The 57,705-nt window shown below is 29.6% G+C and overlaps 5 protein-coding genes and 1 pseudogene across 13 annotated transcripts; 2 read left to right on the top strand and 4 right to left on the bottom strand.

The window, feature by feature from the left end:
* Positions 1-3,764: 3,764 nt before the first annotated feature.
* LOC112796838 (uncharacterized) lies at positions 3,765-8,647 on the top strand. Of its 2 annotated transcripts, XM_025839482.3 has the most exons (3): positions 3,765-4,188; positions 5,005-5,085; positions 8,207-8,647. In XM_025839482.3, exons 1-3 carry the CDS (start codon positions 3,802-3,804, stop codon positions 8,282-8,284), a joined length of 546 nt encoding a protein of 181 aa, XP_025695267.1. In that variant the 5' UTR covers positions 3,765-3,801; the 3' UTR covers positions 8,285-8,647. The 2 variants fall into 2 exon arrangements, with proteins under 2 accessions (XP_025695267.1, XP_025695271.1); XM_025839486.3 differs by lacking the exon at positions 5,005-5,085 and having other exon boundaries at positions 3,784-4,188.
* A 1,314-nt stretch (positions 8,648-9,961) lies between these two features.
* Positions 9,962-11,457, bottom strand: LOC112796830 (SKP1-like protein 1B). Its single transcript, XM_025839474.3, has 2 exons — positions 10,862-11,457; positions 9,962-10,383 (listed from the first exon to the last, which is right to left on the bottom strand). The coding sequence occupies exons 1-2, from the start codon at positions 11,153-11,155 to the stop codon at positions 10,210-10,212; spliced, it is 468 nt and encodes a 155-aa protein (XP_025695259.1). The 5' UTR covers positions 11,156-11,457; the 3' UTR covers positions 9,962-10,209.
* Positions 11,458-12,252: 795 nt separating this feature from the next.
* Positions 12,253-12,996, bottom strand: LOC114927425 (uncharacterized). The gene has a single exon (XM_029297076.1). The coding sequence runs from the start codon at positions 12,994-12,996 to the stop codon at positions 12,253-12,255; it is 744 nt and encodes a 247-aa protein (XP_029152909.1).
* A 3,670-nt stretch (positions 12,997-16,666) lies between these two features.
* On the top strand, positions 16,667-17,734 carry LOC112804044 (glucuronokinase 1-like; annotated as a pseudogene).
* Positions 17,735-24,292: 6,558 nt separating this feature from the next.
* On the bottom strand, positions 24,293-28,998 carry LOC112796810 (protein MID1-COMPLEMENTING ACTIVITY 1). Of its 5 annotated transcripts, none has more exons than XM_025839438.3 (10): positions 28,647-28,995; positions 28,049-28,199; positions 27,887-27,965; positions 27,250-27,677; positions 26,349-26,764; positions 26,012-26,112; positions 25,608-25,679; positions 25,391-25,497; positions 25,011-25,104; positions 24,293-24,557 (listed from the first exon to the last, which is right to left on the bottom strand). In XM_025839438.3, exons 4-10 carry the CDS (start codon positions 27,658-27,660, stop codon positions 24,502-24,504), a joined length of 1,257 nt encoding a protein of 418 aa, XP_025695223.1. In that variant the 5' UTR covers positions 27,661-27,677; positions 27,887-27,965; positions 28,049-28,199; positions 28,647-28,995; the 3' UTR covers positions 24,293-24,501. The 5 variants fall into 5 exon arrangements, with proteins under 5 accessions (XP_025695223.1, XP_025695230.1, XP_025695239.1 ...); XM_025839445.3 differs by lacking the exon at positions 28,647-28,995 and adding an exon at positions 28,286-28,587; XM_025839454.3 differs by lacking the exon at positions 27,887-27,965 and having other exon boundaries at positions 28,647-28,998.
* Positions 28,999-41,511: 12,513 nt separating this feature from the next.
* LOC112796799 (glucose-6-phosphate 1-dehydrogenase, cytoplasmic isoform) lies at positions 41,512-47,013 on the bottom strand. Of its 4 annotated transcripts, none has more exons than XM_025839427.3 (16): positions 46,751-47,013; positions 45,917-46,139; positions 45,610-45,695; positions 45,205-45,271; positions 44,897-45,083; positions 44,520-44,677; positions 44,357-44,425; positions 44,193-44,251; positions 43,890-43,926; positions 43,669-43,740; positions 43,246-43,393; positions 43,020-43,115; positions 42,719-42,789; positions 42,284-42,399; positions 42,009-42,054; positions 41,512-41,916 (listed from the first exon to the last, which is right to left on the bottom strand). In XM_025839427.3, exons 2-16 carry the CDS (start codon positions 46,091-46,093, stop codon positions 41,749-41,751), a joined length of 1,557 nt encoding a protein of 518 aa, XP_025695212.1. In that variant the 5' UTR covers positions 46,094-46,139; positions 46,751-47,013; the 3' UTR covers positions 41,512-41,748. The 4 variants fall into 4 exon arrangements, with proteins under 4 accessions (XP_025695212.1, XP_025695206.1, XP_072093611.1 ...); XM_025839421.3 differs by having other exon boundaries at positions 45,917-46,116; positions 46,751-46,937; XM_072237510.1 differs by having other exon boundaries at positions 45,917-46,116; positions 46,592-46,805.
* Between the last annotated feature and the right edge of the window lie 10,692 nt (positions 47,014-57,705).

The following is a 57,705-nucleotide window of genomic DNA, read 5'->3' as shown; positions in this document are numbered from 1 at the left end:
TCTATTTACTTGGCTTAATTGGATGAATTTTTAATCTCTAAAACTAGACTTACAAAAACGAGATATTAAACGGGTATGACTTGATTTATTCAAATAACTAGCGGGTTAAACTAGTCATTCCCACAAATTAAATAGGTGACCCATTTAAAATTTTCCTAATCTAACTAGAACACTTACTCACCTACTAAAAAAAACTAATTATTTAAGCTTTTGGTATAAAAGAAAAAGAGACTAAAATCAAGGCTTTTGTCCAATTTTTTTAAAAGTGAAAAAATAAATAGAACAATACATATAATTCGTTAGACTAACTATAAAAGGTCAAGACCAAAAAATAAAAAATTTAACTAAAATTTCACTCGGACCCTAATAATTTCATTAAATACCTCTAACCAACTCCAAATGAAAGCATAATATCATTACGATCTCTATTCATTGTCTTCGTCGGACATTTTGGCCTTTATGTGAACCTCACCGGCAATAAGAGATGACGATGATCCTACATATAACGTTACGTTCCTATGTGTTAATTACAATTTTTTAGAGTAATTCCAATAAAATATTTTTTGGTATCATTTTTTACAATTGAATTGATTTAAAATTGAAATTTACATTACAATATTTGTATAAAGAGAGACTATATCATTGTAAAGAAAGATCAATCAAATATTGCTATTTGTATGCCAATGAATTATAACTTAAATGACATAGTCTAAGAAGTCATGAGTTCGAGTCTTCCTATCTTTCATAAAATATTGCTACTTGTATAGTCCATTAAATAAGACCCAAAATAAAATTAAACTAAAACCAAACATGGACAGTTAGCAAAATGTTGGTATTTTGCTTGTTTCAAAAAGAATTTAAGACCAACTTTCTCTTCGTTTCTTAATGTATTTCAAACCATAAAAAAAAGCATGAGTTACACGGACCAATCTTCATCTTCAAATTGGTGTTTACGAAGGTCTTCGATTCTTCATTGGAGGCTTGAAAATAGTTTGCTGCATTGAAATCAACTAGTGCCTTCGAGTCTGGGATTAGATTGAGGTTTGAAATTGGAATAAACTCAGAAAGCTTTGTTCTTGTGTCAAAGTTCGTAGGTGCTAATATCTCTACAGAAATTCCAGTGGTGTTACTTGGTTTAGGAGGTGCTAGATTAGCTGTTTTTGGAATTAAATTTGGGTTAACAACTTAGTGTCACAAAGGGAGTATTGAAATTGTGCATACATGTTGCTTCATAATGGGCTGTTTTATTCTCCATATTCTTGCTTAAACAGGATTCTGCATTAGACGTTGTGGTGTAAATTAAGAAAGTAAAATCTTATCCTTTTGTTGTGGCGGCATTGAAAAATTTTTTTGGTTGTTTTTTCTTCTAACTTTTTAACTTTAGCTTATAAAACACAACTAAGGCAATAGTTTAGCCAAACATATTTGTTATGATGTGAATGTAGAATTATATATATGTAGCGCTTACAATACAATTAATTGCTTCACTTGTACTTGTTGCACCATTTGGCCCAGGAGAATTGCTCGCTAGTGGGGGACACCTTTTTTTTATTTTGCATGGAAAAAATAGACTATTAAACCTTTGGCGACTTATTAAGTAGATAACTAAAGCCTTCAAAATTTAAAGAAGGAATTGATAAATCCTATCAATTTATTTGAAGGACATTTAAACCTAAAAATATTATAAATTGCAAGACTTAATTGTACTTGCTATTAAAAAATTTGTGTATTTTATGCTTTACACATTTTTTATACGTCTATAATATTATAATACATTTTAAATATTAATATTTAATTAAAATATTATTTTTATCTTTATATTAAAAATAATTTCTACTACTTTTTACTTTTATCTTTTATATTATTTTTATTTTTATTTTTCTCTTTTAAAATACCTGAAAAAAAGAGAGTACGTTACTGATACATAGCTATGAAAATCTAAAAACGATCATTACTGGTCAAACTAACCTTTTAAATTTTTCAATTATCATTTTACATGTTTCTATTTCTCATTGGTTACACGTAAAAGTAGTCCTCAAGACTTAATACGTGGATGATTATAATTGGAACGTCCTCCTTATATAGCGTCAAATTCTCCATTATATGTTGTAAATATAGGAGTACATAGGGCACAATGCTCTCCGCACCTTCAAAGCTCTCTCACATACTAATAACTATTATGCGTTTGGGACTTTAAAGTTAGTCAAGATGACAGAATCAAATTGTCTGTAAAATTGATACTAAAGATATCTTCTGACAGAAAGAGCTATTATATTATATTCCTAGGGAGTTATTATATTATATTATATTATTAAGAATGATTCAAAGAAATTTCGATTGTATATATAAAATTCTAAATCATACTATTACACAAAGTTTGATTATTACGTCATAATAAATTTATTTATGTAAATATAAAATTTTTAATATTCTAATAATAAATTATTTTATTAAAGAATATATATTAGATACAATAATTAATATTTATTTAGATTACTCTTAATTTATAATTTCATAATAGTTCTAAATATAGTCAAAATATAGATAAAATACCTAAATTTAATAACTAAATGATACATTTCACATCTTGAATTAATCAATGATATATAGTTCTATTTTATATTTGAAAAAGATCAATATTATAAACATCTTTTTATATTAAAGATTAACCTAAACAATATTATAATATAACATGAAAAATAATGACATCTATTTCTAAAATAGATTTTTTTAAAAAAAACTTTGTGATGAGTAAAATCATTAAAGTTTTTAGTCATCATATTTAATGTATATGTTATTTTAACGAATTAGAATGACTGAAAGATCAATAATTTTGTTTGAAGATATGTATTTCATTTTATAGTAAAAATAACGATTAATAAACTGTAATTATTTTACTAATGTATGTGTTACATTACAAAAATACATCACAGTATATTAAACGCAAGTAGTCCTACAATAATGTTGATTTATGATAATCAATATTAAATAATATAATATAAAGTATTGTAACAACTTTATACATCCAATTGATAATGCCTTAACTATATTATTATTTCACATGATATAAGTCCAACAAAAAAAGGTCAATTATTATTTGTTTTATAAAAAAGCAGTGTTGTTATTTAAGTTAAGTGTAAAACGATAAAAAAACATCACATCAATCAAAAGGCAGATCAAATTAATTAGTTTTCACTTTATTGATATAAATTTATGTTTTGTTATAAACACATCCTTATAGATACATTTTAGTATATAAATATTTTTTATTATATTTTATATTAATAATTCTGATAATAAATATAAAAATTAAATTTAAAATTTATTAATTTTGTGTTTATTTTAATAATAAATTAATTTTTAAAATATATATACACTTTATTTTTTTAAGCATATTAACATTTGTTTTTGTTTAACATAGATTATTAATCATAATATATATACATTAAAATTGGTTATTAAAATTAATTATTAGTATAAAATGTACATTAAATAATAGATATATATTAAAAATAAATTAAATTATATATAATTATACATACATATAAACATATAGTGATTGATTTTTATAATTAATTTTAATGTGTTCATAATATTTTTGATAAATTATTACATAAAAAAACAAAACTACACAACAAAAGATCTTGTCTAATTAGATATGTCATTTTCAAGTCATTAATATTTCCAAATAGATAATGTGTACTTTAATTTAATTATCTGATCCCACCATTTATAAATAGAAATGTTTGCTATTTGGCAGTTTCATTATTATCACCAGAAAAAGAAAAAAGAAACAAAAAAATGTCTCCATCGTCAGAGTCTTCAAGTTCCTCTCGTTCTTCGTTCTCATCATCTTCGACTTCAAACAAAAGCAGCAGCAGTATGTCCATGGAACATACGTTGATGCAAACTCACCATACTCATCCTCTTCCTCCACCTCCTCCGCCTCCAGTTGTCACTACTCTCAGCTTGAGTTTTTCTGGTGTTCCACTCACTAACGTGCAGCCTCATCTGCAAAACCAGCAACCTCATCTGCAAAACCAGCAAATCTGTGCTAACAACAACGAACTTCTTCCCCGTTTTGATTCTTTGTCCTCTCTTCTTCGGAGAAAGAGGATCTGTGAAAACATATCAAAACGCATGATGAAGAATCGTGAATCTGCTGCTAGATCAAGAGCTAGGAAACAGGTATAAACCATTTATTAACAGTCTGTGTGTGTTCTTTTTAAAGAAGTGCCTTGTGACATTTTTAAAATTATTATTAGTGAAAATTTTTTTATTTTTATTTTAACAAAGGTATTTTTTTGGTGACATCTTAACAGAGTTTAATTAGGAACTAAATTTTTTTAATTTAATTTTTTTTTCTTAAATTCTAACTTTTAAACTATGAAATCAGATGGTGAGTGACTATCTCACTCATTTATTTGAACAAATATTCTAAGTGTAAATTTACTTTGTGTGAGTACATGTGAGTATACAGCAAATTTATTGATTAAATATTAAATTCTTAAATAAAATTCAGATCCATGCTTGATTCGTCATACTCGAATGTACTAAAACATAGGTAAGAAATAAATAAAAATAATAAATTCTAAATTCTTAAAAAAATAAATTTAAAAAATAATTTGACAGTCAAAAAAATTATCTAATGTTATTTAATTAAACATTGGTTCTTCCTTACTAATTAAATATTGTAAATTTAACTATTTAATTTTATTAATGAAACTTTGTTTTTTAAAATATATTGTTAAGATTTTTCTAACAACTATATTTATTATTACTTTTAATTAAAGTCAATTTAATTTTTTTATGCTAGTCGACATAGCTTTAAATTATAGCGCTACTAATAAGGTTTATTCAATCTAATAGTTAAAGTTAAATTATAGCATTGTAGTTGACATCAAATGGTGTTTAAACTTTTTCAAAGCCCTTTTTCTCATCACTATTTAATTTGTTAAACATTAATGATTTTGATTTACTTATTTTAATTTGATGTTGATATAGGCTTATACACATGAGCTGCAACAAAAAGTTAAAGAGTTAATAGCAGAGAACAATAGACTCAGAAGACAGAATCAACAACAAGTTTGTTTTTCTTTCTCCGTCTCTTTCTCTTTTATGTTTTTTAAATCTTTTCTAATTAGTTATTCTTGGATTATTTGAAAACTATGATATTTTCCTTCTATATTACTCTTAGACTTATTCATTTGCTAATTCATGTGATTTTACATTTATTTTAGTATATAAAATATCAATTTCATGGCAATAACAACAATAATAATAAGTATAGAGATTGATTTTTAATTAGTCAATATTAATCTATTTTTAATTAGAAAATTAACTTTTTAACCTTTATTTTTGGACAAATTAATTAGAATTTAAAATTTAGAATTTATGATTTATAATTTATGATTTAAAATTTAAAATTTAAAGAGATGATGAATATAAGAATAAAAAAATTATTTCAAAAAAATGGTTGATAATACTCATTGAAAATAACTGATTTTTAGTTATTCGATAAGAGTTTAGCTAACATGATAAGCTTACCATTAGAAAAAGACTTTAAATTTTTTAATTTAATAGATACAAAATAAATGTATTGAAAATTTTAAATTTTTTTTAGCATATGTTCTTAGGGCATAAAATGGATAAACACAGATGATAATATATAAGAGCAAGTGTTAAGATTATAAAATTGAGAAAAATTTTATTGAAAATACGAAAAATTTGGGTACGTTTGATTTGCGGTTTTTTTTCTGTTTTCATTTTTAATTTTTTTATTTTCTGAATTTTATGAAGAAAGTGAAAATGAAAACAGAAAATGAGAAAATATGATTTTATTGTTTTCACTGTTTTTATTCATTCCTTCACAAAATCAAAAAAATATAAAACACTAAAAATGAAAACGTACCCTTAAGTTTTCAATGTATTTATTAAAAGAAAGAATTTAAAACCTTCTACTAATACTAAATTTATCATATACTCTAAGGGCACATATTAGCTAAATTTTTAATAATAATAATAATAATAACTATTTTAGATATATGATAGTGGTACATTTATCTTATGAATGCCTTGTTATTGTGATACTGTCCAGATCCATGATTAAATACATGATATATGTAGATAAATAAATATGAATTTTAAATAAAATGAATATATTTTATTCCTAATTGTTTATTTTAAAATATGATTTCTATATGTATCATTGTCTGATCTTTAAAAATTGATGCTTCTTTTGCAATATAACTCATTTGAAGAATGATTTTCCAAAACTATATATTGTTTGATTATTTGTCAAACCATAAGAAAAAAAGAATAATGAATATATATACATGGAAAAAAGATAAAGAAGAAACACTATGCATTTGTATAAAGAATTCTTGTATAATATATATAAGTTGATTTAACAAATACTATCTATTATTAGCGGCTTAAAACAGATAATCACTGAATTTTTATGTCAATAATCTTAGAAAACATTCGAAAAATTGATTGGATTAAAAAAAATAATTTTCATTTCAAAAGTTTTCTTATACTGAAAATATTTAAAAAATAAAACTTGAAGAAGTTCATTGTACTGTCATATATAATAACAAAGGAAGGATAAAAATAATAATATACAATATATGTATTTAAAAGACCTCACTCAACAACACATATAAGGACAATTTAAAAAAATTAAAAAATACACAAGTTTTTTAGAAAATGGTGCGTATTTGTGAATATTAATAAAAGAAAATAATCGAAATTTTATATATGAATTTGAAATACAACCAAAATATATTTTTTTAAAAGCTATTTGCATAATAAGTATAAGATATAATTTATAATTATTTTAATATTTTAATTTAGTAAATTATATTTGTACCTAGAAAATAAGTATAGTATTAATTGTATTTATTAATATTTAATTTTTATATACGATCATTTTGTTTATTATATAAGTTTGCCTTATTACTAATACATTTTTCTGCCTCCTTTAGTATGTGCGTCTTTTATGTTGGAATAGATATTCCAAAAAGGTATATCTTGTTAAACAATATTTAAAAATGTGTATCATAATATGCACGAAAACGACTTACAGAATTAAATTTTAAGGTGGTCTCTATTATTAATTTTTGTATTAAAAATATTTTTAAAATCTCAATTATATTATAAATATGTTTGAGATTAAAAAATTACATCACATTAGTCTTCAATTGTCTTTTCGTTAAATTATTTCTCAAATTGTGAATGATTTGATACATATTTTTTTTGTTAGACTAGACGAAACGAGAGAATTCTTTAAATTTGATGCTAAATAATTGAAAAAATGATATCATTTCGTCAAACATTTAGAATTAAAACTAAAATAACATTGTTTCGTCTAGTTTAATATAAAAGAGTATGTATCAAATCACTCAGTGTGATGTATAACTCGATACAGGTAAACCAATGTGGTGTAATTTCTCAATTTCAAAGACCTTTCTATTATAATTAAAATCTTTAAAACTTTTTCAATGTAAATCTTTGTAGTTCAACTCACAAGTTACGACCTTTTCTAGGTCATAATATTATCATGATATATACTATTAGAAGAGTGAGGTATTTCAAGAATAATTAGTGATTTATATAATTTTAGTCGTTGATGTCAATTATATATACAAAATATGCATTCTTTATGTATTATGATTTTAAGTTGTATTCTAGTATTTTTAGTTATTAGTTTTGACCATGTATATATTTTATGATCAAAATCAATAACTAAAAATACTAAAATATTTAAAAAAATTATGGTACATGTGAAATGCTTTTTATACTATATATAAATTTTATCATTGAGATTAATGACTAAAATTGATAGAATATTTATATTCTTGAAATATCTAAATTTTTTAATACTATTATAAAGATATCTCCACAAAAGCCCATATTATAGTATTTGTATCTTATCTTGTATATCAATATATGTTGTTATGTGATTGACATTGATCAAGCAATAAACACAGGTATATATCAAAAGTAAAAAAATGTTTGACATACATAAAAGAAGCATATTTTTATTATGGTATTAGAAAGCAATATGTTCTCAAATATAAATGACCAGACTAATATGACACCAGAAAAAATGACCAAACTAGTAACAGTAGTAATGCATCTATATTTTTTGAAACTGTAGCTTGTTTGCAACACTTTAAAATTAATGTCCCTTGATTGCTTGCAGATAGTTGAAATGGGTTCCAAGAAGGATCCAAATGAGAAAAAGGGCAAAAATAAGCTTCGCAGAAGTGGTAGTATTTAGTTAAGAATGATAGAAGGCCAACATTTCTAAATAAAAATTAGCTAGTATTAACTCAAATATAAAGAAAAAAAATTGTTGGCTTCTAACAATTGTGTTTTGTGTTAAGCAAAAACACTATTAGTATTGCTTAGGTATTGGTTTGTATGGTTTGTAAGGTGGTTATTCTGTGAAGATAGTATTAGGAACCATTAGATGATTCAGCCAAATATATTAAATAAAATATATGAAATCATCTAACAGTTCACAGTACAATTTCACATGAAGATATCTTCACAGAAATATACGCCTTGTAATATTATAAGTAGTATTGTGTGAACTCTGTATTATGATGTATTATGCTATGCTAAGTGAAATTATGAACTATTTGTGTTTTTTTTTTCCCTTTAAAAGAGGAATATTTTATATATATAAAAAATCTTGAGTTGTGAAGGTTAAAAGAGAGTAGAAGACAGTGAGAGAAGAGAGGCAGAGAAAGAAAATATGAGAATAGATTTGCTTGCTGAAGTAGAATGAAGAATCACAAAGTTAACTATTATGATGCAACTACTATATATACAACAAAATGTAAACTAATTCTGATTTGATAATTGTGTAAATTTTTTTATTAAACATTAAAATTGAACTGAATGAATGGTTTTGTTGAGCATGAGAAATTACACATTCAAATACAAACTCAATGTCATCTTGATATTCATAATCATACAAAATTGAGAAGCCTGTCCACAATAGTTAGAGATATCAGAAACTCTTCAAATTTTAATATGTTGTAGAATACGTTTTGAAATAAACCCCAACAAAATTTTATAAGCTTTTAGATTGATTTTGTGGAGAGTAGCATTAGCTTAACAGAATCAGAAAAATAAACTTTTGTTATAACTGTCAAAACAGAATCATCCAAATCTGGTTTACTCAATCCACAAGCTACTGCCATTAGCTAATATCTGAACTATCAAAATTGTACAACTAACAATTTAGAACAATAATACAAAATATCAGATTCAATTTCTCTTCTCTCTCTCTGCATCATAGTTTCATAGAAAAGAGCAGGTCTTTGAGTTGTTCAAGAGGAAAAAGTCTCTGAAGGATCTTCTTCGGAACTAGATTGATATCTATTTACAAATGAGACAATACAAAATTTATAAAACTTAAAGTTTCAATGTATTTATTACTTTAAAGAAGTTTAAAAATTTCTCTTAATAGTAACTTGAATGTGTCTTATATCAGATCATGTTGAGTATATTTTGGTTTCTCTTTTCTCCTACCAATGTTTTTTTAATCTGTAATATGTCTATGAATTTTGTTTAGATTTACTAAAACTTGTCTACTTTACAATGTGAACCAAAGAAGATTCTTAAGAAGATAGTTCGAGAAATTTCAGATGCATAATATATTCTGTGTTTGCATGTGAAGAAACAAATACAATAATTATTGAATGATATTATAATCTGAGTTTGTCAAAATGGTTATGTACAGGTGCTAAGTGCTGAAGTAAGTAAAGGAATCTAGGGAGCTAAATCCATAAGTTGGTTCAAACAAGTGAACATTTTATATACCTATTGATATAATCATGATAGAAAATTGGATTATATTGGAACCGTTAATGACAGTTTTCGGTGTTATGTATTCAAAGCAAGCAACACGAATAAGAAAGTAATTCTTTTCTCAGAAGAAAAAAGCTTGGCAAAGAATTGAACATTAAAACATGGTACCCAGAAACAAATCATTCCTCCACCATAACCAAATACTTACAATTTCAAGATCCAAATAAGAGAAAGTCTTGTCACCAAGTCACCAACATTGACATAACAAAAATAGGGAAAACAAGATAAACCATCAAAGTAAAACTAGCAACTATAGCATAAATGGAACCACAGGGCACCAATCTGAGAAGCTAAGCATGCAGCAGGAGAAGCAGCAGATCATCATCATTCAAATGCCCACTGGTTTTCGCGGCGGACCTCCTCCTCCTCCTCCGGCGTGAAGTCATTCTTGATATTGAACGTCTTGCGAATCTCCTCCGGAGTCTTGCCCTTGATCATGTCTGCCACTGTCTGGCAAGTAAGGTCCAAGAGGCTCTTGATGTTCAAGTAGTTTGCAGCCTGAAAGAACCAAAATTTCACAATTCAAGGTTAACCCAATAATCATCATTATTAATCAATAATCTCAATTACTCAAGGTAACTACAGCAAAGACTACTAACACCATTAACAATTTCAACAAATTAACAACAATTAGGAAATAGCCATATGATACTTGTGACTACATACTAACTCGGAACCCAGCTTAATTATAGACCTAACCCTCATTAACAGAATGCACACCAAATTGTTAATCGTAATAATCAACAAATCAGATAAACCTAAATTTACAAAAATCCCGAATCTCAAAGAAAAAACCACAGCTCCCAAGTTTCAAAACCCAGAACAATCAAACATATAAATAAAACAAAATCAAAAGTAACTAAACACCTAACAAAAATCCCAAATTCAAAAACCCTAATACCCAAATTATGAAATCAAACGCAAGAATTCAAGACCAATAGTTCCAAAGAACGAACGCCGAGAATTGAAAACTCACCAGAATAAGATCGAAGAGCGTGGCCTGATCGACCTTAACGAATTCAGCATCCCACATCTTGAGATCCTCCTCGGATGGCTTCTCCTCGGAAGCAGCAGCATCGACGTGCTTCTTGCAATACTCAATCACCTTCGCAAGGATCTTGCTGGTGACGTTTGGAAGAGGAATTCCACTGTCAGCGCAATCGTCTTCGATCATGTGCTTGATCGTCTGCGATTCGAGAGCCACTGCCTCGTCAACCTCAAACGCCTCGCCATCGGAACTTTTCAAAGTGATCTTCTTCGTTGACGCCATTTATTATCGATTGAAGAAGAAAAGAGAGATTCTTTGCTGAATTAGATTTACACGAAGAAGAAAGAGGGCTAAAATCCTAACCCTAATTTCGTTGTTCTTTTTCCCCCTTTCTTTTTTCTCCTAATTGAAGAGAGAACGAAAAGAGCGTTTTAGAAAACGATGAGTTGAAAGGTGCTTGAGTCTCAATTTATAATGAACGAGTGATGATAATTTTTTCGTATGGACACGTGGCAGTATTTTATTGGTTATGAATGTTTTTGTTATGATTAGAATTAGAATTACTAAGACGATTTGGTGGGGTTTGTATCAGAGTTTTAGATTTGAGATGAAATAATCAAAGATTTTATTTTCAAATTGCAAATTTTGAGGGTTTAATTTGATTTATGAGATTTGATGGATTATATGATTTCAAGATTTATTGGATCTTATCTTATTGTTTAGAAGATTGGAATTTTTTTTTAATCAAATTTAAGACTTTATTTATAATATATTTATTAGGGTAAAAAACCTAAACAAGCCAAGAAGAGAACAATTTGACACAAATAAGCCAAAGCAAAATCTGATTTATCAATCAACCAAAGCACATTTTTATATAGTTCGAACCAATTTGGTTCGAATTCAGTTTCCATGTAATTCGAACCAATTAGGTTCGAATTACACATTGTAAACGTTTGCCACATAATTCGAACCAATTAGGTTCAAACTCCAACTCTATAATTCGAACCAATTAGGTCCGAATTAGAGTGAAGAAATAGCCACCAAGTAATTCGAACTAATATGGTTCGAATTACTAAGAATTCGTTCCACACAGCAATTTAAGTTACGAACATAGTTTCTGCATCATGGCTTAATAAACTCGCACAGTTATTTATTCCGGTGTGCATTAGACATACATTTCGTTTAAAACTGCGGAGACAGAACATATTCATTAACTAAAATCCCATTCAAAGTACATCACACTAAAGTTAACAAATTCTATTAGTCACCAACTACAAGTAAGAAAACCGATAATAGTGGAATCTAAACGTGAAATTGAAACAACAAAAGTACCAAAGTCACCAATACACCTAATCATGCCCCCGTGTGTGCTCTGCTCCTCAGAGCTGTGGGCAACTCCGACGTGTGTGGCTGGGCTGCCGACAAAGCCCACATCTCTTTGGCCGGTTCGGATCTGCCTCGTCCATATTGGTCCGTATCCGAGTGGACCTCGGACGACCCTCTCTCGCACGCCTCTTATTGGGGTCAGGGATGACAGTCGGCCCGTCATATGGTGGCCAGAAACCCTCCGGAATGGGAGGTGTGAAACCCATCTGATACACACTAAAGACCGAACTAAGACGATATACTTGGTGGACGTAAGGCTCCCATGTAAGTCGTGCGTAGGCACAGCATGCCAGTGCAAGGGGACACGGGAAATGAAGTGCCTGGAAGTATCCGCAGTCACATGTCTGAGATGCAAGCGAGACTCTGTAGCTACCCAGTGAGAAAGAACCAGTCGGAGTTGTCTCTGCGACGGTGAACTCAGAGTTATCTCTGTCGTACACAGTAACCGTGAAGCACCTAGCCGTCTTCAAGTTGGCCTCTATACACTTCACCAAGTGCTGACTAAATTGTTGTCCGGTTCCCATCTGCGCCTCAGCCTCTCTCCCTTTGCGAACAAATAATTCGGCCAACCTTCCGTATGTTGCCTTCACTAGCGAGCACACAGGAAGGTTTCTGACACCCTTGAGGATCGAGTTCACACACTCAGATATATTCGTCGTCATGTGTCCGAATCTACGCCCCTCATCACAATGCTGTGTCCACAACGAATACTCAATCCGGTTCACCCAGTCACACATTGCCGGGTCTTCGGACCTAAGAATATCAAATCAGTAATGGAACTCGACCTCGGTCTTAGCGTACGCCGCATTCACAAGTAGGCTCCTTACGTCTTTGCCCTTGAAGGTGAGGGCAAAATTTGCCGCAACATGTCGAATGCAGAATGCCCGGTATGCAGACGGAGGTAACCAGCCTCCGTCAGGAGCCTCAAGCGCGGCCTTGATGCCGTTATGCCTATCCGAGATAACCAGCAGACCCGGCGGCGGTGTCACATGCTCACGCAGGTGGGAGAGAAAGAAGGGCCACGACTCAGCATTCTCACCCTCGACTAATGCGAATGCAACATGGAGTATGTTGGAGTTCCTGTCCCGTGCAATCGCGAAAAGCAACGTTCCCCCATACTTGCCATACAGATGGGTGCCGTCAATACTAATTAGGGGCTTGCAATGACGGAATGCCTTGATACACGGTAGAAACGTCCAGAATAGTCTGTGAAAATAAGCTCGAGACTCGTCCAACTGTCCACCGACACGAACAGGGCTCGTCTTTAGGACTACAACAGTACCAGCCATCGTCAACTGGACTCCTAACACCCACCTTGGGAGCTCATTGTATGACTCATCCCAGTCACCATAGATGAGGGCAACAGCCTTCTGCTTCGCCAACCAGACCCTCCTGTAAGTCGGCCTAAACCCAAAGTGTGTGGCGGTGGCATTTAGGAGCACCTTGATGCTGATGGATGCATCAGCCCTAACCATTGGCATAGTGAATGCCGATATCACATGGTAATCCAAACTCCTGTGGTCGCTGGAAATGGAGGTGGCGAGACAAGTATGCGGTCTGTTGTAACGTTTGACCTCCCAAACTCCCTTTCGCTGTCGAAGACTAAGCCGAATCAACCATGTGCACCCATTGCCGAACTCAGAACACTTGCCCACATACCGGCAATAGTTAGACTCCACGACCTTGTACTGTACCCCTCGACGGATGCTGTAAGTCTTGACACTTAAGAGGGTCTCTTCTTTATCCGGAAATTGCTGACCAACCTGAAACTCTGTCAGACCAACAGACCCTTCAGCATCTCTAGCGCCAAATCCAGTCGGCTGCCCAGGAACCCCCTCCTGCCTCATTGCATCCAAGTCCAAAGAGGAAAAATGTGGAGGGTACTGCTGCGTGCCAAAGCTAGAACCACCGCCCGCCCTAACAGGCTCACTTGCTCCAACATCATCGCCACTGTCATCAGCAATCATATTCGGCTCGACATCATCGTCCTCTGGATCATTCAATAATCCATCTCCAACCCCAGCTGGTAGGGGTGCACATGGGCCGGGTAAAGTCGGGTTTGATGTGACCCAGACCCGACCCGAAATATACACCGGGTCTATTTATTAGACCCGAACCCGGCCCTAGATCCGATGAAACCAATACACTTTCGAGCCACAATTATACCGGATAAAAACCGGGTAAAAATCGGGCCGTTAACATTACATTATGTTGATACCTTCTTGTAAACTAGCATGTAAAAATATCCAAATTTCCAAGGCTCCAACCATTAGTTAACATGGGAAAATTCACTTAGAAAAATATAACAAGAACCAACAATTCTTCAAAATTAAAGCATAACCACAATCAATATTAAAGCATAACCACAATCAATACTAATATTGTCTAATAATACCAAATATTTAAATCAATACAAATAACACAATCTTATGTATTAGTCTAAAATCTTATGCATTCTAAACATAAAACATTAACTTATAGTCTTATAATGACTAATAACACAAAATATTAAGGTTTACAATACTTAAATTCCACGTAAGAATAGTCATGATCCATCACTAATAACACAAAATATTAATTGTGTATGATGACCGGGCCACCGGGCCGACTTCGGGTGACCCGAGCTATGGCCCGGACCCGACCCAAAATAATGGTCGGGTCTATTTTTGAGACCCGTACCCAACCCTAAACCCGATGAAATCACTCCAAATTAGTTCCTAAAGTGTTCGGGACCGGGCCGGGCCGGGTCTGTGCACCCCTACCTGCCGGTACAACACACTGTAAAGAGGTCCGCAGATATTCCCCTTTTCCGACCTCGTCGCCTACACTGCCGTTGAGATCAACAGCGAACGAAGGGGAGGCAACAGGTTGGACGAGTGGCTCGTACGCAGGGACGGAGGAAGATGCAACGGCTGGTCTGGAGCTAGAACCGGCTACCATGGCTAAAGTGGTGGTATTCCGGTTCGAACCCCCCGAGCTGGACACCACGTCAACCAACTTTGCCAACAGTTCTGGTGTCCTCACCTCTGGAAACTACCAGCGACAATGAAACATGACCTGCAAGTCATCATCACTCCCAATTGTGAAACAATCGTACTTTACGGTTTCCTGGAGCACCGTGATTGGAATTCGATAAAAAACTTCTTAACCCGTTTCACACCTTCTAGACCAAGTTTTAGCAGTACAGAGCTAACAAGGTCCTCATACCTCGTCTTAGGCCTGACGATAATACAGAGAGGATTCTTATCAGTGAACTTCACACCGGAACGAGTTTTCCTCTTAATGGATCCTCTGTGGTGAACCAACACTACAAAACTCTCCTCACTAGCCATCTTACCTCCCCTCTAATGATAGCAACTCACGTTCACATCATATATATACAGGTCTAGTCCTCACTAATTCGAACCAACCTAGTACGAAATATGATCTGTGTAAATTGAACCAAGCTGGTTCGAATTACTTAATGTGTGTAATTCGAACCTAATTGGTTCGAATTATAGAGTTGGAGTTCGAACCTAATTGGTTCGAATTATGTGGCAAACGTTTACAATGTGTAATTCGAACCTAATTGGTTCGAATTACATGAAAACTGAGTTCGAACCAAATTGGTTCGAACTACATAGAAATGTACTTTGGTTGATTGATGAATCAGATTTTGCTTTGACTTATTTGTGTCAAATTGTTCTCTCCTTGGCTTGTTTACGTTTTTTACCCTATTTATTATGTATTATATATCATGGGAGTAAATAGTTAAATTAATTTTAAAAAAATTAAATTAATCAAAATTGTCTTTGAAAGATTTAAATCTTTCGAATACGATTTTTATTAATTTAATATTTCAGAATCAATTTAAAAATTAGGTGATCTTTTAGGATCAGTTATTATTTACTCTATATAATCTTATTAACATTTTATTATTAATATCAGAATATAAAATAAATTTTATTTATTTATTTTATCAATTAAAAATACTTGTCTTTTTAAAATTATAATTTTTATTTTTCTAAAAGTTAAATAAATCCATCTAATTATCGTCGCAACTTCAGATTGGATTTTGAATTGAACTGAAAGATAAAATAAAATCAATCTAATTCAAATTACAACAAACTTTATACTTCAAATCAAATTACTTTTATCTTCAAGAAACACATATATACTTTCTTTTTTAATATAAAAATAAATCTTTGATATTTCTTACTTATCATTTACTTTTAATATCAAAACTTGAAAATATTACTTGATACTACATAATAAATATAATATTGCTCTATCTTAATATAAATCACAATTTCCCACTATTTTTTTTCCAATCCAACAATTGGTAGTTTTAAGTATTTTCAAATTCAGAGAATTGGTACTCTTTGTTAAGGAGCAATAACTCAAACCCAAGTGATCAGGTTCGAGACTAGCATTGAAACAAAAGACTGAAAGAGAGAAAATAGCAATGGAAGGCGAGGGTGTTATAAAGCACAAGGCTTACGCGCGTGTGGGGCTTCTCGGCAACCCAAGCGACGTGTATTACGGCAACACAATCTCTCTCAGCCTCGCCAATTTCTCCGCCACCGTCACCCTCCACCCTTCCAACGACCTCTTAATTCAACCGCATCCTATTCACGATTTCGTCCGCTTCACCTCTCTTCCTCAATTGGTGAATAGGTTGAGTGCGGTTGCTTATGGCGATTTGCAAGGTTTTCCACAATTACTGCAAGGAGAATGCCATTACTCTCACTGAGAAGAATTTCACTCTCTCTTATGATACTGATATACCTCGTCAGACAGGACTTTCAGGTTCTAGTGCAATTGTCTGTGCTGCCTTAAATTGCCTTCTTGATTTCTATGATGTCCGTCATCTAATCAAGGTTGAGGTGAGGCCCGGCCTTGTCCTCGCAGCAGAGAATGAGCTAGGCATAGTTGCTGGTCTTCAGGATCGTGTCGCACAAGTCTATGGGGGTCTAGTTTACATGGATTTCAGCAAGGAAAACATGGATAAACTGGGACATGGAGTTTATGAGCCTTTGGATATGAATCTCCTCCGACCTCTGCATCTAATCTATGCTGAGAATCCTAGTGATTCTGGGAAGGTTCATAGTCAAGTAAGGCAAAGGTGGCTTAATGGTGAAGAGTTCATTGTATCATCAATGAAAGAAGTTGCAAATTTAGCAAAAGAAGGAAGAAAGGCATTAGAAGAAAATGACAAATCTAAACTTGCAGCACTCATGAATCGAAATTTTGACCTGCGAATGTCAATGTTTGGAGATGCTGCCCTTGGTGATTTAAACATCAAAATGGTAGAGGTAGCTAGAAAAGTCTGCGCCAAAATTTACAGGAAGTGGAGAAGCTGTTGTGGTATATTGTCCCCATGGGAATTCTCACGTAAAACTTCTAAAGGAAGAATGTAACCAAATAGGATTTGTGTTACAACCAATTGAACTTGTTCCTTCTAGTCTAAATGACACGGACTTAAAAATCTTTTAAATGATGTAATTTATTAGGTGGGTTTTCTGGTGGTATGGTTTTAAGTAGCTAAGAGGAGCTGATGTTTGACTGGCTAATAACACGTTGACATGTGGCAAGTGGTGAGTCTTCCATCGACTATGTGTCAAAAAGATCTCTTCGTATTGAGCGCGGAAGTTTGTGAGGTTTACTGTAGGGATAGTGGAGTAATTTTGACTTAAAAAAATGGCTGTAACATGGGCGGATTAAGGTGTGAATGGACAAAAACACTTGTTTTAGAAAAAAATTGAATGTGCAAAACATAGGTTGGGCAAAGAATAAATCTAATTTTTAGAAATGAATGAAAAATTAAGGTGGAGAGGACAATATAGAGGGAAAAAAATAAAGAAAGAGGATTTTTTATTCATTTTAGGATTAGATTGATAGATTCCTTTAATAATGAAATTTAAAAAACGAAAATAATTCTTTAAAATTTTAATTGAAAAACCTAAAAATTCCGTGTTAGTACAAAATTTTCTTATATTAATTATAAATAAAATTAGAATCAATTAACAAAAACACTAATTCATCTTTTATTGTAATTTTTTTTGGAAATAATAAAATTTTTTATATATATAAAAATTTGAATATTTTAAAATAAAAAATTAGTAAAATAATAAAATAAAAAATGTATTATTAATTTTCACAATTTTTGTAAAATGTATGTTTTATTATCTTAATTTAAGGTAATTAATTTTTCATTTTGTTATTTATTATCAACTTTTTTTTAGAAGATATTGATTTATAAGAAAAAATCCTTATATTACTGTTTTTCATCGTATTTTACAAACAATAAATTTTAAATTAATTTGTAAAGAGATATGTGAAAATCAAACTATTTTACTAGCATTTTTTGATATGTTAAAAAAATGTTACATTTGGATAGAATTAAAAATTTGTAAAAATACTTAATTAACATATCAGAAAATTAACGAGGATGAGTGCCTGTATATGCTGCTGTACAGATTGCATCCAAATAATAAGAAAATACAGCCGCAGATCGGAGGAGGCTCCGACGTCGTCAACCACCCTCGCCACACGCTTGTGTTTGAGAATTTTTTGGTCATTTAGGTTATTTGGATAGTTTTTTAAAATTTTTAATTGGCCTTTTTTCTTAATCTGATTAACTCTCAAAGATGATGGTCCTAATTAACCATCCAGTTCAACTAGGTATCCTTTAAAAGTTATACAATATTCAGCCTTTTATTACAATAATTTAAAAAAAATAAAACAAACATATCTAAAAATTTTAAATAGATTTAGTGTCTTTTTAAAATTAAATACACATTCAAAATACAAACTAAATAAAACTGAAATTTAAAATTTAAATTTAAATTTTAAATTTCTATTTCAAATTTAATATATTTAATTATTAATATATTATAATTACAATTTAAATACACATCCAAAAATCAAATTAGTTATAATTCAAAATTTTGAATTTAAAATTTTAAAATAAATCTTAAACCGTCTTAAAATTTTGGATGTGTTTCAAACATGTTTTGCATATAAGTCAATAATTTTAGATGTGTAATAAATAAAAAATAACCAATATTTACAAACATACATTTTAATAATTTTAAAAACATTGATGTTCAAATAAGTAACGATAAAATTCAACAAATAATAAAAAAATGAGAAATATTAGATGAATTTTATCGAATAAGATATAAAAAAAATTAATTTTATATTTAATGTTTAAATTTAAATTTTTTATTTATGATTTTGGATGTGTTTTAGAAATATTTTTTGTATCACTTAATAATTTTAGATGTGTTACAATTAAAAACAAAATCGAATTTTTACAAACAAGCATTTTAATACTTTTAAAAGCATTAATATTAAAATAAGTAACGAAAAAATCTAACTATTAAAAAAAGAGAAATATTAGATGAGTTTTTCTCGAATAAGATATAAAAAATTAATTTTATTTTTAATGCTTAAATTTAAATTTTAGATTTATAATTTTGGATGTGTTTTAAAAATATTTTATGTATAATTTAATAATTTTAGATGTGTTACAATTGAAAAAAATTAATTTTTACGAACATACATTTTAATAATTTTAAAAGCGTTAATATTCAAATAAGCAATGAAAAAATTCAAAAATATAAATAAAAGAAAGAAAGAAAGAAATAAATAAATAAAGAAGAAGAAAAGAATATTGATATATACATTGATTATTTATTATTTAATTCAAATGTTGATATAATCTTATTAAAATAATGATGAATGAGTTTTGAGTTAGTATGTAAGTCACTCGAAATAGAAACAAAATAGCACGACTCATCTAATATGAAATAATAAATTTACCTGTAGAGAAATAATACGCTTCTATGAAAATTTTTGTAAAGAACAGTGAGAGAGAAGAAAAAAAAAAGAACGTACACGAGAGAGGGAGGGGGCGTGCAAATAAATAAAAAACTAATAAAATAACTATTTTATGAAGTAGGTAGGAAGTTAGAGAAATTCTAGTATTTGAAATTTAAATTAATTTTAATTACCAACATGTTTAGCTACAAATTAGGAATGTCTTTTAACTAAAATTTATTTAAATAATATTATTTAAATTTAAAGGCTGAATAAAGGCTGAATTTTAAAGGATACATAGCATTTTCCTTAACCATCCAACTTTTTTACCTTAAATGATTACTTAAGTTACTGAAGTCAGCAAAGTCAAATAAACCTTTCAGTCTCTGCTCACTAAATCACATGCTAGCATTCTTTTGGTTTAGCCACTTAGTCACCTTAGCCATGAAAAAAAATAAGCCACCAGAGTCTGCACCAATTTATTATGCTCTTCACTAAGAAAAAATGTCTTTTCGAGACGAACTAGAATTTTCAATGATTTGTTGCTGTATTTAAGAATAATCAATATTAATTCAGTTGAATTAATTTTTTTTAAATTAAAAAAAAAGTTATATTTGTGTTATATAATACCCAATAAACAGAGAGTACTAGAAATGTTAGGGAAATGGATCCTCTTTATTTTTTTTTTGTTACTGGAAAGAATAAAGTGCAATCTCCTACCTTTAATTTTACAAATAAGACTAAAAATAAATAAGAAAGAGAAAGTAATAAAGGATGAGATTTTCTACTAGATACCATCCAGTTTTTTTTTTAGTGGAGAGGATCCACTCCTAAGTATTAGGAGTACTCTCTAAACTTGCAGCACTCATGAATCAGAATTTTAACGTGCGAAAGCCAATATTTGAAGATACTGTCCTTAGTAATTTAAACATCAAAATGGTAGAGATAGCTAAAAAAGTTGAGCTATTGTGGTATATTGTCACTGTGGTCAGATAAAGCTTCTACGGGAAGAATGTAACCAAGCAGCATTTGTGTTACAGCCAATTGAACTTGTTCTTTCCTATCTAAATGACACTAACTTGAAAACTTTATAAATGATGTAATCTATTATAGTCTTCATTAAGAAAAAATATATTTTCATTGAAAGACGAACTAAAATTTTCAATGATTTGTCGTTATATTTAAAAATAATAAATATTAATTCAGTTGAATTAATTTTTTTAAAATAAAAAAAATTATACTAATGTCACGCAATGTCCAATAAATAAAGAATACTATGAGTACTCTCTGTTTATTACAGCACTCTAACTCATAAATCGAAATTTTGACCTACGAAGACCAATGTTAGAGATGTTGTTCTTGGTGATTTAAACATCAAAATAGTAGAAATAACTAAAAAAGTTAGAGCTGCGTCAAAATTTACAGGTAATAGAGAAGCTGTTGTCGAATGCTGTTCTCATGGAGATTATCAAGTAAAGCTTTTAAATGATGTAATTCATTGTACTTTTCATGAAGAAAAAAATGTTTTTTCATTAAAAGATGAACTAGAATTTCTAATGATTTGTTGCTGTATTTAAGAATAATCAATATTAATTCAGTTGAATTAATTTTTTTTAATAAAAAAATTATACTAATATTACACAATATCCAGTAAACAAAGAGTACTAAGAATACTAGTAGTATTCATACTTTAATAGTATTCATTATCTATCCTTAAAATATATTTTTTTAAAATTAAGAATGAGACTTAAATTCGTAACATTTAACTAAGTACAGAGAAATTATATTATTTGAACTATAATTCGTTGGCATTTTTCTTTAAAATATTATACATATAGAGTATATTAAATGTTATAGTATATTATTATAATGTGCTGTTAAATTTACAAAATTTCACCTCCATTAAATAACTTATATAAAGTATTTTTTTAGTATTATTATATAAGTAAATTATTTTACTTGGGAAACAAGTAATTTTTTTATTATTTCTATTAAATCACTTTTCTTTAGTTATATTGATGCCGACGCTATTCTGGAAGTAAAATAGTTAAATTTATTCATTTCAAATTTTCAATTAATTTGTGATAAAAATGATTCTTTCTTAATAACTACGGAGGTGCAAATTTCACTAAAAATAATTAGGAAGCTTTTTCAAACATGTCTCTAAATAAAAAAAAAAGTCACCAAAAACATGTCTCTAAATACCAAAAATAAAATAAAATAATAAAAAATTTCACAATCACTCTTTTTTTATTTTTTTATAAATGATATTTTTTATTTTATTTCATAATTCAACAGACTAAAAATTAATACATTGTCTATCAGAGTTTCATTTAAGAATTTATTATTAGTTGATAACATGCACAAAATAATTTTTAAATTTTAATACTTATTTAAATAAATTAACTATTAAACCAGTTTAAAGCGATTATAAATGACTAATCCTTATCAAGAATATAAAAATCATTTCCCCATATAACTGCGCTCTTTTTAAAGTTCAAACCTATTTTGGTGTGTATTAAGATTATGCTTTCTTCTATGGCCTTCAATAGAGTTAACTGTGATTCATCACAAATATTCTAAAATTTTAATTAGTTTTAATTATTTTGTTTGTTTTTATAATTTTATTAAATTTTTAATTAAATTTTTATATATTTTTTAATTGAATTTTTATACTATATCAAATTTTGTAATTAAATTTCTATCGTGATAAAAATATTAAAATTAACAGAATATTCGATTAAACTATATAAAATATCCAATCAAGTATAAGGTATAATCGTTTTGTTTAACATAATATTTCATTAATTTTAACATTTTTGTCACGGTAAAAACTTAATTACAAAATCTAACATGGTATAAAGACTCGATCGAAAAAAATAATAAAGGGTAAAGTATACTTTTTGTCTCTGAAGTTTGACAAAAGTTTCAAAAATACCTCTAAATTTTATTTTGTTTCAATTTTGTCCCATAAGTTTTCAATTTCTATAAAATATATCCTTGATGGCTAAATTTTCAAAAAATTTAAGACCACTCTAACAATAATACATGAAAATTATGCTTGATTTGCTTGTGTTAAAGGTTGTTCTTATAAAATTGTTGTTGAGTTGATCTTAAATTTTTTGAAAAATTAGTCGTCAAAGTATATTTGATGCAAATTGAAAACTTCTGGAACAAAATTGAAACAAAATAAAACTTAATTATATTTTTAAAACTTTTATCAAACTTTAAGAACAAAAAATATACTTTACTCAATAATAAAATTTAATTAAAAATTTAATAAAACTATTAAGACTGACAGAATAATTAATCCTTTTAATTATCCAAAAACTTAAATGCATGTATTAACTAAGCCATCTCTTATTTATTAACATTTGAATCATTAGATAGCTCTATTGTAGAACCAAAAAGAAAACTTTTTTCTTTTATGTTGCCAAAATCACATCTACCTTCCTTTGAAAAGCTTAAGAGAAAAATGTTTTTTTTTTGAGTAATGATGCAATTAGAATTATTAATAAAAAAATTATTACTGCTAAAATTTAAGGAGAATTACCGTCAACAATCATCTATTTGTCACATTAATAAAAAAATTATAACCAAACTATTATAATTTTAAAAATTGTAAATTCTTTTAATTTTGTATATGAAGGTTGTAGGCTAATTTTTTTTCGATATGAGACCAAGTTTGGTGTAATGCTGGATTATAGAACTTGGGGAGAATTTTACACCGTTGTGACGGCGTTTAGGTAAAGGGAAGAGATCGGACGGTCCAATTTATTGCAATTGAAAGAAGACACAAATCGGACCGTTCGTGGTTTATGGAAGGCAGTGCATGAAAATCGGACCCACCAATTTCATGCTTTACGTTTAAATTTTTTTGGGTCCAAAGAAATTGGACCCAGTGATTTCTTTGTTGGATGAGAAAAAATTTTACAAGTCATGAAATCGGACCCAGCGATTTCCAAACTATCACACTTGCGTAAAGCACCATGTACTCTCATACCCATGTGATACTCCATCTTCTTTTCAATATGAAAAATAAAAAAGTGGAAGAATGTAAGCCATATTTATAACACAAAAAAATAATAATAATAATCATTGTCCTTATCAATGCAAATACTTAGTCTAATGAATATAATTCTTTTTCATATATTTCTAACGAATATAAAAATAAAGTGAAAATTTCATAAAACAAATAAAATAAAATAAAAAACCATATGATGAAACATGTAAAAAAAATGAACTCAAACTATATTAAACCAGGTGTAAGAAAAAAGAGTTTATGATGCACCAAGCACCATAAGCAATAATGTAAAGTTACTATACAAAATACAGAAATATTAATTCACATGCAGTAGTTTAGTTCCAATGGCCAATTGCCTCTATTCAATAATGGTATTCAAGCTCTAAAGAATCAAATGATTTACCCCTTTCTTCACTCAAGATTCCATGTATTGTAAAGGTGGAGGGATTGTTTTGATCTTCTCAGAAGAACCTACAAAACAGTTTTGCATGTCACATGCATTTTGAGAACAGAACAATCACCATAATTTTATGCTCAAAAGAATCAACAACAAAAAATGCTATAGGTTGTTTTGCAAATTTGGTGCTGCATTCTTGGATTAATGTATCTGGATATTGTATACTCGACACCTTGATGTACTAGATTTGCGCGACGATAGGAAAGAAAGAATCTAAGAGTAGAAATCTATAGGTTTTGAAAGACAAAGTGAATAGGACATACGAATATGTTCGAGTCTACTCATCGTACTTAGAGAATTCTACTGAATTTGATACATTATTCAGATTATTCTTGATATGATTTTCGATATTTCTTAATCCCTTAAGTAACTATTTAATCCCTAATAATCCATGATAATGGGGCTATCAGATTTGGAGTGTATCAAATTCCTTAGAAGTTAAGCAAACTGAATGCTGCAAGACATACCATAATAACCGCGGATTTCAACTTCCCTCCATTCTTGCACAAGAGCACAGCAGCAACACATGAAATGAGAAAGAAAATCATCAACATAGCCACCCTGCAATGAATAGAATGTCAGTGACTAATGAAACATATGCAGATGCTAAAAATGCTTAAGAGTTTATGTAATACTAAATTCCAAAAAATAACTTTCACAAAAAAGAAGTTATATGCTTTAGCTCAATTTGTGAATTGCACAAACAGGATCAACGCAGAAATAAACCAGATTGTTACAAATTTCCATGTAAAAAGGAAAACTAAAAATGAATACCTATAGATGCAAGACACGACAAAAAAGGGGGACATGAGTTCATATTTATGCCGAAAGAAGGACACATTATTACCGTGATGTTGAACATCTTCCTAAGCTTCCTCCTTATGCAGCAAGTATAGCAACAGCAAGACAAGATCAATGAATATGCCAATAAGTCATTGCATGCTTCTGCAGAAGCTGAAAAACCACAAAATATTATAGCAACCCATCCTCATCCAAAGTAATATACAGTATTCGGATATAGATTCATCATTTTAATGCTAACACAGCATAGATAACTAACGTACATATTGGCCTGTTAGTTGCAACAGTAGCAATCTTCGAAAGTGTTCCGCAAGGAAAGAAACATGTCTTTATACCTGCAAGCAAGTCATATACTTGTGATGAAAAATACACCAGGACTAGAAAGCTTAATTAATCTTTTTTTCTTTTTGTTTCCATGTTTATCAAGATCCTCTGATACCCTATATTGAACCTACCCTTGATCGAAAGAAAAGAGTTAAAATGCTCAAGTGAAACTACACCTATACAATCACCTGCTAAACTAGACTGTGTAAAGATATTTGCAGTGTTCTCACCACAAATTGTATAATTTCCATTGAAAATTGCAGCTTTAGTATTAAAAGAAAAATGTGGATCGATAGGCACAACTAAATTAAAGAAAATATATTATCAGCTGGAAAAAACATACAAAGACAAGGTTCAGAACAGCAAGCAAGTAAATCGGTATGCCAGTCTTCCTGCTGATATGAACCTCCAGTCGATGGCAGATCCTTTTCTGGAGCTGGTGACCTGTTTGGGGGCAGGCGCAAGAGAATCGAACTTGATTCAATAAAATTAACAAGCCAAAAGGTTAAAATAATACATGACAACACCACAAAGAGATGGACGGGGCAAGAGCTTTAGTGTAGTGCAAGCTTTCCTGGTTCATAGCTAAGGCAAATTTCCAAGAAATATTTCAAATTTTGGTCAAGTACTTGAATGAATAGAAAAACTAATTGAAGCTGAGGAGGAGGAATATATATTACCTTGATGCTGGAAAAGTATCACTTTTTTTATAAGGCTTTTCTTTTTCAGCAGATGAATGACTTTTGCCACCACCACCAGCATCAGAGTAGCTGTAGTTACTATACTCTACTTTCTTATGAGCTTTTTCAGGTGAATAAGCTGCAACTTCTGTGATATCTAACAACCGTTGAATGAATTCACACTGATGTATATCCATAATTGCCTGTGAATATTGTAGTTCAAGTTGAAGCTTTTCGTTTTCTTTTTTAAGTGCTTCTGAGAAAGGTACGTTGGGGTACGAACAGGATAGAGTTTTTTTCAGCACCACAGAGTCTTCTTTGTCCGGCTCAGGCTTTAAAATAACAGTCTGCAACTTTTGGCAGTCATCATCCAACGTGTACTCGCGTTGATCCTTCTCAATAACTTCAAGTCTCTCCTGAATATTCAAAAGAAGCATGGAGATTCTCAACCTATTAACGTTACTCGGACTAAACTAATAAAGATAGATGCTAATTTGAAGCAGATCGAAGTCATGATAGACAATGGAAATTTGAAAATCCAGGTTGAGGCATAAGAAAATTAATGCAACTTGTGCAACAACTTCACACAAACTCATAAGTCACATACACGAGGAAAACAATGGTGATTTGATTAAATGATCAACAAACAATGTAGTAAATCATTCAAAAGTTGAGTTCCTGTTTTATGAATTTTGTGCCAAAGGACTTATCTAAATTGTAAACCGAGGAATAGTACATAGAAGTAGTATTAAATTAATGGCAAACTAGAAAAGATGAGCAGTGAAAACAACACTGATGTTTAGTATAATTCCAATAACAAAAGCAAGAGACTCAAAGCACCATTTACGATAAGAGATAACTGATAACTGACATTTGAGCAAAACAAAGGTGTAAAATTTACCCTGACTCGAGCATTGTCAACCAGAGTAATGAGAGGAACGAGGCGTAACAATCTGTCGATTTCATTCTGAGCCTTCCTGAATTGATAGACAATGTTCCATCCCATGGCCAGTAAGTAAAGATAGCTGCGGTCCTGGCAACTATTAACCAGAATGTAAGATCTTCTGAGAGCATCCTCTAGCTGTTCCAGAGGCTCCCGGGTCTCTGGGTACCTCTTAAGCTCTGAGATCTTGAGCTGCTCCAACAAGTTCCCAATCAACTTTATATGCTGTGCAAACTGCCTACAATTCTTCTTGTGCATCCGTGCCGTGCTCGCAGCTTTCACAATCATCCCAATCAACCTCACAGCATCTATACCCGTCAGCTGGGCTACATTTGCAACCTCCCCAAAATGTTCCCATGAAGATGCCATGATCTCAGCAAATCAACCTAAGGAAAATCCATCCAGATTAGCTAACAACTCGAAACATGGTTTTAGTCCTTCCTACATATCTTGCTTTCTAAAAGGGGAAAAATAACCCCTTTTTTACTTAAAAAATGTGCATTTGTAAACATACTCAACTCCATCAGATAATTTTTTTCTCATTAAAACACAGAAAGCATAAAATTAACAATATTCTATGATCCAACAACTGAACCTTGTTCAACTAAGTGGGGTCGGCGGCATAGATCAATTGACGTGGTGTAATGTCGTATGATCCATTTAGCTCAATTCACCTAGATGGAGAAAGTTTGGCTGTTAAATATTCACCACAACATAATCATAGCAGATCTTAGATACTATAGCTGATAAATTTCACCTTTGATTATGCAAGTAACATTTGCATCTAAGTCTATGATTTAGAAATGGTATAATGATGAACACTCTCAAAATTTCAAGCAGGATCAAGACCTCCCCTGAGAAATGTTGTCAGAGACAGCATTGCCTTCCAAGATCTTGATGCAGGGACACTGCAGAAACACAAAATTCCAAATGAAAACCGAAACCAACAAAATTATCATTCTTCAGAGAGTGTCATTGAAGCTTCTTGACTCACTTTTTCAACATAAAGCTTTTCCCTTTTCTTTTTCAGTAAAAAAAAAAAGCACGTTTCTCAGAAAAAAATCATCAGTGGATTAAAAAATAAAAATTAAAAAATCACCACCACCCTATTCCAAATCTTGAGCTGAAACCAAACCAAACCATACTAAATTCATTTATTTTTTCCCCAAAAGCACAAAAATTAAGAATATTATAAATAAAACTAAGAAGTAAAGAGACAGAGAAGGGTAGCTTGTAGCTAGCTTATGTTGTGGATTAAGAAAATGTGAACTTGAAAGGTTGATTGATGCAAACAACACATAACAAACCAATAACTTTTTGCTCAAATAAGTTAAGACCCAAAAAAAAGAGCTTACATGGCAGAAGAAAACGACGTTTAAAGTGAGCATTGAGATTCAGGTAATGGAAGACATTGGTAATGGTTTGAGCGAAGGGAGCGGAAAGTGTTTGTTGTAATGCGCCAAAGAAAAAAACAACACTAAGAGTGGTTTTCTCAGAACTCAGTAGTTTTCTTTTTGTTGTTTATTGTTACTCACTCACTCACTCCCTCGCTCAAGAGTTTCGGTTCGGTGTCGTTTTGCAGTGTGATTCACTCACTCACTCACTCAATGTGCTGTGCTGTGTGGTGTGTGCAGAGCTTGTTATGCTTCTCTGTCTGCTGATTATGCTTATTTTCTCACTTCCCTTTCATTCTGCATTTAATGCGGTGATTATTCACCACAAACTAAAGATTAATCTATTACAGACTCGAATTAAAATTTTATTTTATTTAAGAATTTATGGTTGGACTAACTGTATATATAATACGAGATTTAATTTTAACATTTATTTAAACAAACTAATAAAATTATTGAACTAATCATTTAACCAATTCAATTTAATTAAATTTGTTTAAATTATAGACTAGACATGGTGTTTCGTCTTAAATATGTCTTAGGAGAAACTTTTGAATTTTAATTTATATTCATGTCATTAGTGAATTTACATTTCAATTAAATATGTAAAATAATAGTAAATTCACTAATTGTGAAAAAAATATGGTTTTTTTGGACAGATTTATTAATATTGGTATGTTTTCTTGTTAGAAATGAGATTATTTTTTATAATTACAGATAGGTAAATTTTGTAAATAGAAAATTAACGTATGAGACGTGTTAAATACGTGCCAACATTCTAACCAACGCACAAAAACGTGTTGAATACTGAACATGTCGAATAATTTTTACAGTTTTATAATATATTTAAAATATCAATATTCAACTAAAATATCATCTTTATTTTCATATTAAAAATAATTCCCGATTTGTTTGTATCAACAATAAGATTTAATTCGTCTGATATTGTGTATTATTTATAAATCCAGGTAGGATTTTTGTGTGGTGGCCCAGCAACATGTAAACCCAATGACACAGAGAAATTCTTATTTTGTTCATACAGAAAATCCTTTTCTTTTTTTTGATACATTTACACAATTTATACAATTTTTTATAAAGTAATATCATTATTTTTAATTTAATATTATCACTCTATCTTTCATTCTCTTTTTTATTTTTTATAATGATAAAAAATATTTTCAAATTTTTAAAAAATACAATAATAAAATAACATTAGCAATTAAAGAATGATGATACCTACTAATTTGTTTCTTTTCCTTTTTAGAATTTAGTAGCTAAGATCACTTTGTGACTTTGTGTAGTAAATAATTTTTAGTCACCAAAAAAAAAAATCCCATAAGAAAGTTGCTAAAGCAAATCCCCTTAATTTACTGTGATTATTACTAAATTGCCACTCAACAGTCAACCCATTTCACCCACTTACAGCTGTGAGTTGGGTTTGTTGTGTGTCAAAAGGTTCATAATTACTGGGTTGACTCTCAAATTCTGATAGATGATTGATGAATAATATTCTCTGGTTTCTTTTGATGTGTCACTTGTTTGATTGTTTCAATGCTAGTATCAAATTTAAAATTATTAGCAATATTTAGATTAAGTTCGGATATTATTCCTGAGACCGAAGTAAATTGATACTTAAAAAAAATAGAAACTTATTGAAATTCTATTGATCTAATAATGAATTAATTTGTGTTTCATGAATTTATTATGAAAGTAAAACTTTTAATAAGCTGCTAGTATTAATCAAGTGATTTAATTGTGACATTGCTATAAGCAATATTTTCATCTAGTAGTTGAAATATCAATTTAATTCTTAAAATAATTTGATATTAAGATTTTGAATAAGTTAACGTTTCAAAAAAAATTTATATTAAATAAGACAATTTTATAAACTAAATTTCATTACGATTTCATATACTTATTTTATGTAAAATCACAATTTTTCTACCCTCGGTAGTTCAGCTGAATTTTATGATTTTTTAAGAGATTTAATCATGAAAATGAAGTAACAATGTAACATATATATATATATATATACAAAAATAACGGTATATTATATTAATTACTTTGCTAATTTCCTAAACTTTCTGAATTGAGTAAAGAAATTGACAAAAGAAAAAGATCAAACTTATGCTTCAATCAAATATATATAGGTGTTGGAACGAAGTTGGATGAAGATATGGCAACTTGAAACTTTATATTAAGAAATAAAAAGACATAGGTGGGCTAGATTAAAAGTTAAGATATTGAAATTTTGAAAAGGATCAAAATTATTCAGAAAGGGGAAACATCATTCACCAACAATGCATGCATACAAAAAGTGCAATTAAAATGGCAGTAGTGCCATTTAAATAGACAATAATAATTAACGATAATTCTAAGGGAAATTAAAATACAGCAATATTTTTCTGAGGCCTGGGCTAATTACGCACTCACAAATATTAATAAAAAAATCCTCCTAAAGTTTTAATGTTTAATTTTATTTTTAATATTTTTTATTTATTTAATTTTGTGTTTAATATTTTTTTATTTGTGTCAAAATTATTTTTAAAATTTTAAATTTTTTCCTAACATTTTATATGGAGTTAATATTTAGGTGTAATTTTGAGACATATAAAAAATATTAGAAACAAAATTAATGCAACTAAAGATTAAAAATATTTAAAATAAAATCACAAACATTAAGAAAAAAAGTATACGTTAATATTAAAATATTGTCTTTACGTTATAATAACTTAATTCACTATAATTTCATCTGTATACATCACATGATATTTTTAAAAAATAAATTATCTAAAATATCCCAAAAACAAAGACAAAGAAAGCTCAGCTTCAACACACAATAAACCTACTAAAAACTAGACCCAAAAAAAGGTTACGTTCAATTCCATGAATTATTGATTCACATTCACTTGTAAATTAAAACATATGGTAATCGTAATTATATAATCTCTATACTTATAAGTTTAAAAGAATCACTTTAGTCTATCTATGTTGTACCTTCTAACCAATGGCAAATTAGTTATATATATTCTTCAATTCTTTTTCCTTTGTTTTGTTTAATCAAAATGATGTCTAGTTATTAAAAAAATTATTGCTAATCTATCAACCTTTAAGCGTTTGGTGTATATACATATTAAATTTATGTTTTTTTTCCTTTATAATGTTTAACTTCCCATATAAAGGTTAAGTAATTAAGGAAAGAAAAAAAATATACATAATCTAAGTGTTGATTAAAGTATTAAAAAATATTTAATTTTGATGCATTATCAGTGTAAAATATTTTATACAATTGTGCAATTATATTCATTTTTTTGAATGATCATTCACGTAGTTAATGTAAAAAATAGTTATTTTTATTAATATGAAGTTACGTAATTAAATAGTGAATACATGTGTAAAATTATTTTACATAGACAATGCATAAAATTAAATTAAAAAAAAAAGGATCATTATAAAGAAAAACTTGCCGTGTAATTGAATCAGGCAATCTTAATAATCCTTTATTGGAAATAATGAATACGGTATCATGTGATCTTTTTATATGCACCTAACGTAACTCACAAACTATGCTTTATATTAGTGCTGTTACTTTAATTTAGTTTCAGGGCATAAAAAAATTACATAAATATATAATCGTATATTGTTAAATAAAAAAATTAATTTTTTAACTTATTATTTAAAAAATTATTTAAACACATCAATTTAATATAATTAAATAATTATATTTTGTATGCACTTTTTATATTATTAGTATTTTAAAATTAAATTCTAAGTGTCGTTATGCTGCGTTTGGTTAATATCTTGAAATAACAAAGACATAGACATAAATACACATGAATATATAGACACAAAAGACACTCAATTTTTCATCTTGTTTGATAACTTAGACACAATAGAATATATAACTCAAAATTTTACTAAAATGTCAATTTTATCCCCATCATTCTTCTCTATCACTATTTTTGTCCAATTCCTTCTTTCAGAGTTATCATCAACATCAATGCCACTATAATCTTTAACCAAAATACCAAATACAAAAGCAACAATATGCCAATCTAAATTAAATTTAATAAAATCAACAAAAAATTTAATTTGTTGCATATCTGTCAAATAAAATATACAGATAATTTTTTTTAATAAAGGAATAATAGAAGAGGAAAAGATCAGAGACGTTCTTTCTGAAAAGGAAGAACGACGTTAGTAGAGAGAGGATGTGGAGGGAAGCGCCGTCGAAGTTTGAAGTCGCTGGCGAATCTAGATGACGATGGATCTAGACTCCCGTAGCCCGAACCCTTCGAGAAAGAAGGAGGAGCAAAAGCAGCGGTTCTTGATGGAGGGAGGGGCGATGCAGTGAGACCCGTGACAAGGAGGGAAGGAGGAACGACGAGATGTAAAAGCATAGAGACAAGAGGCAGAAGAGTGACAACACAATGATTTGAGGAGAGGTTGAATCGGCGGAGTTCCAAGTGAGGGATGCGGCTAGCAATGGCAGCAAGGAGATTGAGGAAGGTCGGAGGCAAGACAGTGGTCTGACTTCTAAGAGAGAGAAGAAGAAGAAAAAAAAAGAAGAAGAAAGAAAGAAAGAAAGAAAAAAGGAAGAAAGGAAGGAAGAAGATCCGGAAAGAAGAAGAAGGGGATTGAGACATTGACAAAGGAGAAGAGAAGGGCCAAATGGTTTGGATAAATTTGAAATTTTCAAAAAATGCTAAGGATAAATTTGTCCAAAATTTTAGTTTAATTTGTGTCTTAGGATAAAAATTCGTGTCTCATGATTTAGAAGAGACACAAAATACACGTATTTTATGTACTCTTGTGTGTAACCGTGTCTCTCTTTTTTTTGTGTCTCACAAAACAAACAACACACATGTACTCCCGTGTCCCTGTCCATGACAGGAACACAAAACAAACACTATGTTACTTACCTTGGATATTACGTTAAAAAGTAATATATATACAATCTTACTACGTTACCAACGGCATTTCTGTCAACATCTGTTAACTCTTATTTATAACTGTGTTTAATGGAAGTGTCTTTGTGAATGTGTCTAATAAAAATATCTTTTGTATAGCTGTGTTTAATAGAAGTATCTTTATAGATATATTTTTTGGATGTATCTCTTTATATATGTGTTTAAAATATAATAATTAATCATTGTTGACAATAAGTTGGCAGATAATATATTGGTACCTTATACTTTTTCATATATATATATATATATATATATTGTAATTTATAATTTGCTGATGTCAAATTTGTTTTTAGTTACGAAAAGGTTTTGACTTATGATATTAATAAAAGGCAAAAGAGTTATTTTTAGGGTTTATTTAATGAATGATAAAAGATTCTTTTAAGCTTTGATCGGTCATGCACGAAAAAAGAAGATCAAAACTTTTATTACTATCGAAGAATTCAAGACTTTAAGGTAAAAGAGACTCTGAAACGGATGAAAAATGACAGGGCAGACCTGATAATATTCCGATTGAAATTTGGAAGGGTCTTGGAGAGAAAGACATCAGTTGGTTAACTAAACTTTTAACGAGATTTTAAAGTCAAAGAAAATGCCAGATGAGTGGAGAAATAACACTTTGGTACCTATCTACAAGAATAGAGGGACATACAGAGTTGCAAAAACTATAGAAAGATCAAACTCATGAGTCATATTATGAAGTTATGGGAAAGTATAATAGAATGAGGCTAAGACAAGAGACACAAGTAACATAAAACTAATTTTGTTTTATGCCAGACAAATCCACCATTGAAGGCTCTGAAGCTACATACATGTTAAGAAGGATGATAGAGAAGTATCGTAGTAATAAAAGAGATCTATATACAGTGTTTATTAATTTAGAAAAAGCGTATGATAGAGTGTCAAATGATGTCTTATGAAAGATTTTGGAAAGGAAGAGAGTAAGAATCACATATATTCGTGTAGTTAAAGATATGTATGATGGGGCTACAACTAGTGTGATGACTCAAGGTGGTGTGACAGAGAAATTTTCTATTGTTATAGGATTATATTAGGGATCGGATTATCCTTAAATTCATATTTTTTTTATATTAGTCTTTGAAGTACTCACATAGCATATCCAATAGTCTATGCCATTGTGCATGCTTTTTTCCGATGATATCATCCTTATGAGAGAGTTAAGGGAAGACCTAAATAAGAAGTTGGATTTATGGAGAGAAGCTCTAGAAGTGTATGGTCTGATGGAATATATAGAATGTAAGTTCAGCCGCCAAAGAAAAAATCCTAATATATAGGTAAAGATTAAAGAAAACATCCTACAAAAAGTTAAAAGTTTTAAGTATATTGGATGTATCATACAAGATAATGAAGAGATTGAATAAGATGTAAATCATAGGATCCAGGTAGATTGATCAAAATGATAGAGTGTGTTTGGTTTTATATGTGACAAAAATGTGCCTTTAAAATTTAAAGGTAAATTCTATTTGACTACTATTAGATTGGTGGCTATGTTTTATGGTACAGAGTGTTGGGTGGCCAAAAGGGATTTGGATCCTCTAAAGTTTGAATTTCACTTTAGAGAATAAAGTGTGCTCTCTCACCATTTATTTTATAGGTGGGGTCAAGAGTAAATATGAAAGAGAAACCATTTAACGGTAGAAGATCACACTTTACCCTCTAAAGTAAAAATTCAAACTTTAGAGGATCCAAGAGCATGAACATAAGTTAAGTATGACAGAGATGAAGATGTTGAGATGGATGAATGTCATACGCAATTGGATAGAATAAGGAACGAAGATATAAGAGAGAGAGTTAGAGTAGTGTTTATTGTGGAAAAGATGGTAGAATTACATTTTAGGTGGTTTAGACATGTGAGAAAAGACACCCAATCAGGAGGGTGGATGAGATGGAAGATGGATAAAGAGTAAAAGACAAAGAAAGACCATTAATAAGGTAGTCAAACGAAATCTACATACAAATAATCTCTCTGTAGACATGATATATGATAGAGTTCAATGATATTGTTTGATTTATATAGTAATCCCAGTTAGTAGAACAAGACTTTATTGTGATTGTAAAAAAAGAAATAGGTAGATATTACTAGGATATCCAATATTACTATGAAGATTTTATAATTGTCTTATACGAAGATGTTTTTTTTATTATTAGATAATAAATTGTAAAATTTAATTTTGATATATTGTAAAAATGTTATTTTTTTAAAAGTGTAACTAAATAAATAAAATATACTTTTAATATAAAAATTTTTATAAGAAGATATTTTTAATATTTTTATTTGAGTAGGTGCTAAAGAAATATGTGTCGTGTTCTTTAGTAATGTGCAATAATGTATATTATAAAATACTTATTAGATCTATATATCATTTTATATTACATGCATGTTACTACACATATAATAATGCATTAATCAGATGTTACTTGAATGATGGGTTGTCGTTTGTCTATAATCGGTATATTCCATGCATGTAATAATAATAAATAAAAGAAAATTGGTATATTCAACTTTATACCAAATTCTGAAGGGGATAAAATGATAGACAAGTATTTTTTATTGGTCGTCGTCACAAAGCTCTACAAATCTTAAGACTTGGTGTTAAAAAATACTACTACAAATTTTCAAAATTAATTAATCAAAATTTTAATAATAACTAAACTTTTAGCAACAATGACAAAAAAATTAAAAAAATAAAAAGTTGTCAACATTATCTAGTTTAATTTGGACCCTCTACTAGTTCTTGTTGCCGTGAATCTTTTTCTCCACGTATTATTTATACCATGCTTTTCTTTTAAAAATGTAAAAAATGAGTATAAAAATAATAAAATAAATAAGTATTTTTAAATTGTTCAAAAAGACACGTTAAAATATATAAAAAATAGTATATAAATATCAATTTTTTCAAAAAAAACCACCAGAAAAAAATGAAAATGACTTTTGTTATAGAAAAATTTTAAAAATTAGTCATTTTTAGTATTTTTAATTATTATTTAGTCAATATAAATATTAAATTATTTTTAACAAATAAATTTTATTAATGTATATATATATATATATTTTGTAAAAATATTAATGCAAATAATTGTATTATTTATATATAAAATTTTAATAAATATAAATATAAATTATATATTTATTATGTGTAAAATATTTACAAATATAAATATATATTATTATTGATCAAATATTAACAAAAAAAATAATAATATTTACCGACTATGTAACGTTGTTTTTTATTATATTATCATTTATTCTTCACTCATTCATTATTGGAAGAGAGAAAAAGAAAATGAAAAGTGGAGTTAGCTTTAATTCCTCGCCCAATTTGTTTGTTGATGGTATAACATATAGGTGCAAGACAAAAAATGCTTTTGATTTGTCTAATACCTGAAATCCATTTAGTGTTGAACATAATATTTAATTATTTATCATTGTTGTCACACAAAATGGGACCCAATGCATATGATAATGAAAAAGACCCCCAATTTATTGACAAGAATAATTTTCTTTTAACATGTGGCTAAAACCTAAAACAACAGAAAATAAAGTAGCAACAGTTATTGATCGTTTACTGTGGTGTCGGCATAACATTATTTTGCTTCATGAAAATTTCATGTGTGTTGATAACTTCTTTTGCGTTGGTTTAATTTTTACAACAAATTAAAATATTTAAATTTATGGTAAATATTAAATTAGTCAAAATAATAAATACTTTAATTATATTTTATGGAAGAAATCTTGAGTTTAAGTCATAGAAATAGTAAATCTTTTTTATAAATTATATATAATGATTGATAAAGAATATTTTATAAATAGAATTCATACATCAAAATTTTCTCATATCTTTGTTATATATTAATTAATTATAATTATTTTTTGGTCAATAGTAGTGTTTTATAGATTGTTATTATTGCAAATTAAATTTTTAAAAAAATGTTATTAGGTGATGGATATTATTTTTTTGTTATTTTACTTTGAATTAACACTATCCAAATCTTTATTTTTTACATTAAAAATGTTGGTCTCTAACATTTGGCATAAACTAAATACATATTAAGGTGATAAAACTTTTGCACATGAGGAATTATGTCCTAACCCTAGCTAGTATATTGTTCATAAAAAATATTAGTAATAAAAAAATATTAGTTATAAATTATCAAAATTTATTATTTTAACTTTATTAATATATCTTGTAATAAATAAATATTAAATAAAATAACTTTAATTTATTTGGCTGATTATTTTTTATCTTCTTAATATTATCGATTATTAATTATGCCCTAAGCCTAACAGCTATTACTCTATCCTTTTTCCTTCTCTATATGCATGTTAGCAGTGCTACCTTCAATTTAGAGAAGTTCTATGGTACCTATAAAATTGGTGTTTAATTTGCCTAAAAAGTAAGAGAAAAGAGTGTGGGTCCTACTTTTTTATTTTTGTATCATGCAGTATAAAAATTAGGCATGGTAAACAACCCCTAAGTATTAATATGTATCTTTTAATTTTAGTCAAGTTTCACATACATATATAGGCAATAGTATATAATCTAGAGTTCTATAGCTAAAAGCTACATTAATTAGGGTAAGTTGTGCTAAAAAATTTGCATTAAGGAATCTCACAGCTTTAAATCTCTGAAAAGGACCAAAAGGGTCATTATAGTTACTTCGGTTGAAAGGGTGCATTCTACATGTCTTTTAGTGCATCTAAGCTAAACTTTATAAGCAAGTTGTTTTGGTGTGGTCCTTCACTAAATTACATGCATCAATCAATTATCCTATTAATTCAGTTTAACCCATTTTTTTTGGTTGTGTATGGTATCCTTCAACTCGACAAATTAAGAACTAATTTGTTGCGAATTTAAATTTCAATTAAAGGTTTATCATTGGCTAATGAATTGCTGTGTACATATGGTGAAATTCAAACTTCCACTATTTATTTAAACGAACGAATGAACTAACTACTCGACCAATTTAAATTGGTTTCAAATCAACCTATTTTAAGAAATTGTATTTGGCACTAACTTTTCAACTCAAATAACATATACCAATTTTTAATTGATCCATGAGATGGTCCAATAATGCCATTATGTAAGGTAAACTTGGCATGGCATCAATCCATGATTGAACATCAATGACATTATTGGACCCCCAATGCCTTCTAGTGATGAATCAATCACATATTATGTTTCAAGACCAAAAAGTAAAAAATAAAAATCACATATTATATTTTAGATTAATTTATGGTATGTTAACAATTTACCGGTTTGAGTAGTTTGACACTTTGACAATAAAGCTTTTTAAGTAAGGTCAAGCTATAATCTCGTTAATAATAATAATAATAATAATAATAATAATAATAATAATAATAATAATAATAGTAATAAAGGAGTTTTATTTGTACAAGTACATTAATAAGCACATTCATTTTTTATATAGAAAAAAGGCTGAGTAATTTTTTTTTAAAATTCATTTATTCTATTCCCCTTAACTTCCCTCAATTATACTTATGGATATTATTTGTAAAAAAAAAGTGAAATTTAGATACCAACAGATTTTTTTTTATTTGTAGTAGTAGACTAATTTGATTGGAGGTAGATTAAAGAATTCAATGAACTAATATATAGAAGTGGTTTATACCATAAGTAATCAATTTTATATTGAAAGCACGTTATAATTTCAAGTTGTGAAGTATTGTAAAATTAAAAGAAAAGGTTATAGCAGAGGCATTATTTAAACATGATCGAACATAAAGTTGAACCAAGACAAAATGGGTATGATCTAATCATGCCAATCCAGCTGAGATTTTTGTCAAGATTCATATAGGTCATTGCATTGCCTATTATAAAACAAAATAAGCAAAAATAGTTTTTACTCCTAATTGAAGGCATGGTTATAGAAGAACCATCATAATCTGTTAATGTGTTAGTGTCTTGGTTGGTTAAAAATCTATTCATATTTTGGTGATATATATTTTTTCTCATGGTATTCTCAGTTTGAGAGACTAATAATTAATCCATTGCGTATTTGAGCTTCGTTTAAAGGTTTATCTTTGGCCAATATGGCCGTGATCTGTCATTACGTGCGACTATCTCCACTATAGAAAAAAAGGCTTTGTACATATATATCGTTTAAAACTATGATTTTTATCAGCCGTAGGAAATAAAAAAATTTCATAGAATATAAAAGTAAAAAAAAAATTGAAGAAATAGAGATATGCCTAAATACTTTTTTCTATAGATAAAAATATGCAATAAAATTTAAATCTTAAATACTTGTTTAAACAGACTAATGAGCTGTCTACTAGACAAAGGCAAGTTGGTTATTTTGGTGATATAAGTCATACCATTCCAACTACCAAAGTGGTTTAACATTAACATTTGCATTGCACCTATATCCTCCCATATGATCCATGATATTTGGTTTGGCCCAATGGGTCTAATATTGACTTACAAACCCATAAGCCTTTATACATTATTACACTACTTTGGCCAGAAAATTGTATAGGTAGAATTAATCAAGTTTAATTCCAAAAATATTTCAGATCCAAGAAGGAAAAAAAAAAGTTTAATAATTTTCAAGACAATGTTTTTTTTAGAAATTTCAGGAAATTCAAATATCAAATTTAGTAGTTAGTATCTACTTGCATTTTTAAAGTTATATCATAAATAAAAATTAAGTGGTATGATGAAATAGAAAATCGCTTTCAAAGTTTATGAAATTTTATACAATTGAACTGTATAATAAACTATCTCAAATTCAACTACTGGATTTGTGAAACTTATAATTTATATATATATATATATATATATATATATATATATATATATATATATATATATATATATATATATATATAGGTCTCAAATATGATTTTCCCTTTTTATAGTAATCATGTGTGATCTGTTGATAACTTCTAATCATACTAACTAATTGATGTGTACACTACCATCTAATTAAGAAGCATATGAAATCCAGAGAGAGAGAAATCAATTCTTTTTATTTAAAATTATCAGTTTTCTTTAATTACACTATAATCACATCAATTAATGTCCTTTAAAGTTTTGTAGTACTAATAAATTTGGGTTTTGATTGTGGGGGCATAAGAATTTATATTGGAACGAAGGTGAATGGATTAACTTGCTTCACATTGAAGACAAACATAAACTAGTGGATGCAAACCAATAAGGGACCTACAAATATTAATCCAACTTACATGATTTTTTTCTACTCCTACCAATTAAGTCAATTTTCATTTGGAATATGATTCTTATCTTTCATTTGGATGATAACTTGTCAAATCAGCTTGGATTCTTTAACTGTCCAATCACTTATCATTCACTTATTCAGACTATGAAAATTACTTACACACAACTCTTAATTACTAAATTATGATTGATTTAATCAACTTGAATTACTCAAGTTGTTAGTCCATAAGTTTGAATTTTACTTTGTACATGTAATGTAATAATTCATTGACCAATTACAAATTTTTAAATAAAGTTTAAATCTGTAACAAATTAATATTTAGCCTGTCAAGACTAAAAAATACTGTAAACAAAAACAAATTATGATTAATTTTTTAATTTTATATTATATAACATATATACATCTATATCAATAACTTAACTTATTGGTTTTGAAAATTTATGATTGTCTACTTTAACTCTATGACAGATTTTTTCCTTGCCCATAACTCAAACTCAAGAACATTGAAAAGAGAAAATAAGAAGTAAAAACAAGAAACCTGATTTTATTGTTTTCTCTTTTTTTCTTTATAAAATCCGAAAAACACTTGAAATAAAAATGCAAACCAAACGCGACTGAAACATACCCAACCAACTCGATTTTGAAGAAAATACATTTATTAGAAAATCCATAAACTAGTACACAACCTTCATATGCTTGGTTACAACTTACAACTTGCACACACCATCCCATTATATATAGGAGAGTGCAGCTCTCAAGGAAAGTTCCTCAAAGCTTATTAAAACCAACTCAAAAATCCTCATGCTTATTACAATTTGCTCACTCTACAAGGTTTTTATTGTATATATATATTTATATGTAAGCAACTGAAAAATCTACAATGTAGGAGGGATCCATATATAACCGTGTGTTTGAACATAGCCGGCTTTTCGCAGCAATTCATCGGCTTCTGCCGGACCTCTACTTCCTGGCTTATAAGGGAGTGGCTTGAACTCTCCTCTATCAATTCTGTGCAACAATGGGGTGAAGATCTTCCATGATGCCTGATAGTATAGAAAATATATAGTTAAGCACATTACATTAGTCTTTCAAGAATATATGAAACATTGTATCAAGCCATGTAACAATTTGTTACCTTCAACTCATCTCTACGAACAAAATGTTGCTGATCGCCTCTAATTCTGCACAACGCAATACAATTGGCATTATTATTTAACGCGAATTTGTTTCTTTCAAACTGTTGAGCTGATTGGTAAGTTATTTTGATGCATGGCGTCGATCCTATAATATTCAGTTAGGTAGCTTCACTATATACTTCAGTTAGTGTTACTATGTAGCTTGGATGTATAATGAAAGAAGGCTAGAAAAAATTGGTAAGTTATAAAATATGAACTAGGAAAGTGAAGATACGTGTCGAGAATGAGCCGCTCATAAGCCTCTGGAATGGTAACTCCTTGATATCGCTGCCCATATGACAAGTCCAGTTCGCTTTGAACTGTGGACATCTCCAAACCAGGTTGCTTGACCTGCAAGAATAGCACATATCATGGATTTGTAAAACTCTTACGCAACAAATGCATAATCTAAATCTAATATATAATTGTTTTTAAATACACTTAACATTAAATTATCAAGTGAATGAATACAAGAAACCAATAGATGCAGTGCACTTCTTCAGTAATTTGGCAAGCGAATTTAGTCTAATTATGACAAGTTTAAGATAAAATAATAATTTTGATTTCAAACAGTGAAGTGGGAGATCTATATTTACTATATGAACATCAAACTTCTCAATGAATGCATATGACAATATAGAGAATCATCGAAATGTAGGCGATCATATACCGTAAGCTTCATGTAAATAGCTTCTGAAGGCTGTAGGCGGATAACAAACTCATTTCTCCCTTGCTTTTGACCTAGACATGCACAAGTTTACAGTGAGGTTTCGTTTTGCACACATTGATATTTTGATGAATGAGGAAAAGTATTTATTAGAAAACATTTATATTCACTTTCAAAGCCGATAAAGAACATGTATCTATGTTTGTCATGTTAGCGATTATGGATTATTGAAATGATCAACATCTTAATACTTTCTATGTACTAAGAGATAACATCCAAAAATTTAAAAAGTATGGTGCCATACACTTGAAAATATCACCAGGAACGTCCTTGAATTGAACTCGTATCTCTGCCTTTCTAGAATTTAAGGCCTTCCCTGCTTTTAGAATGAAAGGAACACCTGATGCCAAAAAGAAAATCAAGGAATGCATGAAACATAAAAATAAAGTATTAGCACAAAGAAAATGAAAGTATGCCCATAATTATATTTATTTTCTCTTAGGAAGAAAATGCTAAAGATGTTACCATACCTTCCCATCTTTCGTTGTGTATGCGCAGAATAACAGTTGCAAAAGTTGGAGTGTTTGACTCATCAGGTACGGTTGGGTCATCTCTATAGCCTTCATATTGTCCAAGAACAACCTCATCGTCGCTAATAGGTACTACTGATTCAAGAACCTGCATTTTGTGGCCAACAGAAAATACTTTAGACTTTGATTGCATGCCATGGACCATCTCAAAATCTAGATAAACATTGAAGTGCAACAAGGAAAGTTTGTGGTTATGAAAATATCTCTCATTGATTCAATTGCAATTTGCAAGTATGAGAAACCAATTTAATAGGAGAACAAGGATTTTCTGCTGATATTGATGGCTTCATATTAGCAAAGCTGAATGAAAATGGCAACATAACGTGATAATTTCGGCTTAAATTGTAGGGAAAAGGTGCACACCTTCACTTTCTCATCCCGAATGTGCTCAGGCTTGAGAGAAACTGGCTTTTCCATAGCAACTAAGCAGAGAACCTAAATGGTAGAAAAGTGATGAGAAAAATTCAACATTATTCGACATCTATAAGTTACGATTTAACAGAAGCGTCCACTTGACACGACAAAATAATTATAACAATGTCAAAGTATATTATTCTATATTGTTATGAAAATGAAGAGATCACCTGAAGCAGATGGTTTTGAATAATGTCTCGAATAATTCTGCCAAAAGAAAAGTTGTACACTGATGATTTATACTTCCACAAGCGTAATAAGAGAAATCGTATACAAAATGAGTAATAGATATTCAATATTGATGCATATGAAAAAAAAATGAAAAATCAAAGTTCAAATTTCAATATCATCAATGAAAATAAAATTGGTATACAAAAATTCTTTTCATTAGTATCCCTTCATTGACTATTTGCATCACTTGTCATTTGAAAGCTTCATTGAACAATTTGATTAAAGCAAAATTCTACACATACCCATATTGGTCAAAATATCCACCACGACCTTCGGTTCCAAAATCCTCTCTGAAAACTATCTGCAATGAAATCAACAGCCAAATGTTCATTTGATGTGGACATTAAATGTTGACAAGTTAACTAAAGTTCTAGTTGTAACTTTGACTACAAAGAAAGAATCTCACCTGGACATTGTCAATGTTGTCACGATTCCAAAGAGGCAAAAACAATCGATTTGCGAAACGAAGTACCAACTGCCAATATGAATAAAATGAAAAGGGTTTAGACTTTAGACAGAGCCTATGGAGCAAACGGTAAGTATTAAGTCATCATATAAACATTTATTACCATATTCTGCACTAGTTCTTTTCCCAAGTAGTGATCAATACGGTAGATTTGTGGTTCCTCAAACAACTCTCCAATCTGAGTACTTAGTTCTTCTGCAGATTCTAGGTCCTTTCCAAAAGGTTTCTCAACAACAACACGTGTCCACCCACCAAGATTGGCTACGAAAAGGCGGCAAATTAGCATCAATAGAAACAAAAGTTAGACATTCCAGATAATAAGTTAGACTTTATTTCATTATTATTTCCTTTTTAGTCTATACACAATAAAATATAACACATGCAGTCATCCTGTAAATCCAAAATCTATACCAGCAGCAGCTGCATTTTAGAACATTGGAACATAAAATATATGTTACAACCATAGATTATAGCTCTTACATTTATTCATGCAACAAGTCTTGATCATCTTGCAAACAGATGGATATACTGAAGGAGGAAGTGCAAGATAGAAAAGCCGCCGAGACAAACCCTCTGCGCTGTTTTTCGAATATTCGTGCTCTGAAATCTCTTTGTCCAACAAGCGAAAACCTTCCTCAGAATCGTAAGAGCCACTTACGTATTTGATCTAAATGGAAGAGAAAAAATGAGATAGAATGAACATTTTGGGCTGACAAGAATTGTTTTGTAGTGAGACTACAATGAAATTTATATACAAGTACAACAACGCAAACAAGGGAAATGCTAACCAGATTCAAAAAATCCGATACATCATCCAACTGTTTTGCGGAAGCATCTTTGGCAGGAACAAGATAGCTGCATGAGCCACGTTTGTTATGCTTACAAACAGTTTAAATACTATAAATTAAAATATATGAACTAATAGGAACACAGTTTCTATAGAACAACTTCGTGAAATAACCCGCGAACAAGAATTCATGAAATACTTATCATAGAAAAAAGTGTATAGTAAAGTTTTTTTTGGCTAATTCAAAGGAAACAATTGCAAACATAAACTCGTCTCACTGCATTTGTATATTATCAATTCTAGAATATCAGGGAAAGTTGTAACTGATTGCCATCTTTTCCCTTTCTGTATTTCATAAATATTTGGAAAAAAGAATATGCACTTTTCTTTCTAGAGAAAGCCTCACCCTCGCAATCGATCTCTCAGTTCATCATCAGAGATTTTTGTCCTTGCATAACCAAAAATATGAACTTCTTTTGGTGGTAGGAATCCCTGAAAATAAATTCACCAATCATAAGAAACAAATCCTTCAAGAAAAGGTAAAAAACTAATAGAAAATATTCCATCTACAAAAAGAACAAATTACGAATAAATAGTATGGTGATCCTCTTCATCAATTTTCTTTTTTAGTTTCACCTCAGTTCTATGCAACACGCCAATTAGACATGATCCAAAGACTTTGATATATTGCTCTATAAATGGAAGGCACCAACCTGCCGATACAGGTGGAAAAGTGCCGGGAACGTTTTCTTCTTAGCCAGATCACCAGAAGCACCAAGCACAACAATGGAGAGTGAGCCAGTTTCAGATACATTTAGAGACTCTCTTGCCAAGGGAGATTCAGTTTCAAAGCTAGATCTTCTTTCGATGTGCCATTCGTTCGTTCCCATCCTCTAGCAGTACTTGAACTATTCTGCAATCCAAATTGGGAGTGATCTATTTGTCATGTATCAAATCATAAGAACAACTTAGAAAATATACTAACATAGCTTTAATTAATGTTAATAATGAATTCCTTCAAACAAATCAGCATAAAATTGATTCTCAAAACATAGAATTAACAATCAGAAAAAAAGAAAAAAAAAACATCAATCCAAAAGGTAACAAACCAACAAATCAAGCCATCCAAATTCAAATACAGTGCCTTTTGGATTTTGGAATAGTTCCAACACAAATCTCAATCAATCGCATATCAGAGAAAATGAAAACACCCTTTTAACTACCAAATTTATCAAAATTGACCCAGATAAAAATAAAAATAAAAGCTACAAACTTTTATCAATCATGCAGAGGAGTTCAGCTGAAACTCCAAGAGAGCTGGAAAACAAAGTAAAAGCTACACCCAAAAAAAGAAAAATTTGAGACCAACCCAATTATCAAAATCAAACCTAACATGGGACATGGGGTCAAAACACAGGAACCAAGAAATTCAGGATCAAAAGGGTGATCCACAAACAACAAACACATGCAAGGAGCTAGTTGAAATGGAAAGTGTGAATCCAGAGCAGAAGAAAGTAGCAACGTCAAGTCATCAATATGAACAGTACCTTGTTGTTGTTGTTGTTGCAAAACCTGAATTGATTTTTTCAATGGTTTCAGAAGAAGCTGAAAAGCATAAAAAGGGTCTCTTTTATTATTGAGGTTTGGGAAGTTGGTTGTTCAGAGTTCTTCACCAACTTCACAACTCTCTCTCTCTCACTTCGGTCTTTTTGGTCAGCGACTACGGTGTTTACTGCTAAGTGCTGACGCAAATCAGTATTTTCTATAATTCCCGTATTGCCCCTGTATTTTTCATTATTTGCATTCTGACCCCTGTTTTTATGCTTCTTCACCTTATACCTTTTTTTTATGAATTTGGTTAGCAATAATTTCATTTTATTGACACTTTTTAAGAGTATCATAAATAAAAATGTTGAGTAAAGTAATAATTAGGTCCTGAAGATTTTATATTTGGACAAATTAGACCCTAAAGAAAAAAGTAACAATTAAGTCTTTAATAAATGAAACGTGGATACGTTACATCTTTCTGTTATTAAGACTAACGGCACTTCTGACGTGGACTGTTAATATAAGTGAGGTATCTGTTAAATGCCACATTGGAATTACTCTAAATAATGAACACAAATCAGTCTTTAAATGTTATTTGATTTTAACATGTCTCAAATTCTAATTGTCCAGAATCCCCAATTATTCACACTGAAACAAAACAAACCCTAACACAACATAGAAAGAATAGCATTGGAAGCTTCCAAGTGTAATTGCCAATTGTATACAACAATATATAAGTTTAGAACAATGGAAAATCTCGATCAATTATTTTTGGGATGCCCAAATTTTAGAGTAATTACTATCTCCTTCTTACAGTTGCTTTGATTTGTTTTGCGCATAAAAATATGTTTTCATTTCTTGAATTCTTTTTTTACAGGAGAATTTGCCATACCGTCAATTCTTTAAATGGCTAGATGAAGCTGTTGGGAATGAGAAAGTTATAGAAAGTAGAAAGCATGGTTGGGAGCACAAATTGATTGATTTGGAGGAAAGAATTTTGGTGTTGGAGAAGCAGAAATTTCCTAGAATTATTGTTAGTCGATTTAGGAATGTTTACTTTTTCTTTTTATTGAGCTTATGTTTGCAGTAATTGTGTATGTCTTGTGTAGTAGTACTAAGTGAATTAAAATTGTTACTGTAAATGTAATGTAATTTGTTTACCATGAATGAAGTTAGCTGTGAAGTGTGAACCATTATTGTAAGCATGTAGGTTGTTTACAATAAATGATATTATCTGGTTGTTTTAAATGTTTGCAAAATTTGATAAACAACCACATCAATAATAAAAGAACAATATATAATCCAAAGTGAAACATAATTAACATAGATAATAAACATTATCCAAAGTGAATTAAGTACATGAGTAGACTTATAAAATTGTATCACCTAAATCCAAAATATGATCAAATTTATCTTCAAAACATAAAGCACAACACTAATGTGCTAAATCCAAAAGAAAACATTACCTCCAAAATAACATCATATCTACCAAAAAAAAATATTATCTCCAAAATAACATTATATCCACCAAAACAGCATGTCCAAATCAAAGTTTTTAAATCCAAAAAAAATTAAGTCATGATCCATTCAACCTAAGAAGATCAATATTTTAATGCCAAGGCCTAGGCCTAAAAATTTTAACATTCTTTAGACTAGTCCAGTGTTTGTTGTTGTCCTTGTTTCTGTAGAGAGATGATTAGTTGGCTCTTGAGCTATTTGTGATTGTGAGACAAGCTGTGAGTGAAGAACTTATGCAAGCCTAACAATAACTTCTTTCTTCCTAAAGAGAACTGAATTTAGTGACTTGTTTGACGATTACTCCTACACAATACCAGACCAACATCAACGGTTAATATATTCCAGAAATAGTAGATATAATAACAAGATTGACATTGTTAGCAATAGCAACAACACTAACTATAGTTGTGCTTGTGGATTGTGGGATATTCATAGCTAGGATTTGATTTGGCTAAAAAATAGAATAACAGTTGCATGAAACATGCACAATTTTACCTTTTAGTGTACAATTAAATCCTTATAAAAATTATAAAAGGGACAATTAAACTATTATAAAAGTTATGAAAGATACAATTAAACCCTTATAAAACATATTACATGGACAACTAAATCCCCACGTTTGAAAGAATTAAAGGCTAATCTCAAGATCGACAATAGTCTCTTGTTGTCAATGCTGGGTGCACTTTGAGACAGTGCACACTCTTCTTGAGGGACAGACTTAAACTGAGCTTTGGTCCTTTTTTTGGTGTCTTTCTTTATTGTTGAAACTCTTTTGCAAGTCTTGTAATTGTAGCTAAAATTGCCACACTTGCTGCAAGTGATTATAAAGCTCCTCCTAAGCGTATTTTCATTCATTAGTGGTTCTGTAGGATCTTTCTTTTTTATAGACAATATTAACTCACTACCAAATCAAGCAACTAAAAATTCATAGTTTTTTAATGGTTTATGCACGATTTTTAGCAAAAAACAAAAAGCTCTAAGCTTAAAGAGAGTAGACATTCACATTATTTTAATAGTTCATACAAAATTTTTACCAATAAAAAATCATAATCGCTTGCTTTACACATTTTCAAAACATAAACCACAAATTTTTTACATCATTAGGACCACACAAAAAAATTACAACCTTTGAAACACAAAAATGACTAAAAAATTTCTTATCTGGAGGATGAATGTCACGACAACACACACAGTCTTCTTCCTTCTACAATATCACAAAATCGTCATAAAAATCACTAATTTTGGAGGAAAACTTTAATGGTCTATAAGTATTTGTGGATAAATAAAGAGACATAGAGAGAGTTAAGGAAATTTCTGAACTTAAAGGGGGAGGGAGATTTCTTGAAACAACGACGTTTTTATTCCCCCTAGCACCAATGGACATATCACTATTAATAACGGTACATGTAATCAATTCTGTTTCGTTTTGTGTCAACACTTGACAAAAGGGTCTAATGTGTCTAATGTTTGTAATTCTTGAGGATCTATTTATTACTTTTTTTTAAGGTCTATTCTGTTCGAAGTATAAATTTTCAGAAACTTAATTGTCACTTTACTCTAAAAATGTTTAACTTTAATGTAATTGTAGTAATTTTTATGCAATTTTTTAATTAGATTCATATATTTAAATACATTTTTAAATATAATGTTAAGATATTTTTGTTAATGTAATAATATATCATTCATTTTCTACATAAAACTCTTTTGCATTAATAATGAAAGAAATTAAATTAGTACAAAATTGAATAAAAATGCAACTTTAAAATTTTTAATGCATTAAAAGTATTAACAATTTTTTTGTTTGAATTTTCTTGGCGAATGTCATTAGGTTTTAACATTCTTCATAATAACACTTTTAAGAATAAATCTTAATTCTATTAGAAAAGTCTTAATTCTATTACAAAATTATGTAATATTTTCATAAAACATTACAGATAATCTTGATTTATATGAATTAGATTATTCTTTTATATCTTTGCTTTAATAAAGAAGTTAAGAAGAATGTTGTTCTAAAGTTTTAACTTTTTTTTTTGTTTATAGTATTTTTTTTGTTTGGTAAGTTAATGACTAATTTATTATGAATCTGAGTTTTATTTTAAGAGTATGCTGTTGGCCAATGAATTACTATATATATAAAATAGAATTCGATCTATCGAATTTTATTTAAGCAAATGAATGAACTAATCATTCCAATAATCTAAATTAATTTTTTAAGTTTGAATTTTTCCTTCCATTGAAATGAATAGTGCTATTTTTAAATGAATATCTTAAAAGAATAAATAAAATAAATTAAAATGAGTGAAAATAAAAGTGGTAGGACCTTGGTGATAGAAATTGAATACACCAACTTTGAAAACCACCGGTCTTGGGTGGTTGTCATCACATTGAGACCAACCCATCCAATGCAGTCCCACCAAACCCCTTGGCTGCTAATTAATTTAATTAATTAATCAGAAAAACTATGATTAATTTAAGAGTATATGTAATTAAATTATAAGAGAGGCTCATCTAACTTTAATAAGATGTCTAGTGCCAGAGTCTCACATACATTGAATATGGAAAATTCCAAAATTTTAAACCAATTAATTTATTCGTGATGTTTACAAGCTTAGTATACAATTAGTCACTTCATTGGTTAAATAATAATTTAATTAAATGATGATATACCACATATTATATTATAATCAAATCCGTATTGTAGACATGTATATGTATGTATAATTGTCAGTATACATGTGTTTGCCGGATTTAGGAGTGTTAAAATTTAAACTGATCCAAATTAAATCATTCATTCAATTCAATTCAAATTAAAAATTAATTAAAACCACATTAATTCGAATTTGATTGGATTTTATTTTTTGTAAATCACTGGATTGGATCAGATTTCAGATCTACTTTTCATAATCGATCCAATCCAATCCAAACCGTACAATATGTTACAATATTATAATTTTATTATTATATTTATGATTATACTTATAACATGTTAAATTTGTTATATATTTTTCTATTATTCATATATTATTATTATTTAATAAATATTTTATGTTCAAAATGTTATTTATTTATTTATTTTAATTAACACATAATTTTATTTCTATTGTTATCGTTGGTTTTTTAAGATATTGTTAAGACTTGTTATGTCATTATTGATTATTTAAAATTTGATGTTGAGACTTGTTATATGTTTTCTAAAAAAAATTCATTCAATCCAAACCACACCGCACATAAATTAAGCGTTCGGATCAGATAATTTTTTCTTTTAAAATCGAGCTAAACTGCACTGCGAGCATCCCTAGCCGGACCCACTAAAAATCTAAACTATATTTGATTTAATTTTACATCCATGCCCCCACAAGGTCTACTTGATTGGATCTCAATAGTGAGGTCCTTTGATGTTAATTTATAGAAATTGAGTACCATAAATAATTTCTTACATCACCTACCCATGCCTAAATCCAATAAACAATAATCGTTCCTTAAAAGAATAATCTTTAACTTAAAGTTTTCAAGTGATATTGGAATTTAGAAATCATCTATAATATGTATATACTAAAAATTAGTTATTATATTAGTTGTTAGCATAGTATATATCATGAAATATAATATATATATATATATTTTGAAAGTATATAAAACAATATATATACATAAATATATAAAAATTAATTTAATAATTAATTAATTTTTAATATATACCTATAGTATTTTTTCAAAATATATAGAGAGATTTCTGACACTTGGAAATTAGTTTGACTTGTTGCTTAGTCATTTAGTTGCAATTACTTTGTTTATTATGCTTGTGTACATAAGTTACAACCTATTGGTCAAGCTTCATTGAAAATGATTGATTATTATTAATTTTTTCCTCCTCTCCATCCTATAATTCATTTTCGATCATGAATTTTTATTTTAAAAGTTTAACTAGCTAGTATATTATGATAGAATACAATAATTATTTTAAATAGTTAATGAAAATGATTAACAACAATTGGTATAAAATTAGATTGTATTGTATTTTATTCTTTTTACAGTTTTAATGAAAATTATGGATACATATATTTTAAATTTTTATTTTAATAACATAAATAAGTAATAATATATCCGTTACTTATATCTCATACCTAATATAAGTGTATATATATATATAGATGAATATTTCTAAAACTATTAAGTTACTAATGACAGCTCAAGAGATACATTCAGTTAGTTATACACATTCTCAATTATGTGTAACCACTTGTTTTAGGCACATTTATATTCTATAAGAAGTTGCACTATAATTTACAAAATCACTTTTCTTTCCTTCTTTTAATACAACAGTCTCTTTCTTTCTCTCTCTCAGTGTTCTTTATTTTCTTTATTCTTATCCAAGAATCTAATAACCTCACATGGCATCAGAGCTTCTCGGTTTAGATCCATGGAACAAACTATCACTTTCGCACCGTAAAATCGCTCAACTGCAGCGATAACTTCAATCGCAAATTTCTATGCAACAGTTAAGTTAGATGAAGACAATTACAAAATCTAAAAACGTCAGGCCCTAGCTTGCATCAAAGCAAATCGACTACAAAGCCACATCGTAGCAGGTTCAATACCGAAGAAGCACAACTCAGTGAAAGATCAAGCAGCAGAAAAAGTTTCATAAGGATTTGAGAATTGGAAGCAAAGAGACGAATGTCTTATAGCTTGGATGTTGTCTGCTATGGATGATTTTTTGTGAACAAAGCAGTTGGATATGAATATGCGTATGAAATTTGGGCAGTTCTTGAAGAGCATTTCACAGCCAAGATGAAATCCAAGATCAAGTTGCTAAAGGCTTAGCTAAAAACAATCAAGAAACATGGTTCATCAGTTTCAGAGTACATTACAAAAATTAATAATGTAACAAATTCACTTTCTGCTCTGAGAGCTCTGTTAACAAATTCACTTGGAGGGCTAGATGAAGAATTCAGTGCCTTCATTACCATGATTAATGCAAGATCCCATCATATGTCCATCAATGAATTAGAATCACAGCTACTAACGTAGGAAGAGGTAAATGACATATTTCACAAAACAGATCTAAACATGGTGCATGCAAACCTAGTGCACAAGAAACCAGACGCAAACAAAGAAGAAGTGGAGTACCAACCTGAAGCAACCTATGAAAGCTATTCAAGAGACTACGGCAGAGGATAAAATGGTCGAAGAGGCAGACGAAGAAGCTTCTTCAAAGGAGGAAGATCGTCATGGCAAAATGACAAACCCCAATGTCAATTATGTGGAAGGACAGGCCATACAATGTGGTAGTGCTACCATAGGTTCAACCAGCATTATCAGAATCCATAGCTCCAGCAACCAAATAATGGACCTCCACCACCAAATGATGGATTTCACCAGCAAAACCAACAAACTCTGAGCTTCTATCAACCCCAAAATTCACAAACATACAAATTACAAAACTAACAAACCCAGCAAATGAGCCAAAACCCCAAGCACTTCTTACTGTTCCAGGCACAAACTCAGATCTAGGATGGTATCCCGACTCAGGAGCTTCCCATCACATCGCCTTCGACCAGATGAACTTGATCAATAGCTCAGAATATCAGGGACCTGAATAGGTGTTTGGAGATTCCTATGATACTGTACTTTCGCAAGTAGCAATTGAACCTGGCACTCAATTAGCAGAGGCTGCACCTTCACCACCCATCCTTCAAAACCATCATCCGATGCAAACTCGAAGAAAAAATGGCATCTGCAAGCCGGAAGTATATACTGCTACCTTAGCCACAACCAACATCAAATGTGCAGTACAGTGCCTCCCGAGTTCTATAGAACAAGCCCTTGCTACCCACACTAGAGAGAATCCATGGAAGAAGAATACTCGGTCTTGCTAAGGAACAATACCTAGCTCTTAGTTGATCCTCCAACCCACTCATATCCCATTGGATGTAAACGGATATTCAGAGTAAAAAAGAATCCAGATGGTAGCATTCAAAAGTACAAGGCTAGACTTAGCTTATAGCAAAGGTCTTTCACCAAAAGCAAGGAATCGATTATGATAAAATATTCAGTCCTGTAGTGAGACCTGCCACGATTCGGATCATGCTCAGAATTGCACTTGCAAAGGGGTAAAAAATTCATCAATTTGACTTCAATAATGCTTTCTTGAACGGTGATCTCTTTAAAGACGTATTCATGCAACAGGCAGAGGGTTTTGTGTCTTCCAACAACTAACAACTGTGTAAACTCCAAAGATTGTTCTATGGACTCAAACAAGCCCCAAAGGCGTGGTTCACAAAATTAAGTGCTGCTCTCTACCAATTCGACTTCACAAGCACCAAATCTGATGTATCCCTCCTCACTAGACTCATAACAACCTCAGCCACCCACATCCTTGTGTACGTAGATGATATACTGGTCACTGGTACATCTAAAAGTGAGATCACAGCCCTCATGATGCAACTGCACAACACTTTCTCATTGAAAGATCTTGGTGAAATGCACTACTTCTTTAGGATTGAAGTCTGCTCAAGCTCCAGAAGGACAATCACATTGAAACAAACCAAATGCATCAAAGAATTGCTAAAGAAAGTTGATGTGATCAATGCCAAATCTGTGCCAACCCCCATGACCTCATCACTAAAGCTCTCTGCCTTCGGTGACACCACATTCAAAAATCCTACGTTGTATCGATCCATTGTTGGTGGCCTTCAATATGCAACTATCACTAGACCAGAAATCTCCTTCTCAGTGAATAAAGTGGCTCAAGTTCTTCACTCTCCACTTGAATCACATTGGAAAGTTGTCAAACGAATTCTCAGGTACCTTGTAGGCACCATATGACACGGCTTGAGGTTCAGTAAATTTACTAATTTTAGAATATATGGATTATGTTACTCTAACTGGGCTAGTGATGTTTATAACCGAAAATCGACAAATGGCTATGTTATTTACTTAGGTTCGAACCTGGTATCTTAGGCTAGCAGAAAATAAACTACGGTGTCAAAAAGCAGCACTGAAGTAGAATTTAGAGGCATTTCAGATGCTGTCACTAAAATTGTTTGGTTGCAAAATCTTTTCACTGAACTCAAAATTTACTGCTCTACCAAACCTATAGTCTATTATGATAATCAGAGTGCTATTCTATTGTCAGCCAACCCAATTCTGCACAATAAGTCCAAACATTTTGCATTAAGTCAATCATTTGTTAGAGAATTTGTCACTAAAAAGGAGATCTTTGTTCAACACATTCCAGCAAAGAATCAATTAACAGACACATTGACAAAGCCTCTCTCAACAACAGCTTTCCTCAAGTTTAAGAATTTGTTAAGAGTATTTGAAGTAGAATCATGATGTAAAGTAGGTCTTGGTTTCAGGGGGCATGTAAGTGTATATAGATGATCACTTCTAAAACTGTTAAATTGCTTATGACAGTTTAGTAATTAATTACACTCAATTAATTACACACACTTTTAATCAATTATACTCACTCAACCATTTATAATCACTTGTTCTAGACACACTTACATTTTATAAGTAAGTGCACTATAATTCACAAAATCACTTTTCTTTTCTTCTTTTAATATAACAATCTCTCTAACCTTTTTCTCTCTTTCTAAATCCTCTTTTCTTTCTTCATTCTTCCCCAAAAATCTATACCTCACATCCAATATATATTGTCCTTTTGAAAAAACTAATAATCTCTCTGTTATGATTTTTGTTTTAATGATGATAATTGCATTGTGACGACTAACAATTGCACCACAGATTAATTCATTAGTTATGCCAATTATTTAATTTGACCAATTATTCAATAATCAATATCAATGAATGAACTAAACATCTCAAAAATGAAAATATATCTCATGATCCGAACAGAAAAGACATATTATATATAGAAAATTAAAATTTATCCATAATTATTCATAGCTTGTTTGGTAAAATTCGAGTGTAAGATAAGAACCATTGCGGGCTATATTTTCAAATATTAACAAGTTGTCGTTTTAATCTGTAGTCTCTTTCTCTAAAGCTTTTCAAAGTCTAACCAATACTAATAAATAAATAAATAAAATGCTTTTTCATATCACAATCATTTTAATTACAAATATAATAAAAATTTTGTCGTGTTTGTGCAATTATTGCTTAGCCATATAGAGCCAGTGAGCCACCGACGAGTAGTTAGCTGAGCTCCCTTAATTTCTAGCTAGGTGCCCTTAAAATAAATATTATTATATTATTTTAGAACGAATTATATTCTAATGTCAAATATATTAGTGTTGTGCATTTTGGTATTAATTTACATATTTTTTGACCATTTTTTAAGAAAATATTATGTAATCAATTATATACTAATTAATATCTAATGATTATTATTTATATTAAGATTTGTCAATAATTTTAATATTCTATTTTATATGTTTTTAGTAATTCTTATCATAATTTTTACTATATTTTTTAAGTCAATCATTAATATATAATCAATAATGCTAATTCTAAAATGGGTTACATTCTGATGTCAAATATGCTGACATGGCATTTTCTGATATCAATTTGCATACCTCTCTCTTCTCAACCATTTTTTAAAAAAAAATATTATGTAATCAATTATATCCAATTTAATATTTGATCATTAGTTATGTTAATATTTTTTTATTATTTTTTTTCATTAATCATCATGATATTTTCTTATATTTTTGTGAAATAATAATTCTAATATTTTATTTTATATCATTTTTAAAATTATTACAATTCTTTTATATTTTTGTGAATATTATATATAGTAGTGTTTTGTTTTACCATTCATAAGCGTAAGTTTTAGAGCTAATAAATATGCTGATGTGGTGCATTTTTGTGTTAATTTACGTGTTAATGTTATTTTTGAAAAATATTATTTATTAAATAATTAGATTTATTAACATTTAATAATCAATTATGATAAAATTTATCAATAATTATAAAATCGTATATCATATCTTTTTAATAATTATTTTGATTATTTCTTATACCTCTATGAATATTATATATATCTTTTTAATAATTCTTAATTTTTTATACAATATTTTGTATAGTATATATTCTTTATTTTTGTCTACTAAATTTATTTAAATAATCAGAGAATTATTTGTTAATATTTTTTAATAATATATTATTATTTTTTACTATTTAAATTAATATTTTATTATTATTATTGTTAATTTGACAACATTTAGTTTATTTTTTCTTATAGACATTGAGTTATTTGTTTATTACGTACTATATATTTTCTTTAATAAATATAAGTATTTTGTGAATTTCTTTATTTTATAGATTGTTTGTTATTATTAGTATAAATAAGAAAAATATATGAAATTATTTTGTATAATTCCTTAAATATATTTATAAATAGCCTATTTTAAAAATATATTTCAGATATAAATACAAAAAAAAATATTTTTGTACATTATCACATGAA

Source organism: Arachis hypogaea, chromosome 1, assembly GCF_003086295.3.
Source record: "Arachis hypogaea cultivar Tifrunner chromosome 1, arahy.Tifrunner.gnm2.J5K5, whole genome shotgun sequence".
Taxonomy (NCBI): Eukaryota; Viridiplantae; Streptophyta; class Magnoliopsida; order Fabales; family Fabaceae; genus Arachis; species Arachis hypogaea.
This window is presented reverse-complemented; position numbering and strand designations above follow the sequence as displayed.

Bases quoted from the DNA above. Each gene is read 5' to 3' on its own strand.
- LOC112796838 (XM_025839482.3), top strand. From the start codon at position 3,802: ATGTCTCCATCGTCAGAGTCTTCAAGTTCCTCTCGTTCTTCGTTCTCA. The intron at 4,189-5,004 runs GTATAAACCATT...ATGTTGATATAG, and splicing joins GATCAAGAGCTAGGAAACAG to GCTTATACACATGAGCTGCA. The intron at 5,086-8,206 runs GTTTGTTTTTCT...GATTGCTTGCAG, and splicing joins GAAGACAGAATCAACAACAA to ATAGTTGAAATGGGTTCCAA.
- LOC112796830 (XM_025839474.3), bottom strand. From the start codon at position 11,155: ATGGCGTCAACGAAGAAGATCACTTTGAAAAGTTCCGATGGCGAGGCG. The intron at 10,384-10,861 runs GTGAGTTTTCAA...TGGTTCTTTCAG, and splicing joins CGCTCTTCGATCTTATTCTG to GCTGCAAACTACTTGAACAT.
- LOC114927425 (XM_029297076.1), bottom strand. From the start codon at position 12,996: ATGTGTGACTGGGTGAACCGGATTGAGTATTCGTTGTGGACACAGCAT.
- LOC112796810 (XM_025839454.3), bottom strand. From the start codon at position 27,660: ATGGCATCTTCATGGGAACATTTTGGGGAGGTTGCAAATGTAGCCCAG. The intron at 26,113-26,348 runs GTAATATATATT...GCCCCCAAACAG, and splicing joins GATACTTTTCCAGCATCAAG to GTCACCAGCTCCAGAAAAGG. The intron at 25,105-25,390 runs GTAATAATGTGT...TATTCATTGCAG, and splicing joins GGAAGATGTTCAACATCACG to GGTGGCTATGTTGATGATTT.
- LOC112796799 (XM_025839427.3), bottom strand. From the start codon at position 46,093: ATGGGAACGAACGAATGGCACATCGAAAGAAGATCTAGCTTTGAAACT. The intron at 45,084-45,204 runs GTTAGCATTTCC...TCTTCCATTTAG, and splicing joins TATCGGATTTTTTGAATCTG to ATCAAATACGTAAGTGGCTC. The intron at 41,917-42,008 runs GTAACAAATTGT...CTATACTATCAG, and splicing joins TTCGTAGAGATGAGTTGAAG to GCATCATGGAAGATCTTCAC.